General features: G+C 41.7%; 1 protein-coding gene across 2 annotated transcripts; it reads left to right on the forward strand.

Annotated features, from left to right (window-relative positions):
* The first annotated feature begins 49,411 nt into the window (after positions 1–49,411).
* On the forward strand, positions 49,412–59,849 carry S1PR3 (sphingosine-1-phosphate receptor 3). Of its 2 annotated transcripts, XM_030567845.1 has the most exons (3): positions 49,412–49,777; positions 50,257–50,450; positions 56,180–59,849. In XM_030567845.1, the coding sequence occupies exon 3, from the start codon at positions 56,346–56,348 to the stop codon at positions 57,486–57,488; it is 1,143 nt and encodes a 380-aa protein (XP_030423705.1). In that variant the 5' UTR covers positions 49,412–49,777; positions 50,257–50,450; positions 56,180–56,345; the 3' UTR covers positions 57,489–59,849. The 2 variants fall into 2 exon arrangements, with proteins under 2 accessions (XP_030423705.1, XP_030423704.1); XM_030567844.1 differs by lacking the exon at positions 50,257–50,450.
* The last annotated feature ends 1,099 nt before the right edge of the window (positions 59,850–60,948 follow it).

The following is a 60,948-nucleotide window of genomic DNA, read 5'->3' on the forward strand; positions in this document are numbered from 1 at the left end:
TTGAGCAATGCATAGGCTTTGTGCTGGAGTGACTTTCACCTACCATGAGCAGAGCTGGGATTAGAACCTAGGAATCCTTGTTCCTTTCTCTAGCCACTAAACAACCCTCTCAAATTCATCTTTGTGCAGACTAATTTCATTAAAGATGTTTCCAGGAAGGAAGTTTCATGGAACTAGGAAACATCTATTCCTGGTAGTCTGTAAGTGAGGAGCTGCAGATTGAGGATTGATAAGGTAGGTGGGATTGTATTTAAACTCATAAACTGCTATTAAAATGTAGACATATTCATTATTCTTTTATTGATGCTGAGCATAGAGTAACACAAAAGAAATAGTTCAGAAGGAGTAAATCAAGATGCAATGCTCTCATGTAAACAGAATCAGAGGCAAAGACTGAGCAGTGTGTAATGTGATTTCGTTTTGTAAGTGGTTAACTTTTCTGTTAATTTTGAAAAGATAAAGCTAGACAAGGTTACAAATTCAGAATAGTCCTTTAATGTCATTCCTCCCTCCAGGCACATTTATATCATACAATAAGTGAGCTAAACTACGTGCCAGAGAACATGCATTATGGGCCTGACAAGAGTAACAATTCCAGGAGGGACTCTGTTCAAGATTGTGAAACAGCAGCAGGATGTTATCCCACAAACTTGTTTCCCATTTCATATATACCACATGGAACTCACGGAATTGGTGGGAGGGGTGAGTGAATGAACAGGAGGCAGAGAGAGAAAATAAAGCAGCCCCAAATAAGGGTGTGAATATTTGGAGTGTTTTTTTCTTTTTTATTATATCAGTATTAAACACTTACTGTTTATTATTTTCTTTTTATTACTGAAACATGAAACTAAGAATCCATGGTACAAACTAAGGCCCCGATTCTGCAATTGACTCCATGGGGATGCAGCAGTCTACACATGCGGAGTCAGTTGTAAGATCAGGGCACATGAGGAAAAATGCAGGTAGCATTCAACAGGCAGCTGACAAACAGTCTGACTTGTCTCCTCATTAGACACAGATGTCTTTGCTAATGAAATAGTCAATTTCAGGTAACTGACATTTTCTGGATATTTTATTGAGACAATCTGAAATGTAGCAATTAGATAACCCCTAAAATTTTTTTTTGCTGACATTTACCAGGAATATCATGTGCGGATGTCAATCAAAAAACCTCAAGCAAACCCCGTTCCCAGACCATGTGTTTTGTTGTACCTGTATGTGTGCTCACTTTGAGGGGAAGAGTCAGGACACAGAGAAATGTGCACATAAGAATTTTTGTCCTAGCTTTTCAGCAAAACAACTCTTTTTTGTCTTTAGTACTGTCTTAGTAAATATTCTCAGAATTGCAGGAGCCACTGTAAATCAAAAATTAACACTTACTGCATGAATATTTTACAGTCCACAAAGCGGGACCCTATTAAGAGATTAATGCAGCTTTATAACTCTTCCCCCCACTTATAATTTCTTTCTGCCTTGAAGCAACTATGTGACACACATGGGAAATATAAATTGCCAGATACTGCAAACAGCGGATGTGTCTGCGCACTGAAATGTTAACTTTTATAGGCTGTAAAAACAGTTATTGCTCTTTTATGGAATGATGGTGTTCAAGACCTCAAGAAAGAATTAGCCTCATAAAACTAAATAATGAAAATGTTGCACAGAAAGAATGGGTCTTTTTATTAAAAAGAATGGATCTTTTTCCACAGGAAGTTAAAGTTTAAGTAACTGGTTCACAATAACCAGCAATGATTTCTGATTCTATGTCCATTCTAACTGTATCTTCATCTGATTATCTACAAACATAGGTCCTATGCATAAGTCTTGGCAAAATGAGGACCATAAATTAGTGTTTCTTGTTTGGACTAAGGTAAGATTATACTCAATACAGTACCTTATAGCTTGGATGAACCACATAATGCTTAACTCTGCATTGCATTAAAAAATTTAAAATAGGCAGAGTGTTTCAATTTGCTGTGCAAGAGTAAAAAGAGATGAGTGGTGCAGGAAGCGGTGTCAGACTGAAGAGATGCAACCATCAAGAACCAAAACTGTGTTCTAGTTATTGAATGAGGAATAAGGTGAAATACATTCAGCAAATGAAGACTGTTCTGAGCAACTATACACAGAATGGCTGCAGTATCATTAAGAGAAAAACAAAGAACAAGAAATAAAGAAACATGTACCCTATTTTGGAAAGGGAGAAAATACAGCATAACGGGGTCATTTAGTGAAAGAATAGGAGAAGTAGAATCAGCATTTTCCTAATAAATTGCACAGGTCTGAAAAGAGGTGCTAATTCTCATCCTGCTGGAAGTATGCCATTTCAGCATGTGTCAGTAAGTCTTCACCCCATCCTGAAGTAGTAGATAATGTTATTTAGCATATGACAAATATGAACAAAGGATAGCTGGTTAATCTGCCAATATTGTATTTGGAGGAAACTCCTTCAATAAGACCCTAGCTTGCAAGTTGTTTAGAGCTGTCAGCTCCCATTGTTTTCAGTGGGAGTGGTGGACGTGGTTTTCATAGAACTGAGCCCATAATAAATATTTTATATTCAAGTGGAATAAGATTACAGGGTTGCAATTACATTTCCCATCTCCAGTTGTGTCCTGTACAGAATGTACAGTAACTCCCCACTTAACATCCTCTCGCTTAACATTGTTTCGATCTTACATCCCTGCTCCATTACAGAACATGCTCATTTAAAGTTGTGCAGTGCTCCCCTATAACATCATTTGGCCACCTGCTTTATCCATGGCTGTCAGCCCCCCCTGTCAGCTCCCCGACACCCCCAGCACCTCCCGCCTGCCGGCAGACCCCAAAAAACAGTGCCTTTCCCCTGCTCCGCCCAATCTCCTGCCCATGGTGTCTTGCAGCATTCATGAGGCTGGAGGGAGGGGGGAGGACGCAGCATGCAGCCTCCCCCCTTCCTCTCCAGGCTCCTGAATGTCGCAAACTAGCTGATTGCTGCAGGCAGGAGGCTCGGGGGAGGGGGCGGGGGGTGGAGCGAGAATGTGGCGTGTGGAGTAAAGGGGAAGGAGGGGAGAAGAGGTGGGAAGGGGTGAAGTGGACAGGCCATGGGTTGAGCCCCCGCAGCCCCCAGCAAAGTCAGTGCCTGTGCTTGCAAGAACAGCAAGAAGAGCAGCCGGACAATCCATCCTCTTCCACTCTCTAACTTCACCACCTCAACCAAGCTTCATACTCAGCAGTGATGATTGTAGTATTAAATTGCTTGTTTAAAATTGTTTAAAACTTATACCTGTATTAAATTGCTTGTTTAAAATGTATATAATGCCTTTTGTCTAGCAAAAAAAATTTTCCCTGGCACCTAACCCCCCCCCTCCATTTACATTAATTCTTATGGGGAAATTGGATTCACTTAACATCGTTTCACTTAAAGTTGTGTTTTTCAGGAACATAACTACAACGCTAAGTGAGGAATTACTGTATCACATATCTAAAAGGAGTGCTCCAATTCCTTACACTTCGCGGTCTGTGGCAGTTTCCGTTCCCAATATTAGCCAAGTGGTTGATGAATGAATGTTTTCCTCCCACTTCGGATTTTAATGGATTTGTTCATCTTTGCCACTTGAGAGGCAATTCTTTTTGCACAAGACTGATTTATTTTAAGGCTTCTACATGATGTACTAGATATCCACCATTGAAAGAAAAGCCAAAATGATCGGCTCTGCTTAAGTGCTTTCCAGTGGTGTGTGTTTGCCCTAAAAAAGAACTTCAAGATTTATTAAAGAGAACTCAGCTGGAATCACTTTCTTTAAACCTTCCAAGAAGACTCTATCACTGATATTTGTATACAAGCCTTTTCCTCATGGTTAATACTGACCTGGCTTGTTGAGTATAGTAAATATATTCCATGGATCCTTCTCAATGTTCAAAGGGTGAAATTCACTATAGTGTCTGGGCCAACACAAGGCTTATGAACAACTTAAGTGTTCAGCAATTTTTTTTTCACTTTGAACTCTATACATATAACACAGGGCTAATATAAAAGAGGAAAGCACTAGACAGTGAAAATTATATTTGCCTCCTTTAATTGAGGTTGTGTGCTTACTTTTTGTTGTGATATTTCATAGTCTGGAGATACTGTTGCATCTGGAGAGCTCTGATGCTGTTTAGATAGTCACATAACAGCAAAGCCCAGAATGTTTTTTTCATCTGTCTGGCCAGAAGTCTGTGACCATTTCACATGACCCAGGCTTTATCACACTGAGATTAGATTATCACAATGTGCTTTATATGAGATGACCCATTATATCAACTCAGAACCTGAAATTCATGCAGAACGAGGAGGTTCCCTTGTTAAGTGGTGCATAAGCCCTGTCCTGACTCTCTGGACAGAGTGAATTTCACCTTAAGTGAACAAAAATACCACAAATATGCCACAAGCTAGCAAACAGCCAACGCCCATCTAGATTTCATCAAATTCTCAATTATTACTTCTTGAGCCTCTGGATGCTACGTTACAGTTTGTATCTAAAATGTCCTATGGATTCAGGGTGGGTCAGATCTATTAACTTTATCCATGCTCTCCTATTAAAATCTTATGTTGATATAACTGACCACAGCTGCTTCAAATGAATGAATTCCCCCAAGGCCAATTGGAGCTGCTGACCAAAAGAGAGGCAAAACAGATCTTTTAATGTTTGGAAAAAATCTCATCCTGTCTTCTCTGTTTCTTTATAGCCAACTATATTTAAATATAATTTAAGATTGCATCTAGCACAATCATCTCCAGCATTTTCACTGTGCAGACAGGCTTGTAATTGGAAGTTCCTTTTAAGGACCCAGGCCCAGATCCACAAAGAGACTTAGGTGTTGCGATGCTGCATGTCACAACAGCTAACATTCAGGCACCAAGGAAATCACAGGAACAATACTGTGACCCACAAAGCCTGAGTTAGGTGCCTAGGTTCCTATACAGTGAATGGTGTCCTCGAATGAGACCTACAAAACCAGCCTGGCAGGGAGCCACCTAAACTAGCCAATGGGAGATGCTGACAAGAGGGATGTGGGCTAAACCCCACCTGTCTTGCTGAGTTTGATGTCTAAGTCCAAGCTATAGGGAGATGCCTAGCTCTGCTTGTGATTCATGTACCAGAGGAAGATAGGTGTTCATCCGTCTAAATCACAGGCAGGGCCCAATCCAGTATGCGTGCTCAGAGACTGCTTAAGTCCACACAAAATGGTGCGTGGGGGTGGGGGAGGAGGAGGAAGAGTCATCCCTTATATCCTTTAGCCAGTTGTTAGAGTATGCTAGGGAGACCCCTAGTTCATGTCCTCTTTCTGCCTGATTAGAAGGGATTTGAACAGGGATCTGACCCTGTCACGTGAGTGCCCTAACCCAGTCCCAAATGGCACATTACAACCCACTAGTGAGTCCCGGGCACATTATAGGTGAGTCACCGGCCCAGTGCAGAGGGGAATCCTGCAGGGAGGGAGGTTGGAGAGCCTCCATCTATAGCCTGCAGTGACGGTTCCTGTCCTGCGGGGCTTGACCTAGTTCCTCACTCTGGTTGTGGCAATATGGAATGCAGGTGTGCAGCACCACTTGGTCAAATTTGTCCCAACCATCCCTCCATCATAATGGAGGGGCCCGGAGCAGGGAGCTATGTCCAGCCACGGGGGCAGGAGCCATCGCTGTGGAGTGAGTATGGGGCAGGCTCGCTCTACCCCCTTCCCCCCCGGGGCCTCCCCTCTGCACTGGGCGGGGATTAAGGTTTGCAGTGCCAGGGTGGAGGGTGCTGCTGTTGGTGGCGAGGCAAGGAGGAGAAGGATGCTGTCCTCTTAATTCCCCCCTACCCCTTCTCTCATCTATGAATCTGGACCCTGGGTGAGTCATAAAAAAGAACAACATGCCGTTGGTGGGTTGCCTTACTGAAAGGTTTGGGATATTCTGATATTCTCCCTCAAACTCTCCTATTGAAGTTGTTCCCCTTAAATTAAATAATTGAATAATTAAATGTTAATTGAGCTAGAGAAAGAGTAAGAATGACTCTATAACCCAGTGGTTAGGACACTCACCTGAGAGAGAGCAGATTTCTGTTCAAATCTCTTCTCATCAGGCACTGGGGGCTTGAAGTGGGCAACTCCCACATCCAGGGTGAGTACCTCAACCACTAGACTAAAGGTAATAAGGGAGGTCCTCCTCTTCCCCACTGTTTTGTGTGGAGTTAGGCAGTCTCTGAGCATACCTACTGTAGCAGGCCCCACACATGACTTAGGCAGCTGAACACTTCTCATTTCCCTGGTTTGTGAATCCCTCTGGGGCTTAGGTGGAAGATACGCAGCCAGACCCCTAAAGGGAGGCAGCATTGTACATGACCAGAGGTAGAAATATAGATGCCTAGTGAATTTTGACTGCAAAAACCTAGGCAAGGCATAAGTTTGAGCATGTACATCATTATTTAGTAGCTGAGTGGGAGTTTTGTAGATCTCTGTGGTGCCCCAAAATGGAATTTAGGCACCTGAGCACCTTTGTGGTTTCTATTTCCACTGCCACTCTCAATATCAGCCCTGTCCCTCCTCATGTGGCTTTCAGAATGATAATTTTGCAGACCCCTGAAAGGATTTCTTGGACTACTGGCAATCCATGGGCTGTGAACTACAGCTGACTGATTTTTGTGTTTTTGAACATCTATTCAGGAACAAATGACTTTGAGATTCAAATGAAATTTTTAGGTAAAATTGTTCAGTTTTAGAAAACCAATTTTTCTTTTTTACTCATTTTTTTAAAACTGAAAAACCGAAATATTTATCCATCAAATTTAGAAGAAAAGGTGTTATTTTTCAAAATTTCCCATAGTCAGCAATTGCCATTTTTTTGACCAGCTCGGCTTTCAACCATTGTTTCGAATATCCAATACAGAATTAATATGTGATATTTTGTTAATTTACTATATAGAATATTCTAATCACAGAAACATTACCATGTAAGGCTGGAAGGAACCTCAAGAGGTCACTGAGTCTAATACCATCCCCACTGCACTGAGGCAGAGATAGGTGCCTCACTCTGCTTGGGATGCTCAGCCACAAACCCTCTTGTGGAGGTAGGCATGTAAGTCAGGTCAGCCACTTAGATACTGAAACCATCACTCTCTGCCTCATGTTTGCCCTACATTCACCTCTGGCCATGGCTGTCTTTTGTGTGGGTGCATTGCTGTGCCCTTCCACCCATCAAGGGCCTGCATCTGGCTTCTTGCTGTGGAGCTGTCATAAACAGATAGCTAAGGGTTAATGTCTCTTCCACCTGAAGCACCTGACCAGAGGACCAATCAGGAAACCGGATTTTTTCAACTTTGGGTGGAGGGAATTTTGTGTCTGGGTCTTTGTTTTCTGGCTGCCTGCTTTCTCTGAGCTTTGGAGAAGTAGTTTCTACTTTCTAGTCTTCTGTTTCTAAGTGTAAGGACAAAGAGATCAGATAGTAAGTTCTATGGTTTCTTTTCTTTGGTATTTGCATGAATATAAGTGCTGGAGTGCTTTGATTTGTATTCTTTTTGAATAAGGCTGTTTATTCAATATTCTTTTAAGCAATCGACCCTGTGTTGTGTCACCTTAATACAGAGAGACCATTTGTATGTATTTTTTTTCTTTCTTTTTATATAAAGCTTTCTTTTAAGACCTGTTGGAGTTTTTCTTTACTTCAGGGAAATTGAGTCTGTACAGGGAATTGGTGGGAGGAAGAAATCAGGGGAAATCTGTGTGCGTTGGATTTGCTATCCTGATTTTGCATTCCCTCTGGGTGAATAGGAAAGTACTTTTTGTTTCCAGGACTGGGAACAGAGAGGGGGAGTCACTCTGTGTAGTTTCACAGAGCTTGTGTCTGTGTATCTCTCCAGGAGCACCTGGAGGGGGGAAGGGAAAAAGGATTATTTCCCTTTGTTGTGAGACTCAAGGGATTTGGGTCTTGGGGTCCCCAGGGAAGGTTTTTCAGGGGGACCAGAGTGCCCCAAAACACTCTAATTTTTTGGGTGGTGGCAGCAGTACCAGGTCCAAGCTGGTAGCTAAGCTTGGAGGTTTTCATGCTAACCCCCATATTTTGGACTCTAAGGTCCAAATCTGGGACTAAGGTTATGACAGGAGCCTGACAGGTATCTGGTCTTAGGTCTGCTCAGAGAACACTTACATGATCGGGCCCTGCTGGTGAGATAGACAGCCCCCCCACTTAGTCTGAGAATCCCACTTCAGGGCTCTGGGGCTTTGGTATGAGCAAGGGCTCCAAGCAGCTCATTAGTTGTAGGGGTGGTGTCAAGGGTTAAGCAGTTTTTCAAATGCCAACCAGTAGAAATTTAGGCAGCTAAAGACTTAGGCACCTCCAGGGTTAGGTGGCAGCTGAGCAGCGACTGCGAAAATGTCAGTGGCACCTTAATAGGGGACTTGGGTGCCAAAAAAGGCAAATAGGCACAGTTAAAAGATCTGCTCTAGGAATTATTTTGGGGAAGTTCTATGGCCTGTGTTATGCAGGAGGTCAGAGTCCATAATCACGATGGTCTCTTCTGGCCTTGGAATTTATGAATCTATTAATACTTTTAAGGATCTGATCCTGTCACATCTGAAAATGGGATTTAAGCTTCTAGATCACTTAGGTGCTTTTGACCCTAAATCTATAATTAGTCTGATGTGGGAGGAATAGAATGTTTAGTTAAAGAACATTTTTGTATGATGGGAACCTAGCATCTTTCAGAGTCTTCCGTTACTAATAATGTGCAGGTATTAAATAAGCTGTGAGAGCGTTTGAATGCAGCTTCTTGAATGCCACAGAAATGCAGTCAGCCAGATTCTCTCCTTCTCTAGAGCTCTGCTTGGCTCAGGAGAGAGTGAGAGGATAGGGGCAGCATGTCAGGAAGCCATAATCAGCTCCAGACTTTGATGCTAGATAGCTATAAATGACAACAGTGACAGGCGTTGTAATCCATTACAAGTCTTTTTAATCAAGTAACAAAATAGTTATAATATGAACAAATATATTGCAAATACATTATAAAATGTACTTAAGCCACTGCAAATGATTTGAAATGTGTATGTATATTTATAGGCATTTGAAAGTAGATTTCAAAGGGTTTTGGGTTTTTTTATATTCTGCTTTGAATTATACATGTGTGAAGTGTAGTAAATGGTCCTTTCCTGTCCTGTTTAGTCCAAACCAGGATTTAGAAGAGCCTTTGTGATGACAGTTGGAACTATAGGCTGTCTTTAGTTAGCTTGGAACTTAGAGATACAGGGAAAATTACAAGGTCTTTCCTAAGACTCATGGTTTCAATAAAGAATCCCTTTTATATTCCTTACAACTGAGTCCTCTCTCTTATCTACCATGGGGAACAGACATTACAGCATGCAACCACATTTGAGCCATAGAGTCTACTCTATGGAGCTGTATTTTGGGGTTAAATTATACCAGCGCAACCCCATCAATGGCAGTAGTATTGCACATATATAATGAAGTTATTTCGGAGTACGTTCTGTGAAACGCTACCCAGTTGAACTGGGGCATAACGTGAATGTCGTTGTTAGAATAATCAGCAAAGTGACTAAAAGCATTTTCCACATTAAATTGTTTAGTATTAATTGATTGTATTTATTTATTGACTTGACTCCAGTGCCGAGGCAGAAGTCTCTTAGACTGCTTTAAAGCAGAACAGTAAAGCAAGACAGACACCTATAATACAGAAACCCAAGACAGTGGTCTACTGTACAAAGTATCTATGTAGAAGTGAAATCCAGCAAATTTCCCTATTTCCATAACATTGAGCTGTTATGGGCTCAGCAGACAGTAGATGCAGCCACTAATTGCTTCTGTCTAGACACCATATAAAGGTTAATCTATTGGCCTTACTTCCAAGCTAGAGAATACCTGTGTTCTCAAGCAGCAGTATTTTAGGATACCATGTGCAAAGTCACCAGTGTAAAGTGTGTATAAAATACTGAACTGTGGCAAAAGACTGCACAAAGTGAGGAACTGTGGTGGGTCAGGCTCTATATCTCTAACAGCATCATTTTTTCCTTCATTAAATTCTTATGTGATTCTTTCTAGGCTATATCATGAGCAAGAAATTTCCTACATTATACATTCAATCAACTTGCTATGAATGATAAATGATCTTAAATAAGGCCCTTGGCAGATGAAAACCCAAAAGACAATTGTAGTGGAATAAACCATTTTAGTAAAAGGGAGATAAATTTGTCTTTTTTAATAACTGATACCAGTAGAGGGTGTCAGTACTTGTCATAAATCTCTCATTGATTTCTCTTTTAAGAAGAAAAAAATAAAATATAAATTTTCCTAAGGGTCAAAGGGTTGCAATATCTTTTATGAGAACAGGATATCATTGTTCTGAAGCCATAAAACTACAGCCATCCAGTCTGAATGCATCTTTCCTGTAGAGAGACAGGACAGGAAAATATAGCATTAGTAGACAGTACTCAGTGTCAAATTCTTTTATGCGATGTTGTTGTAGCCGTGTTGGTTCCAGGATATTAGAGAGACAAAGTGAGTGAGGTAATATCTTTTTTTGGACCAACTGTTGGTAAAAGAGACAAGCTTGCGAGTTTGAAAGATATTACCTCACACACCTTGTCTCTGAGATTCTTTTGGCACTTTGATGCATGGTATCTCTTATCCGACTTCTAGTGGATTTAGTGCTTCTACTATTGTCAGGTCTCATGTTATTTTCTCCTTCTTGTACTATGACTAAATCTAGGTGCAATCTAGGAATTTCATTCCTCAAACAATCTAGGTTTGAAAGCACAGCTTGTAATGGCACTTGCAAGCAGTAGTTACTTCCCTCTTGCTACTGGTCTTACCACTGTGAATCTTGTAAGTGAGGATGCATAACAGAGAGAGAGACTCTGCGAGCTGTTAAAACACTGACAGATGGGAACTGCAGATAACTATCTAATGGGATGGAGGTGGGGAGAAAAGTAGACGATAGGAAAGAAAATCCGGAACAGCCATAAAGTTCATCTAAGAAGGGGCAAAGGTACTGCATTCTACTTTACACAGAAGTAGCAAAATTGATTAACTTATGATATCATGTTTTATATCTGAAGTAGTGAAGGGTTGAAAACACTACCAGGGCCCAAGGTAGGCCTGTTCTTAAAGTATAGGTATTTGAGATCTTTATCTTTAAAAGGAGATGACATTCTTGCAGGTCAGTAAATACCATCAAACTGTTGATGATCCCATTCTCCTACACAGTACCCTTGATCAAAACCCAGCAAGAAGACACTGAGGCCTGATGAACACTACAAAACTCGATAGTTGTGAACAACGGAGTTAGCTGCCACAATACCAAGCACTACTTAGCAGTCAGGTACGTTCAGTATCCAGTCAGTTAACTGTGAATAGAACCCTATTATATATGCTGGTAAAAGGTGAGCTGTTAGTGTACAGCTTTATATTTCATGGCAACATTAAACAAAGTCAAGCTGATGGCAATCACTTGTACAAACCCCTTTCCCCCACACTCCAAAGCATGCCTAGCAGCTTATTGCATGGCTTGTCTCAATTAGAAAATCTTATTGAGTTTGAACTCAGTTAGGAAACTTTGAGTTAACTGGCATATTGACCACTGCTGGAGACAGGATACTACACTGGATAGACCACTGGTCTGATCCAGTATGGAAGTTCCTCTGTTTTCACCCTCTTCCCATTTCATACATGCTCCATGTGCCGTTTCTCTTTTTCGCTACAAATAGGACCGTGTGACTCATTCACAATGATCCCAAGACCCACTCTACTTTAGCCTGGAGTGCTGGGTTTCCTGTGTTTGCAAACCTCAGCTCATGTTCTCAAAAAGTTTATAAACGTGGGCTGAAGTTCAAATTCACACAACCTCTGTTTCCACAGCTGGCCTCTCTCCAGCTCCTATTAGACCCAAGATCCTACATTCTTATCTTTGATGTATCAGGGATTCCAGGTGACTGTCCTCTCCTACTATGATGCCCTCTACAGGAGTGGACTTGGTACAAATTCATGCCCCTCCTATCCTAAAACAATCTTTTGGGGGGGGGCAAAAAGAAAGGATTACTGGGCTCCACTTTCTCAGCTACAGTGTCATACTACAGAAGGAGCAGCATCTACCATCAGGATTGAGAGGGAGGAAACTTTTAGGCCTGCTTTATACACTATAAAGAAGCAAAAAGGGCACAGAACCATTTAATGGTTAGTTAATGAAGTCATTTGGTCATTTGCTGGTCTACCACTTATGAAGAAATATTTTGCTATATTTCAATAGGTTTTTTTTCTCAACCTTCCATTAATAAAGCTTGACAACCCTGTGTACTTGATGGAGCTTCACAACCTTGGTAAGCAGAGGACCCCTGCATGCTCACTGAAAATGACACATATGATTATGGGCGATCTGGGACTAAGAGATGGCCCATAATCCCCACTGAAAGGTTGCTAAGGAATCCCCTGAGGTTTCCTAGCTACTGAGCTAGAAATAATATGGCATCTCTGTCTCTGTAGTCAGTTCCTGAGGCAGAAACAACAAGAGGAGCCTATTTGCTGCTGCTTGCCTGTACTTTACTTCCAGAAGACCCTCATAGAAGAGAAATGGCTCATGCTTGATTGACAGTTAGCCTGGTAGAAAGAGGGAGTGGCCACACAAGTCTCATAAGAGCCCTGAAGCATGGCAAAGGCCACTTGTCCCCAGGACCAGAGTGAATACGAGCTGGCTGTTAAGCCCCCCACATACACAGATGTAAGGTTGGACTCTCCTGGGATATGTTGGCAGAGAGGGCAGCAGAGGACACGTTAGAGTCAATTCATTGAACTTGAACTTCCAAGAAAATCTATGGGGGAATGTTTTGCTGCCATCCTTGTTGACAGAAGTCCCAAGGTTTTGCTTGCAAACCCCAGGATTTGCACAGCTCATTGTAGCCATAGCTAAAGCATTAAGGGTCAGTGTTTTACATGTTTGATTTATATTCATTAGCAATGTCATACACTTTAGGAATAACCCATCTGAGAGATGCTAACTTTTCCCTCTTCTGATGGTAAGACCTTTTGAGAGTTAAGGTTGAGCTGACTTTCATTACTGATCCTGCTTTGCAAGATTTAATTCCTGAGCCATTTCAAATAGCACAAGGAATTATACTGAATAGACTTAACTCATGTCAAACTTTCATCGACTTCAATGAAAGCTTTACCGGAGTCTTTACTCAGGTCCAGTGGGAAGAAATGTTGCCAGTAGTTGTAATTTGATTTGTTCTGTTCTGTTCTGGGAGAGGGAGAGACTACAGTTTTATAAGAAGTGTATTTTGTTGTTTTCAGTGCTGGAAAAAAATGAATGGAAACTGGACTTGCAGCAACAGAAGCTTCTTTCCACCATAACTTGACACTATAAATTTCTTATTGTTAAATAAAAGTCTTTATAATGTAAGCTTTATAATGGAAAACAACGTAAAACTTTAGAACCTACAAGTCCACTCAGTCCTACTTCAGCTAATCACTCAGACAAATAAGTTTGGTTACAATTTGCAGGAGATAATGCTGCCCATGTCTTGTTTACAATGTCACCAGAAAGTGAGAACAGGCATTCGCATGGCACTATTGTAGCCAGCATCTCAAGATATTTAGGTGCTAGATGCGCTAAAGAGTCATATGTCTCATCACACTTCAACTACCGTTCCAGAAGACTTGTCCATACCGATGATGGGTTCTGCTTGATAACGATCCAAAGCAGAGTGGACTAATGCATGTTCATTTTCATCATCTGAGTCAGATGCCACCAGCAGAAGGTTGATTTTCTTTTTTGGTGGTTCGGGTTCTGTAGTTTCCGAATCAGAGTGTTGCTCTTTTAAGACTTTTGAAAGCATGTTCCACATCTCATTCCCCTTAGTTTTTGGAAGGCACTTCGTATTCTTAAACCTTGGGTTGAGTGCGGTAGCTATTTTTAGAAATCTCACATTGGTACCTTCTTTGCATTTTGCCAAATCTGCTGTGAAAGTGTTCTTAAAACGAACATGTGCTGGGTCATCATCCGAGACTGCTATGACATGAAATATATGGCAGAATGTGAGTAAAATAGAGCAGGGGACATGCAATTCTCCCCCAAGGAGTTCAGTCACAAATTTAATTAACACATTTTTTTAACGAGCATCATCAGCATGGAAGCAGGTACTCTGGAATGGTGGCCGAAGCATGAAGGGGTATATGAATGTTTAGTATATCTGGCATGTAAATACCTTGCAACGCTGGCTACAAAAGTGCCATGCGAATGCCTGTTCTCACTTTCAGATGACATTGTAAATAAGAAGCAGTCAGCAATATCTCCCGTAAATGTAAAGAAATTTGTTTGTCTTAGCAATTGACTGAACAAGAAGTAGGACTGTGTAGACTTGTAGGCTATTTTATATTGTTTTGTTTTTTATTGCAGTTATGATACAAAAAATCTACATTGTAGGTTACACTTTTACAAAAAAGAGATTGGACTACAGTACTTGTATGATGTGAATTGAAAAATACGATTTCTTTTGTTTATCATTTTTACAGTGCAAATATTTGTAATAAAATAATAATATAAAGTGAGCACTGTACACTTTGTATTCTGTGTTGTAATAGAAATAAATATATCTGAAAATGTAGAAAAACTTCCAAACATATTTAAGAAATTTCAATTGATATTCTATTGTTTATCAGTGCAATTAATTATGATTAATGTTTTTAATCACAATTAATGTTTTGAGTTAATTGCGTGAGTTAACAGTGATTAATCGACAGCCCTAGTCTGAGTAAATCTTAGCATGGTCCCAGGGTTATCTGTCAAGGCATGACTCTGCAGATGATATGTGATATGAAATAACATGAGGCCAGTGCAAATCTCTGGATACCATGTTACCACAGTGTGTTATGCAAAAGAAAATTATATTAATGTAATTTAACGATGACTATAGTTTGATGATCAAAAAAATCAGAACAATGGACACCACTCATCCCAGCACAGACATCTGTGAGGTGGTGGCATATATAGACCACCTAACCTGTCTTTGAACTAGCATGTTGATTTGTATGGCACTGCAGGAATTACAATTGCAGAACCGGGCTTGTGTAAGGATTTTTCCCCCAATACCACTAACACGAAGGAAGGCTTGTTGGGTGAAAAGCTCCCAGAAGCTCTAGAATATAGGAACAGACTCTGAACGTAGATTTTTAATTTATTTTTATCACTAAAATATGAGCAATGCCCTTCCCTCCAGAATATAAAAATCACACGTGTTAAAAATAGTTTTAAGTTAAATATTAGCTTAATAAAATCTTTAGGGCCAAATCCTGATGTCCTTATTGGCCTAAGTGAGAGTTCTATCTGATGTAATAAATAATTCAGTATGTTCTTCATGGTGTACCATAGAAGGTATAACAAAAAGCAATGAATAGGTTTGTACTGAAACACAGTTTGAAGGAACCTTGATTCACAATAACTGAGTTATCTGTATGCCAGTTAAAGGTAATCAAAAGGAAACTTGGGCCAACATTTACAAAATCGGGTGCCTACATATAGGCATCTAAATCTATATTTAAGCACCAATAGTGGGAGCTGTGGATGCTTATTATCTGTGAAAATCAGGCCATTTATTTCAGTGCCTCAGAATATAGATTTAGGTGCTTAACATTAGGCTCTGTTTCACCCATCTTGTCTCTATGGCGGACTTGTCATTTTCCGTTTGTTGCAGTTATCTACTGTAACTCCAGACCTCAGTCTGAAACCAAATAAAGCTTTACATAAAGTAAACATATTTGGGCAGCCCAGTCACCATTACAAAGTTGAACAGGTGTGTAAACAAACAAGTGCAAAACAGCAAGGGTCTAACAGTGCAAAACGTTCCAAACACTAAAGAGCAAACTAAAATAAAATATTGCATGTGGTGTTGTATATAATGGAGCTGCTCATCAGTAGGAATACATTTTCTTTACCCTTCATTAAAGCAGGAATAGTATGCAGCAGATACTGCTAGCAGTGTCAGGTTCCAGGGCTCATTGATTGACTCCCTCCAGCAGCTTGCCATAGATTGGAGGACCTGGTTCTGTGGAGGCAACGCAACAAGACAGGGCATGGGTAGGCAGAACATGGGTGGGTTTGGGTAGAAGAGCTTTGTGCCAGCTGGCTCACGATCTCAAAAAGTCTTCTGAACTTGTATCTCTGAAACGTCATTCCCACATCTGCCGATCATATCAAAGCTACTCTGGCAACCTCCCTTTCATCTCAGGTTCTCTTCTCCAACTCCAGGGCCACCTTTCTTCACTTTGCAGCGATCTGGATATCCTCCAGCCGCTGCTTGAGCTCTGTTTCGTGGAACTGGTCTGACTTCCTGGAGCAGTCCTTGTTCACCGCCAGCAGCAGATTGTTCCCAGTCCTCTGTCACTTGGCCCTCACAATATGCAACCTTTGGGTCACAAAGAGCAGTCTCTGTGGCATCTTTCCTTCCCTCACTGAATCTGAAGCTGACTTAGAGCTTCCTAACAATGAAAAAGTTTGTGAATGTCTGTTAGTCCCATATAGTTATATATTTTCTCTTTGTGACCAGAAAGAAAAAAATGTATCTTATATTTCAATACCATTCCTATAGCTTATCCTGGATTCCAAGTTCAATTGCAGAATATTTCCAGGAAAGAATGGTGTGTAACCAGAACCTTTGCACTCCCCAAAATATTTATTTTCATAGGTTAAACTTTTTTTAAAGGTGTGGAAGGGGTGAAATAGGGCAGCATTGGTGACTATTTCAAACGTATTCCAGGCTGCTGTGAGTAGCTTTCAATGATTGTAATCCTGGGTGAAGATCCCAGAATGGAAGAGAAAGCAGTTATTCCAGACCTCAGAATGGAGACCTTCTGATTATGCCAGGAAAATCTTTTTGTGTCTTGTACCAGATGAACTGGAGGTGGTTGTGAGTTACAGGGTAGGCAGAGGGAGACTTGCACTGCACTGAAATCTGATAGACTCCTAGAACTTCCACAGAGTGAAAAATTTTAATTTATCACTTCTCAGGACTGAAACAAAATGAAATATGCAATCAACCAGCTGCAGCACCAATGAGCAAGCAATACCTCATATTCCATTAACATGCTGTCCAGTCCTGGGATATTCTTGGTAAAGTCTTTGAGGGCTGTATTTGGTTAGAGTATATTTGCCAGGGTAATGGCTGCAAAGCTTTTAACTTCAGCGTTTCACACCCATTCAGTGCTTTTCTATTAATAACTGCTTCGTTCATTAGGTGCTGTAAGTTACTCCTTTACAGTCTTTTCCACTGCTTGTCTGCCATATTGAATAGCATGGTCAGTCAGGAGGAATTATGTAATTATGCTGCATCCATCTAAAACTTAAATGAGAGCTGAGATTAGAGGTTAAAACCCAGTCACACATTTCATAATATCCTTTCTAATAATAACAATAATGGCTGCACCCAGTTTACCTGGATAAGTTGCTGTGACCTCTTCTCGTTCTTCTATGTGGGGCTTCTCCACCTCGTTGTGCTTCCTGGAGTCCTGGAAGCATTTCACCAAAGGGAATCCTGTGATGTGGGACAAAGGTCCTCTCCACCTAGCTATCCACAGCTGAGTGGGTGGGCTCCAAGTCCTCACAGACATCCAAGCTTTGAATCCACCCTCACCTGCCTCCACCGATTATTCCAGACTGAAACTGGGATCCAGGCTTGGGGTGCTGTTAAGCACATGGTCCATCTCTCTGTAAAACAGACAGATCTTTTGGGGCAGCATCGGACTTTGAATTGTTATTCTCAGCCCTCCAGTGGTTTAACCTGTGGCCCTTTATAGCTTCACCTGCACTGTTGTCCAGTCTAGTTGATCCCAGGATCTGTCTGCAGTATCATCATAGTACTGGGCATTGCTTCTCTGGGTCCCATGTCATAGGTTTAGCTCACTTCAGCCCAAAAGGTTGTCCAAGGCTTGGTATCAGCCTCCAGCCCAGTGGTGGCCTTCTAGCCAGACACTCATCTCATGGCTGTATTGGAGACCAGAGACAGGGCTGGCTCCAGGCACCAGCCCAGTAAGCAGGTGCTTGGGGCAGGCAACGGAGAGGGATAGCACATCCGGCTCTTCAGCAGCAATTCGTGGCGGGTTCCTCAGTCCCTCTCAGACGGAAGGACCTGCCACCAAATTGCCACTGAAAAATGAGGCGGCAGCGGTAGAGCTGCCGCCCATCGAGGTTTTTATTTTTTTTATTTATTTTTTTGCCACTTGGGGCTGCAAAAAATCCTGGAGCTGGCCTTGACCAGAGATGACTAAAACTGGAGGTTCTGAAAGCAGTGTGGAACCAAGGACTCTGAGAAGAAGCATATGAAGGTAAGCAACTTCCAGTTAAGGGACAAAGCACAGGTAGATGCAAGATAGGACCCAGGACTGGGTGCTTGGGTGCTTGTGGGAAGGGACTGTAGGACCGTTATCCATCAATTGTTGTGACTGGTTGTGGCTGTGTGTTTTCACTGCAGGCACCTTGAGTTAGCAAAACACTTCAGACACCTCGAGCTAGCAAAAAGTGAGATGAGCTAACTCGTGATTTATCCTCAACCTCAGACCATCTCAGCTGCCTTGTGGTTTGGCGCAACTCTAGCTTGACTGAGGTGAATTCGTAGCTAAAAGTGGAGCATGTTAAAAAGAAAACTTCTGGTGCATAGTGAGTTAAATCTCTAGTGAAAACAAAACAAGAGTGAGATGATCCACACTAGATCTTACAAATACGTTAAGTACTTCAAGTGAATGATTAACAATTAACTGACAGTACAAAAGTCTAGTGTAGACATACTATTCAGAGAAAGCAGTAAATCAAAAAGCAGCGTTCCAGCCCCAAGCATTCAAACTCATGAGTTAGGCCCTAAATAGTCATGAGATTGACTTAAAAATCATGAGATTTTAAAAATATAATACCTTTTGGTCCTTGTTATTTACCTTCTGGTTTTTGAACCTTTCACATACAATTAGTGGTGTTTTCAAACTTTTCTTCTGAACTATGAGGGATAAAACTGTCCTTTTTAAAAATAATAAAAGCTGAGATTGCATATGTCCAGGAGCTAAGGCTTTACAAAAAACACCAAATATTGTCAGACTCACAATCCAAATGGCAAGAGCTAGCAACACTTGAAGTTTATGTCCTATAGGGAGTATGATAAGGGAAGTTCAGAGAAAAGAGAAGTAATCTCATTGTGCAGGCAAATATCCATAAAGCTACCATTGAGCCATGAGCCTGGGCTGTTTATAATAATAATAATAATACAATAATAATTGCTTAATATTTTAAGGACTAAACTGTATACGCTTTAACTACTTGGCTCAAGTTGTGTTCTGGGTTTAGCTACTACTGTAACTAAGTTATGAAGGCTTGAGTCCAAGGAATTTTATCATGCTTCAGGCCAAGTGATAAAGTGATAATGTCTGAACACAAAGAAAACTACCGCTAACATTTGAATTATTGTGTAACAATGAAATGAGGCATAAGGTTTGTTGTGGCCCTGCTTTGTCATAAAATGACTGGCATTCTGGTCATTTGTGGTTCAATGTAATGGGGGTCTGGTTTGGCAGCTCCTGTCAATCCAACTCCCATCTAAATTTCTCATGTTTTTATATTTTAACAAAGTCCAAGTCTCCCAGGCACATATGGAACAGCCAACCTGGTAGTCCAAGTTTTCTGTTTTCTTTTAAAAGTAGAGGTCTGTTATTGTATTTCCAACCCTCCCCTCTTTTTTTCTGTAGTCTCTAGTCCTTATTAGCTCAACTGATGATCCCTCAGAATCCTCCTCCACTAGAACTCCTAGCAACAGGAACCCAGCATGTAGGTATTAAAGTTTGTAATAAAGTAGTAGTTGAGTGCATGTTAGTAAAGTTTGTTTTGTATAGATTTTATCTAATGCAAAGCAACTGAATGGAATTTTCTGCCACTTTTGGCCATACAGAGATGTTTTATTTGAGGTCTGCTTATTGCTGGCTTTGAACTAGGGCTCACATGATTTTCTATGTAAAATCAAATTATTGGTCACAAATAATTCAGCACCTTTTCAGAAATGTTTAAAGCTCCATTCTGAGCTCTATTATTTAGAAAAACATTCCAGTACTACAGATTTAAGCCAAAAAGGTGCTGTTGGGATAGTACATTATTCTCCATTGTATCCTTTTTGTAGCTATGTTCTAGAGAAATTATACTCTGACACATTTCACACAGCATAGATAACATGTTCCCTTTTTGCACATCTCTTAGTTCCTGTATGCGGTGTAAACCAAGTTCCTTGTTGGATATGTCTGTCTATATTATCATGCAGTCACCCAGAGTTGGGATTCAGAGGCCTTTGTAATATCTTACTATAGTCGTGTTAGCATTTAGGAGAATATCCTGTATTTTGGGATTGGTCCACACAGAATGATGTCCTATCTTTTCCTTGATGAGTTTCTGATGCTGCTTTGAACTTCCACAGTCACAAGGTCCGTGCTATTACACAATCCCTCATTCAATACTTTCACTTGCATTGCACAACTATTTCAAATTTGATGACAATATATCTCCAGATCAGTGGGCACCGCTATGGGCACCCACATGGCCCCACAATATGCCCAATATTTTTATGGCCGACCTGGAACAACACTTCCTCAGCTCTCGTTCGCTCACGCCCTTCTCTACCTACGCTACATTGATGACATCTTCATCATCTGGACTCATGGGAAGGAGACTCTGGAAAAATTCCACCACGATTTCAAACAGCTTCCACCCCACCATCAACCTCAGCCTGGACCAATCACGTGGGAGGTCCACTTCCTAGACACCACGGTGCAAATAAGTGATGGTTCACATTAACACCACCCTATACCGAAAACCTACCGACTGCTATGCCTACCTTCATGCCTCCAGCTTCCATCCTGGGCGCATCACACAATCCAATGTCTACAGCCAAGCACTAAAGTACAACCACATCTGCTCTAACCTCTCAGACAGAGACCAACACCTACAAAATCTCCACCAAGCATTCCTCAGAACTACAGTACCACACGAGAAAGAAGGAAACCAGATCAACAGAGCCAGACGTGTACCCAGAAGCCTCTCTACTGCAAGACAAACTCAAGAAAGAAACCAACAGGACTCCACTGGCCATCACATCAGTCCCCAGCTAAACCCTCCAACGCATCATCAGGGATCTACAAGCCCATCCTGGACAATGATCCCACACTTTCACAGGCCTTGGGTGGCAGGCCAGTCCTCGCCCACAGACAACCTGCCAACCTGAAACATATCCTCACCAGTAACTGCACACCACACCATTGTACTCTAGCTCAGGAACCAATCCATGCAACAACCTCGATGGCACTCTGCCCACATATCTACACCAGTGCACCAGTCACAGGACTAACCAGATTAGCCACACCATCACCGGTTCATTTCACCTGCACATCACCAATGTAATATACGCCATCATATGCCAGCAATGCCCCTCTGCATGTACATCGGCCAAACTGGACAATCTCTACAGAAAATGAAAAATGGACACAAATCAGATATTAGGAATGGCAATATACAAAAACCTGTAGGAGAACACTTCAACCTCCCTGGTCACACTATAGCAGATCTTAAGGTGGCCATCCTGCAGCAAAAAAACTTCAGGACCAGACTCCAAAGAGAAACTGCTGAGCTTCAGTTCATCTGCAAATTTGACACCATCAGCTCAGATTAAACAAAGACTGTGAATGGCTTGCCAATTACAAAACCAGTTTCTCCTCCCTTGGTTTTCACACCTCAGCTGCTAGAACAGGACCTCATCCTCCCTGATTGAACTAACCTCATTATCTCTAGTCTTGCTTGCATATATATACCCTGCCCCTGGAAATTTCCACTACATGCATCTGACGAAGTGGGTATTCACCCACGAAAGCTCATGCTCCAAAACATCTGTTAGTCTATAAGGTGCCACAGGATTCTTTGCTGCTTTCACTTGCATTAGAGAGTCTGCATTTACCTGACATATTCCTCAGGAAGTAGCCATTCCCACTTTTATGGCAATGGGGCTGTAAAAAAGCCTTAGATAGAGACCACAATTATTGGAGGTGCTCTGTGGAGCAATTTCCATTTAATCAACTTAATGTTATCTGACTTTCAGACTCATTATCCATCCAGATCCTTTCCTCATTCTTCTTCAATTAATATTATCTCTATCTTTCTCTCCATTTTGGTGACCAGATTCTGCTCTCAGTTACACCAATGCAAGTCCATTGGATTCCATATCAATATAAAGAGAAATCCATTTCATTGGTGTTGCATTGGTGTGCAACCTAGAGGAGAATTTTAAGTCCCACCATCCCACTATTATTTATGTGTATATATAACATATCATCACTGAGGACTCAGATCTAATATTAGACATGCATATATAAGAAATCATTAGCAGACATATTTCAGGCCATTCTAACAAGTTTAGAGTCACACAAGTCCATAAATGAGGAGCCACCACAAAGTTTAGTTGACCGAAGCTTACGTCATCCACAGGCTTCTTCATGATTCAAGTCTGCTTCTGATCTGCTGCAATTTCAGTCTAAAGACAGTTTTCCCAATGACAGATGACAAAGTGAGCTACTGTACTACAAGATTAATTGAAAGCAAATTCTACTCTTTTTAAATTATTGTCTACTTGGCCAAAACTTCATCATGCACTTCAAGGTTTTCTTTCAGTTATTTCTTTTTTCATAAACAAGGGATGCTGACTCAAAAGCCATGTCCTACAGGAGGATGACTGGCCACCAGTCAAGGCTGAGCAGTGCAGGAAGAGGAGGAAGAAGCAGCATGAAGGTAAATGGGAGGATTTCTAACCTGAGCAGCCCTCTTTTGAAAGGGCCCCTGGCTATCTCAAAGTTCTCTTCTCTGTCTGCAACTTACCTTAACAGGTGAATTTGCTGAGGATTCTAAAACTGATATGATGAAGATCTCAGGGAGAAGGCAGGGTTTCCTCAGCAGCAGATTCTTGACTATGGAATTCCCTTCCTCACAAATATTGGGATGATCTGAATCTCACCCTTTTCAGAGTTACAGGCAGGACCCCATGACAGGGTGAAGCAGTTACTGGTGAACAAAGGGCTAACTCAAGATGAGCTTCCCCCTCCTTTTGCATGGTGTTCAGGGGAAGAGCTATGAGAATGGCTGCTTGGGAGATATGGGGAAGGAGGAGAATTGCCTTTGGGAAGGCAAGAGGGGTTCCTGTTGTGCTGAACTCTGCCATAGTTAAAATCTTCAATTGTCCCAGCTGGGTGAAAGATGACAGGAAGTCTTTAATCATATAAGCATGTAATGTAAAAATGTTGTTGAAAGAAAGCCCAGCATGGGGTCCAAGAATAGCATCAGCCAAGGTTGTCTGAACTGTTCATTAGGGAGTTCAACTTGCAACACTTTGCTGTGGATCATTTGGCAAACCAAAAGCCATTCTGAGCAGCTAGGCTTGGTTTAAAAAAAAAAGTTACCTCCCACAGACTGGCCACAGGAAAATAAGAGCAACCTTGCCCAGAATTTCCCCATGCTACTTCTGAAAGTGACTAATTGGGCCTTTCCTGTAAGCTGTTCATCCAGCAAAGGAACTGCAAGCATTAGAGACAGAAGCTGCATTTTCCTCTAGTCTTTTCTTTCTCTCTCTTTGTCTGCATTTGTCTTGTTTGTTTTAAGGTGAAACAGAACAAACAAAAGCCTCAATCACCAGGAACTGGGACTGTTTGTGTTTGTTCTATGCCTAACACAGTAGGCTCCTGAATTTGCTTCGGGTTTCTAGTCACTATTGCAATATAAATATTAAACAGTAATAATAAAATCTGAAAGCCAAAAGCAACCACATAAAATGGACCTCCTCTTTTTCCCAGCATGGAGATTTAATATCCTCTGAGAGACTGTTAAGCAGGAGATTTTCCAGCTGAAAGACTATAGAAGTATAGAGAGAGGCAGTAAGGGAAATGGTTAAAACTCTGTTTTATTTGATTTTTTCATTTTGAACTGCTTTAAGTGTTTACTTTTTATTTTCTCTGTATGTGAGTTGAATGAATGTTGAAGAGTTTTTGTTAGCTGATGTACAACAAAAATATCCAAGTCCCTCTCAGCCAAACCCTTAACCCAATATACTATTAATGTTGTGACTGTACAAAAGTAACATCCCAAAGACATTCCCAATTCTCACAACAGTCCACACCCAGGGTCAGATGACTGGCTTGTGCTATAAACTTGAGTGTTTTTCTATTTACTTTCTGAATATGTTAATTATTTTATTCTATTGCTATAAACATTAACTCTTGAAAATAAAGATCCTTTTGAAAACCTTTTTGTTTGGTTGGTTTTTATTTCTGTTTTGTTTGTTTTGCCAAGTCATTCCATCAGTTTACAGACCATCAATCTGCATGTCTTTCCCCAGTGGCAGTCCTCACAGAACGGGCACTGAAACCCAATCCTGGAACATAAAATCCAGAAATGATCCAAATACCAGAAAACAAATATAAGAAACCACTAACAGTGAACTACAAGTGAGGGATGGACAGTACAATGCAAACCACATATATCTGTATATCGTTATGTACCTTGATGGCTACATATGAAGTACCCAGGTAGACCTTTACAGGCAGGGAAGTTATGACAGCTAAAACAAGAGACTGAAAAAGAGATGTTAAATTTGGTGAACGATATGAAGCTAATTTGAGTGGGCTGCCATACCTATATGGCTCTACTCATTTTCTGCAAGAACTTCAATAAATGTACTGGCTCGGTTCAAGCAGATACATTGTTTATGAATGAGTTCCCTCATTGTCACACAATTGCAACTTTTGTAAACATTAAGCAAAGCAGGAAGCCAGAAAAGTTTCATTTTGAAAAGATATATATACACAATGCAGAGTCACAAACAACCCTCAAATGACCTAAGGACTGTCACAGATAGGATGTGGTTATCACCCCTCAGTCCTGCATCATTTTAGACATACTCAGAGGAAGTACACTTCATTACAGACTCTGCATTTTATCACAAGCTTAATCTTTTCAATGAGTAATTGAGGAATCTTCATATTTAATATCAGATGAATGTTTATTTAGTTGTTTTGGGTGGAGCGGGTGGGGTGAAGGATTGCTTATGGAGAATAATTAAATAAACTTGGCATCCACCCACTCCATTCCGTTCCGGAGGAAAAATAATCCCCCAGTGAAGTTGCTTGGGAAATATTGATTCAAGCAGAGAAACTTAGTAACTAATGACTATGGGATATCACCTCCAAAGTCTGCAGAGGTTTCTGGAGCAAACACACAGCCTTAACTCTGCCCTATAATGACATCAAGGGGAAAAATGAAAAAAATCAAATGTGTTTTTAAATATCTGCTTCATATAATCTGGGACTACAACACTATTATTCATTAATGATAATTGTATGTTCATGGTATTGGATTGCTACAGGGCAGAATTAAGGTTGTTTGGGTGCTCCATGTTTGGATTTCTTTTAATTTTAATCTTGACTCTGAATTCCCTGGCTTTATGATGCTTTGTTTTTGGATAATACAACATTCCTATAGTACGTTTTACCCTAAATTACAGATATGTACTCACAAACTTTAACTCCATCATAATACAGTTTGTCTCTGACAATTAAGTGATTGCTTATGCCAAAAGCACATAACTCTAGTGCCTTGGCTGCCCGTGGTATCTAAGGTGTTGATTGTGATCTATCAAGCCTTAAACTGGTTTGGAACCAGGCTGCTTTAGAGATCTTCATATGCCCTACTACCTCAGAGCAAGTCTAGACTACAGCGCTACATCAGTGCAGCTGCACCTATGCAGCTGTGCCACTGTAGCGCATCTGGGAGAGTGCTTTCCCCTTGGCAATAATACTCCATCTCTGCGAGAGGTGGAAGTTATGTCGGGGAGAGAGTCTCCCATCGGCATAGAGCCAGTGTGGACAGCGCTTAGGTCACTGTAACTTGCCTTTCTCATTGGGTGCCTTTTTCACACCCCTGAGCAACCTAAGTTACATTGGCTTAATCAGTAATGTAGACCAGGCCTCAGTTGAGTTCAGCTTCTCTCTTTATCTGCCAAGACTGGATTCATTAACTTTGTAACCTCATCCTTTTGTCTGCACTTTTGGATAGCTGGCTCAGTGTGGCTTTTGGAAAGCTTTTAGTTGGTTTATGGATTTCATGTCTGTGGGGAGGAGTTTATTATTTTGGGGGGCTGGAGAGTGAGTCCTTTATATGATATGTGACTTATACTGTGAAGGGTGTAGAATTGATGTCAGGGTGACCAAAGCCTTGTGGGATGAGCATTTGGAGGGATTTTATGAAGTGAAAGAACAGAAAAGTATCACTATCTAGATCTACAGCTTTCCTGCCACTCCATGATTAAACCAATTGTTAAAACTAAAGAAACACTGACTGTTCAGTATCTGTTGCAGTTCTCAGATGAACTCAGTCATGGCTTAACGTCTATGCTCAAGCATTATATTTTTGTATAAACATCTCTGCAATGGAGAGCAGCGACGATCTCCTTACATGACCACTAACTCCCATAATCCTGATGTCTGTTTGCAAATGGCAAGGGGCCAGTGAGAATGAGGACAAGACTTGGCCAAATGACTGCAACTTTATCAAAGTTTTTATTTAAACAAATTCTGTCCAGAGCAGCCTGGAGGGTGATGCAGGAAGAGGCCACCTAGCACTGCCTGTCATGCCAGGGCCGCATTCCGAAAGGGGCTTTAGAGCTGCAGGCCAGGGCCCTGGACCCCCCTTAGCCCTGGGCCCTGCAGCCCCTAAAGCCCCTGCATTCCAGGTGGCCCTCCCTCCCTCCCAGAAAGTCCTAAGCACCAGAAGGGAGGGATGAGGGGAGGGGGAGGAGGCAGAGAAGAGGAACTTGTGCAATGCTCCCTTATAATGTCATTTGACTGACTTTACAAGGGAGCATTGCACAACTTAAAGGAGTATGTTCCCTAATGGAGCAGCGACATAACTTCAAAACAACGTTAAGCGGGAGGATGGTAAGTGAGGAGGTTACTGTTAAGCTTTATACAGAGTAAAATGGATTCATTTGGGGTTTAGGCTCCCAGAAAGATGGAATACGGGTACTGGGAAGTTCCTGTTAACTGAGAAGCCCCTGGGCAAAGTGAATCTTAGGTTATGTGAACGCAGGGGGAGGCGGGGTGGCCCAACCAGTTGGTCTGTGCTGTAGCTGACTGAAGTCTCTAACTCAGCAAGTCGGGAGTGGAGGGAAGCCTTCTCTGGCAGGGAGTTTGTTCTCAGTGGTATCCAGCACATCTAGTGACTAGTCTTGAGGGAATTTCTGTGAACCAACCCTTACACCCCTATTTATTCATCCCAGGGTTACATTAGCTCTTTTGCCATAGTATCTCATTGGGAGCTCATGTTCAACTGATTATCCACTATGATCCCCAATCTTTTCAGAGTCACTGATTCCCAATATAGAGTCCCTCATTCTGTAAGTATGGCCTATGCTTTTTTGTGCCTAGATGAATACATTTACATTTAGTTGTATTAAAATACATACTGTTTGCTAGGACAAACTGCTGTTCGGTTGGGCCCTGTCTAAAATAGGTCGTCTTTAAAAACAATATGTTTTTAAAACACTAGAATAAACAGGCAGGAGCAGAGGAGGGGGCGACTGGCCCCCGAACTCTGACCCTTCCCCGGGCATCGCCCATTTTTAAAAGTGGTGAGGCCATGGCCTTGGCTCCCCTTTTTCTGGTAGCCAGGGTTCAGCAACTTAAAAATGTGGGAGTCTAAGGTTAACTAAGACCAGTTAACATGTTTTAAAAGTGTTAAAGAGAACTGCTGTTCACTAGTAGAGAAAACATGTTAATTAAAATTAGTTAATCAGGCAATTTTCCTAGTCAAGACATGCCCTTTCTGTAATATGATCCTGGTGAGTAAAACAAGATTGGAATTATTTAGGAACTGTACTGTTTAACATATTGCAAATATGTCTGAAAGCTGGTGGATATTTGCAAGCTTAAATCCATAATACATTAAGAATGTGAAAGAAACTTTTCCAGTTGCATTCTTTTACATGGCATTGATCAGCACAATCATTTCTTTGTGGATCTCTGAAGACTGAGAGGCAACATTCCCATCTGTATTTGTTTCCAATCAAATCAATTCCAAATTTTCCCAAATGAATCCCCAAATGACCAGGAAAGAAGCCTGCTGTGGTTTCATTTATGTGAGAGCCAGGTCAGCTTACAAAAACATCGAGGGAAATTCTTCTTGCCAGGACTCCCTAGAAGGGGCTATTGATGCTTTCCATTAATTTTTTACTTGCTCATAATGAAGCACATTGCAATAAGTATTTGTAATATGTAAGGGATTTATAGTCTTCTTTGCCATTTATTCCATAGTCTTCATCATACATAAAAAGAGCTTTTGAGAGTTATTCAAACCTGTTCGTTCCCATCCAGCACTGGATCTAAGGCAAAGGGTAAATCTGTAACATCTGTGATTCATTGAGAGATCAAATTCCATAAATATTTAACACAAGCACACTCCCAGGAAGAAAGAGGTTCAGACATAATTGCATTCTGGCTGAAATTTATTGTAGATTGGCATTTATGTAGACATTTGAATGCCTGAGTCCAGAGTTCATCTGAGAAGAGACATTCTTCCAAACTACATTCCACACACCGTTCAAGAGGGCAAAATTTATCTCCCAAATAACGGAATTTAAGACATGAAGACTATACCTACTATTGAATCAAACCTCCCCTTCTATTGTATTAAAATGGAATCAAATTCAAAGGCCCATGTTTTGGAGGAGTTGTTTCTCTTTATATCTAAGCTGTATAAAAATGATAATCAATTCCACAAACGAAACAATCAGAATGTACAGTTCCCAGGGGAAGACTCTCCCCTGCACCAGAGCTCTGTGAAGATCATTGTGATAAACAACATGGTGCCACCATGTGCCCATTTAGTCATCACTGCTATTCGAAGGGCAGGTTATGAGGTACACAGAATTGAAATGCAATTATTACGCTGAGGAGAACTTTAAAATACACTCATACTTAATTTTATTTACCTTTCACACCTTTTACACATGATGCCACATTTGCTAACTTCTGAATATATTTGTGTTTGAACTAGGCTTTGCTTCTTCACAGTCCATTTCCACATCCTATCTGATCCTGCAGTGAAGTGATGAGGGCTGGGTTGGAAGGGATATCCGTGTTAATGTAGATCACTCCTATTTTGGCCAAAAAGGTTGTTCATTGCATGTAGCACCATGCATTCCTCTGCAAAGGCTGACTAAGTACCTTTATGGCAAGTTCACATCCCCAGCAGTTTAGGGACCAGTAAAACCAGATCCAAGAACTGAACAAAGGTCTCTCTCATATGGCAGTATGCAGCACTCATCGCAGGTTACTGGGCCCTGCCCCGGAATTGCAATATGCCTAATTCCAATTATTTGTATGGGGCTTCTTGTAATTGTGAAAGATATTCAGACCTAGATGTTTATCATTTATTATGATGGTTTGACTTTGTTTGTATCACTTTTTTAAAATCTATGTGAGGAGAACTAAGGTAAGTTAATTTTTCATGTCATATTATGTTGAAAATTTCTATCACCTCAGCCAATTTGCAAACCGGTATGTAAGTCATTTGCTCTAAATAGACCTGAAACTCTCACCGGAACTAGTCTATGGCTTTTTTTAGTACACAGTAGAGATCTAACAGGCCTATAGGAAACAACAGAAAGGAGATGAAACACTTTGTGACCCTCCAATTGTTTAGTACAAATAACAAAATAGACTGAGGGGAATAAAGTGGTCACCTTTAAAATCTTCAGACAGTTTTGGCTTTCAAATGAACAATTAAGTTGGAACTATAGGTGAATTCAGCCCCCAGTATTCAGCACTAACCAAAATAAACTTTAGTGTAAGATGCATTTCAAATCTCTCATGATATAAAGTCAAATCCTCATCTAATGTAAATGGCCGTAGCATCCCGGAATCCAGTTCAGCTACAATGATTTGCACTTATTAGGATCTGGCTCGTGGTATCTATTTGTCTTGTCTTTTGGATCCAGGTGCTAAACATTCTAATAAACAATAATAATTGAAGCTACACTCTCTATCTCTCGCTTTTGTACTCTACTTGTCACATTATTTTTCATTCAGCATAGTTTTTTCTATTAGATTAGCACCACAACTCTTCAGGGCAAGAGCTGCCTTACTATGTGTATGTAGAATGCCTAGCATGAAGGGGCTTTGAATTCAGTTAGAGCATTCAGGAGCTTCAGCAACACCACTAATGAATAAGGAAGATCCGAAAAAAGAATGAAAGTTTGAACTGAAAAACCAACACAATTCCACAGACCCAGAGTAGATGCAGAGGACAGTGAACCATCTGGAAGGGGAGAGAAAATCAAAAGACAGTTCCCACCAGCAAAACCTGATGGGCCTTTTCTGTAAAAGAGTATGAGAAAGGACAGAAAATATAGAAAAAATAGCTACAGAATTTCCTCCAAGCACCATGCTTTGAGGCACTCTGCTGTCCACCAGACGTATATATAGAGACAGATGTACATGCCTGCTGTTAACTCACTGCAGCACAGTCTCTTTCACCCACCGTCAACCACCTAAGCCAGTGGTCCCCAACCAATTTCATCTGGAGTGCACCACCTAAGCATCCACCAAAATGCCGCCAAGGCTCTGGATGATGCTGTTTGTTGGCGGCAAGCAGTGTCAGCCAGAGGCATCGCTGCCGGTGGATGTTCATCTGCTGGCCAGTACATGGGCGCACTTAGACACCTCAGTGGGCGACATGGCTCCTGCGGGCACTGCATTGGGGACCTTACCTAAGCCATCCAGTTCCCTCACATTTGTAGTACTGTTATTCAGATCATTCATTTGACAGATATTCCATTGTGCATCCTGTAATTATTCTGATACAGCTACAACTGTGCAGTTTACTGCCTCAGTCCTTCCTCCTCCCTCCCAAAATGGTTCTGTTCTTCCCATGGATACTTTTGTCCTCATTGTACATACCACAACAGCCCCATTAGGAGAATGGAGACATTTCATAGAATGTTTTTGAAAGGGAAAGCTTTGGTAAAATGAAATTGAGTAGGGGAGGTACATTTTCCTAAATCTCCTGTGGGGGGAAATATTTATACATGAAGTGTAAAGGGATGACACTTCTGCAGCTTCACAGCATCTACAATACAGCATTCACCTAAACAGATGTTCAGGCTCATTTTTTTTTTAAACAGCTGCTAAATGAACCTATCTAGAGTGATGCCACATTAAACAGCAGCTTTTAAATCTGGGCATCGTTTCCTTTTCTTCAGCACTAGCAGATCATTTTTGGGTTTCCATTTAGATACCATGACATACTTGATTCAAACAGAACCTATTTTAAGATATACCAAACAAGCATCACCCACACATTACAAGCTTTAACTGATATGATGAGGTCAAAAGTTTAACAGAATGTTCAAGAAATGAGCCTTTACAAACTTCTTATCATTGAGGGAATGTAGGAAGCTTCGCTGCTTGAGTGAACAATTAGCTAGTGCAGGATAACAATTGTAATCATACAACTCAGCTTTTAAACTAAAATAATGAAGGATTTCGGAGCAGATAACATTAGGCAATTGTGTTGCCCCCTCTCATATATGTCTGTCATTCATTATTATGCATCACTTTCCACTACTTCTCATATGATATGTACATCAAGTAAGACCTAAAAGAATCCATTGTAACTTTCCTGGACAAAGGTCAGAAGAGCTGAGTGTGACAGATCCTAAGAAAAACAGTGTATTTTTCTTTTTTTAAATGAAACATATGGTACAAATCTTCAGCTGATATAAATCCATTGAGGTGAATGATGCTAGAGTGAGGACCTAGCTAAGTACATAGGCTTATCTTTTACTGTGCTAGTTTGCTTTCACATGAGCACGCACTGCTGCTAAATTCTTAGAGCACTGTTGAGACAGTATGTTGCTTTGACAGGGTCATAAAAACAATGAGCTCACATTTTTAGTGCTGTGCCTGAGACAGGCAACAGTAGAGCAGTTAGAGCAGTGGGGCTTGGAGCCAGGAACTCCTAGTGCTGCACTCCGGTCTTTGTTTGGAAAATCTAAATACCTGGTAGTTCAATCAATTTAGCTTCCAAATAATATGTAGCATTTAGAATTTCTTTGTCAGGCAAAAAGCCTTCATGTACAATTCTTTATTTTTAGAAGATCTTTCAGAAATGATTATAAAGGAGAAACAGACAGGAAGATTTTGCACCATTTCAAACACTTTGAAATAACATTAGAGTTTGTGACAAGAATCAACAAAGTCAGGAAACTCAAAGTTATGTTAGTAATGCTTGTTAACTACACTGATGTGAAGAAAGCAACTTTGCTCTGATTTTTGACATGCTGAAAATGCCATATAATAATCCAAGTTTCAGCTCATAGCAAAATTTTATTAACAAAATGTAAAAGCCTGAACATTTAGATATGTAATATGAACAGTGATGGAGCCTGGATTATAATGTAAAGAGGAGAGAACGTTTTGAATTTGAATCAGACTCATTCCATCCCTGATCATGTGATATCTTCCACTTCAAAATAGACTAGTTCCTGGCCACTTTCACTTTGTTTTCCTGGTCCAGTCACTCCTGTGAATAATATGAGAACAGGCTGCTACACTATTTTGATTCCAGCCCATCCGTTAGCAGGTAGGAATAGCCACTGTATGAGAAAGGGAGATACAGGGAAGAGATATACCAATAAAAACCTATATAGTGGCAGTAGTTCATAAAAAAAAATAACATGGACATTTGTAAAACTATAGCAGGAATTCCCACTTAACTAAATATCAGAAACACCAAACAGAAAGCCAAACAATACAGAGCTTATAACTGTTCCCCTATGCACAAAATGCACTCTGAAAGCTGCTGAGGAGACTATGTGTGAGAGGAAATGCTTCTTTTAGCAATATTATCACCTGCTCAGATTTCTTGGAAATCCACATGATCTTAAAGAAGCATGCAACAGAGAGCACCTTATCTCCTGCCTCAAGATTACCCACCCCAGGCCTGTCCTTCCAAGACCCATGCAGCCCTGAATATGCAGAGTACTACTATCAATGCTAATATTTAGCTTCCATATAGAACTATTCATCTGTTGCTTTCAAAGCATTTTACGATAGAAGACCTTTCCCCTCCATTTTACAGGTAGAGAACCTGATGCACACAGAGATTAAGGTCACATTGCAGGTCAGCGGTAGAGCTAGTTGTGGAACCCAGGTTCCCTGATTCCCAATAGAACTGAAGGTGCATTTGTTGGGCTGGGGGAAAAGGGAAGAATGCTGTCTTGGCTATAATTTTTGTCCTTTTCAGATCACAAAACAGAGGGAACCACAAGGCCTATACTTTGTACACTATAATCAAATCAGTTGTTGACAAGGAAAACATATTGTGTTCTGTTTCTACAAACAGAATTTGGAAATTAAACAAAAGCATATACTCATTTCATGGCACAAACTGGCATTCCAATACAACTAAACAAATCTCCAAAGTACTCAAATACAATGATCTGATGCAAATTATTTTCCATGTAACATTGTGCTTTTTTTGCAGGACAAGGAGAACTGTGTTTGGAGATCCGCATGATACAATAATGCAAGTGCTGAAGCAAAGAATGGGTGTAAACATTTTTTGCATATGAAGAGTTAGGGTATTCCCCCCCCTCTTTGTGCATTTGTAGTTCCCACCAGTGCTAAGAGTAGATTGGTGCATGAATTAAGGATTGAATATACAAAAAAGAGGTGCATTATTGATTTTATTGCTATTTCTGTTTCTTATAAAGGTGTTCAGTTCTTTTGTTGCTCCTGCCACCTATGGTGTAAGCAAATGCTCAGTATGAGATGGTTGAACAAAGACGTGCCATATGCAAGATCACCAAATACTACTGTTAGGGTTGCAGTCCACATCGAAAAACTCATGCCAGAAGCATCAAGATTTACAAACTTTTTCAGCAAGCCTGGGATGCGTTATTGAGGTCATCTAGGCTAATGTAAGAATTCAGTGTAACATAATTTAACTGATGTGGGAGCTTAGGATTCCGCTCTTTGAGAGATTGCCTCTGTGTGTGTTTGAGTGTAGTAATGGGTAACTGCAACAGCTGAAGTCATCTGAGCTACGTGAGCCAGCAATATTTTCCTGATGTAAATCTGAGGTGGCAAAACATTTCAGTGAGGGGCCCTTTGCTTGGCTTTAATTTCGTCCCTGGTCCACTTGAATCTAAATATGATGACAGCTGACTGGGGGATAAACATAACATGTTTGGATTTTTTAAACTTTTTTTTGGTATGTTTTACAATATTTGTTTTAGATAAACTGTAATAATAAATAATATCTTTTTACTGTCTCTCTCTCTCTGTCTCTCCATGACCCTTTCTGGCCAAGAAGAGAAACTAAGGAAATCAACTTGTAATTGTACCAGTTCTATGGGTTACGTGACTATCAGTGAAGAGGACAACTGAGGAATTTTTCTGTCCCAAAGCCACAGATCTCTACTTTTAAGCTCAGTTAAGCCTCGATTGTGCCTTTTAGATACAGCCTGGAGCAAGGGGTGGGATCTAAATTACACTACACCAAAAGACATTGTGCCCAGAGACATACAATTTCCTACCTTTTCCCTCTTTGCTTGGGCGAAGGGGCAATAATTTGCTACTTGTTTTTACCAGCAACATATAACACCACCCTTCACACTGGTCAGTGCATGGGGAGGTTGTCAATCTACTTTCTCCCCGCTCAACACTTACCTACTTTCCCCTTCATGCCTGACCCACGGCAACCCTCCAGGCAGGCCAGTGCTTAATTTGTAATGAAAGAGTCCCCAGGGCTCAAGTAATTATATTACATTCATAACTGATGTAGCAAGCCCAGAGGTGCTGGAGCTATGAACTACCTCGCCTAGAGGTGCCTGGGCTCATTCCTGGCATATATTAAGCACTGAGCCAGGCCAACAGGGCTGCATATTGGGGCCAAATTCTGCACTTGCCCAAGCCTTGCAGGGCTGGATGCACTGTGGGGTCACAACTGGCCCATGGGACCAGGTATCTGCCCTGGGGTTTGTTCGAGTCTCGTACAGAGACCCGGGGGAATTTAACCAGGGCATGCGGTGGCTAATGTTCAGGAGATCCCAGCCAGGGGGCCTTGGAAGCCATAGCTAGAAATCACACAGCCTCCAGGGGCTCAGGGTAGGGCTGAATTTCCACATCCATGTGTGAGTTTCCTGTTGACTAACAGCCGGCCCCACTCAATCATATGATGTCACCAAGCCCCTTCCCTGCATGGCAGCTGGAAGAGCCAAGCCAGTCGACTGACCTCGGAGGCTGAGTGAGCTGCGCTATGAGCTGTGCCCTGCAGGGAGAGGCAGAAGCAACAACTGGGCACTGCAGACAGGGGCTGCTGCTTTCTGCAAGCGGACACTGAGGTAAGGGGGGAGGCTGCCTGTGGGTAGGGGGCCATGACTCAAGCTGTTGAGTGGGCAACTGAACCTTTAAGTTGTAATAACTTTGCTCTCCTTGATTAGTACCTTCCCCATAAGCAATCTGATTGGTTTCAATGGCACTAGTTAGGGAGTAAGTTGTTACTAAAAGTGACTAAGGCCATCAGAACCTGGACCATATTATAAATGGTGGGTTATTTACATGAATTTTTATCATTACATTTTGGCATTAATGTTTCTATAAAATAACAAACATTGAATAAGTGCTTAGATGTTTTAAAAGATTGATGCACTGAATTGGCAGAAGTTGCTTCGAATGAGCATCTTGTTTCTGTAATGACAATAAAGAATGTCGTGTTATGGGAAGAATTTTTCTCTTATATAAAGAAAAACAGATGTGCAAGGGCTCTGGACATGAGTTCACTGAGGAAGTTATGTAGCAGATCAGGGGCTGTTTTTTGTATAGTGTGTTGGGGTAAAAGTTGGGAAACTGAGTCACAAATCTAGCAAATTTAGGCTTAATCAATTTTGCCTTTATTTGTACAATTTTTCAGAAATATTATTTATCAGCTATAGTATCTGGACATACATTTATGCCAGACAAATAATAACAGACAAGGCAGAATTGATAAAGGTCCCAAGTTACCATATTCCAAGGCATCTGGAAGTTCTCCTATACTTCTTGATGGTTGTTGTCTCCCCTGATATCCTTGTCTGATCTTCAGTTCCATCCTTCAGTTTCTGGTCTGGTGTTTCTCCAATATAGGCCCATGTTAACTTAGGTCTTTTATTCATTTCTACATTACAAGTTACTTAATTTTTATCCAACTGGCTTTTAACTCATCAACCCTTTGGCTTTTTAGGTAACCCATACATTAGGTATGGGCAAGAGTCAGTTATCCAACTTCTGCATTTTGTCTGCTGATTTTGCAGTTTCAGTGTCATGTTGTTTTTTTGTGTCATCCCGCCCTGGGTCTTCTCAGTAAAAAAAGGCTTCTTGTTACAGATTTGTTTATTTTCACCCATAAACTTCCAAGAAACCATTATCTTTGTTCTATCTGCAATAACATCACTTCAAGAAGATTAGCAATTCTATGTCAAAGAAAAATTGGCAAAACCACACTTATGTCAGCAAGACCTTGTCCTAAGTGTTACCTCATCTGTACTCATTCACTATCCATAATTAAAAATATAGACATCAAAGCTCTTAATTTTACCATTAACTATTCTTCATTTCATATTTCAGTGCTATAAATCTATATATGTTATCCTCTTTAATCAGTTGGAAAGTGAAGAAGAGTTGTGAAAACCATGATGATTCTTTAATGTCAATACTTCTTATCTTCTGTAAACATGGGGGTTTTGTTCAAAGTCCAGTTTTGTTGGTGAATCGCTATGAAAAAACTTCATTGTAAATTTTCCTGTCAATGCATTTTGAGGGTGTGTCTCAGTTTTAGGATCTTGATATTTAGTTGTTTTTAATTGTACTCCAACAGGCGCTTGTTTTGTTTTACTCATGTATAATTTTGAATCAGTATTTTAAAAATCAATAAAGATGCCTAATTTTCAAAGCCACTGAGCACCCATTAGAAAGGCTTAATAGCTCTGAAAATCAGGGCCATACACTTAAAAAAAAAGTCTTCTTTGATTTTGTTTTTCCTTCTCCTTCTTGTTTCCCTTCCTTCACTCATTTTTTTCTTCTTTACACTGTGATTTGCCATAGCAGGGTCGGTGCAACCTATTAGGCGACCTGCACTAGGATTTGGGGGGCAGCATTTTCTTCAAAGAGACTGTGGCAACCGGATCTTTGGCTGCCCCGATCACCGCCGGTATTTAAGAGGAGGGAGCTGGGGCAGGGGGGCAAGGGGAGGACCACTAACAGCAAGTAAGGGGGGTGGGCGGCATGCAGTGGAACTCCCCACCCCGGCTCACCCCTGCTCCGCCTCCTCCCTGAGCACATCATCACTGCTTCACTCCTAAGCTGATTAGCGCCGCAAGCCTGGGAGGCGGGAGAAGTGAAGCAGTGACGGCGTGCTTGGGGTGGAGGCAGAGCAGGGGTGAGTTGTGGGGGTGCCTCAGGGTGGAGGTGGGGTGAGGAGCTGCTGCTGGGGGGGGTTGCCTCCGGGCAGGGGCTCAGGGATGGTGGAGGGCGCAAGGTGGAAGTTTCGCCTAGGGTGCAAAACATCCTTGCACCCGCCCTTGCCATAGGAACCACTCCACACAATGTGTCTGTTGGTGCTGCTGAGGAATCAGCAGTAACGTATGGTCCTTCAGTCCATGCTAGTGCCCATCTCAAAGGCAAATTTTTGGGTGCCTGACAGTCTAGTCTAAGCCTGATTGTAAATCATTCTGCTCCAAAGAATGAATAAATTCTAAAGAATTACTCTGAAAAATTGAAATATTTACTGTCTCAGTGGCTCAAAATCCAGACCTCAATCATTTAAGGTTCTGAGCACCCTGAACTCTCACTGACTTCAGTGAGAGCTGAGAATGCTGAGCACCTCCAAGAATTGAGCCCCATATTTGCTCAAGTTACAAACAAAGATATTCCACCCCCCACCCTCCCTGACTCCTATCACTAAAATCTTGACCTAGGGTCTGAAAGTCAAGCTGTGACCTTTCTGGCTCATGATCATCACTAGTAACTTTATCCAGCTGAAGGTTACCCAGGGTGTAACTGAGTTGTACATCCACCATAACTGTTATCTGGATCAGGGTTAATAAGCTCTAAAGAGTGCAGCCTAAATTTCAGTTCCCAGGCTAAGTTTGCAATGATGTCAGCTAGGTTAAAAAAACACATGTTACTATAAACTGAACAAATTTATTATGAAGTCACTGAGATCCAATAAACATAGACTTTAGAATGTCATTGTTACAGCAGAATGTTTCAAAGTATAATGGCAGTTTAATACTGTGCTTGTTGGTTTAAACTTCATGAGAAAAGCATCATTGTTTAAATATTACAATACCTTTTATCATTTGTTATATCAATATGAAAACAGGAAGAAAACTGGTTTCTTGCACTGTGTTTCCTCGCTGGCCCTAAAGGTTGTCCATTTTTAGCAAGAGGGCTTCAACTAACACTGGGCTCAAGAAATCACTTGTAACTAAAGAGTGCTTTTCAAATATGGTTCCTGGTTTGCTTATACAGAGAAGAGCTTCTGATCTCTTGAACCTTCAGGCTTCTGAGCTGAACAAAATGGGCCACACCAGCTGGTGTAAATCGATGGACTCTCAGCTAATGAACACTTCAGTAAAGCTATGCCACTTTACACCAGGTGAGGATCTGGTCCTATTTTTATTTTGGGGAAAGACATCATGCTTAACTATGATTGTGATGAAATAAAGCAACTGACTCATATAAACATGTGTTGTGGGATTTTCCCAGAGATCAGGTTTTGGGGAAAATATTAAAAACAAACACATTAGTAACAAGAGTCTATCCCATCTATACAGTAAGAGTAATGAATCAAAAGCAAATCCTGGAATCCAAATCCCTTTGAATGTTAGGGGACCTTACATTTTAAACCCATAGATTCAAGTCTGCTCATACGGTTTGTTCCTTGGTCAGACCCAAAACTAAAAGGAGCCTCTCTTCCAGTTCCGGCTGAGGAGGAGGCAAAATCTTTTTAAAATAATAAAGGTAAATATTACCTTCTAATACTTCAGAATGACATTTGGCTACTCTGCAACACAAAAATTACTCAGAATGTTTGAACATGTTACATTCCATATACTGTAGTCATTCAATTTTTAATTTAAATGTAATTGCTGCTGAATCTAGACCCTTGAGCAGAAGTGTATTCCACCTATTCACCACAATCACCATAAAATAATACCTCTTCAGACTCATCTTACTTGCAAACTCTCTTGATTAAAATCTGTTTCATAGAATCAGAGAATCATATGACTGAGAGGTCATCTAGTCCAGTCCACTGCACTCAAGGCAGGGCTAAGTATTATTTAGACCAGCCCTGACAGGTATTTGGCCAACCTGCTCTTAAAAATCCCCAATGCTGGAGATTCCACAACCTCTGTAGGCAATTTATTCCAGTACTTAACCACTCTGACAGTTAGGAAGTGCAACTGATTGTTCTTTCCTAAGTGGAGTACTTTGCATTTGTCCTTATTGGATTTCATCCTGTTTACTTCAGATCATTTCTCCAGTTTGTCTTCTTCTAATCCAGGGGCGGGCAAACTTTTTAGCCTGAGGGCCACATCGGGTTTCCAAAATTGTATGGAGGGCTGGTGAGAGGAAGTTGTGCCTCCCCAAACAGCCAAGCATGGCCCGGCCCCCACCTCCATCCGACACCTCCCTCCACTTCTCGCCCCCTGACGCCCCCCCCGGAATCCCTGTCCCATCCACCTCTCCCTATCCCCCAGACCTCCCACCTTTGAGTGCTCCCCACAGCCCCATCCAACCCCTCCTCTTATTTCTGACTGCCACCCGGGACCCCTGCCCCCATTCAACCCCTCTGTTCCCCGCCTTCTGACCGCCCCGACCCCTATCCACACCCCCGACCCCTGACCACCACCCCAAACTCCCCTGCCCTCTATCCAATTCACCCTGCTCCCTGCCCCCTTACTGCACTCCCTGGAGCACTGGTGGCTGGCAGCACTACAGCTGTGCTGCCCAGAGCACCAGGACAGGCAGCCACACTTACTGGCTGAAGCCAGCCATACCACCGCGCAGCAGAGAGCACTGGGTCAGGCAGCAGTTCTGCAGCTGCACTACCCAGAAAGAGCTTGCAGTCCTGCTGCTCAAAGCATTGCGCCAGCGGCGCAGTGAGCTGACGCTGCAGGGGACGGGGAACAGCAGAGGTAGGGCTGGGGGCTAGCCTCCTGTGCCAGGAGCTCAGGTGCCAGGCAGGAAGGTCCTGTGGGCTGGATGTCACCCGCAGGCTGTAGTTTGCCCATCTCTGTTCTAATCTGTTCAATAACCTCAAAACTATCTTAAGCCTTAATTTAATAATAACTACTTTAAATACTTTAGGAAGGTCACTCACAGTATTAATTATTTTCTCTTAACACTAAATAATTCCCAATTTCATCCATCCAGTTAATTATTTTTGTTGTTTATAACAATAAGAATAACTAGCATATTGTACTCTCTCCAACTTAATTATATAGCTTTCTTAAGATAAGATGACCAAAGTTGGACACAGTACTCTAAAGGCCTTAGCAAGGCTCCTATATATGATGCTGCAGTGGGGGTTGAAGGAAATAGCACTTCATGAGTGATGATGATGGAAGGCATTATGCCCATGGAGGCTAGCGGCAGGCATGATGCCACAAGTTGTGTTCCACTGACCCTTGTTGCATCTTTTGAAATCTGGTGTGCAGAGAGTGGAGATGTGTTCTCAAGTTACCCCCTCTCTGCTGTTCATCACTGATCTCCCCACCCCACCCACCAGCACTGATATAAGAACATAGGAATGGCCCTACTGGGTCAGACCAAAAGTCCATCTAGCCTAGTATCCTGTCTGACAGTGGCCAATGCCAGGTGCCCCAAAGGGAGTGAACCTATCAGGTAATGATCAAGTGATCTCTCTCCTGCCATCCATCTCCACCTTCTGACAAACAGAGGCTAGGGACACCATTCCTTACCCATCCTGGCTAATAGCCCCGGGCTTAACCTCCATAGATTTATCCAGTTCTCTTTTAAACGCTGTTATAGTCCTAGCCTTCACAACTGCCTCAGAAAAGGATTTTCACAAGTTGACTGTGAGCTATGTGAAGGATAACTTCCTTTTTGAAAAAGAAAAAAAAACCCTGCTGCCTATTAATTTCATTTGGTGGCCCCTAGTTCTTATATTATGAGAACAAGTAAATAACTTTTCCTTATTCACTTTCACCACACCACTCATGATTTTATATACCTCTATCGTATCCCCCCTTAGTCTCCTCTTTTCCAAGCTGAAAAGTCCTAGCCTCTTTAATTTCTCCTCATATGGGACTCATTTCAAACCCCTAATCATTTTAGTTGCCCTTCTCTGAACCTTTTCTAGTGCCAGTATATCTTTTTTGAAATGAGGAGACCACATCTGTATGCAGTATTCAAGATGTGGGCGTACCATCAATTTATATAAGGGCAATAATATATTCTCCGTCTTATTCTCTATCCCCTTTTTAATGATTCCTAACATCCTGTTTGCTTTTTTGACTGCCTCTGCACACTGCGTGGATGCCTTCAGAGAACTATCCACGATGATTCCAAGATATTTTTTCTGATTCTTTGTAGCTAAATTAGCCCCCATCATACTGTATGTATAGTTAGGGTTTTTTTTCCAATGTGCATTACTTTACATTTATCCACATTACATTTCATTTGTCATTTTGTTGCCCAATCACTTAGTTTTGTGAGATCTTTTTGAAGTTCTTCACAGTCTGCTTTGGTCTTAACTATCTTGAGCAGTTTAGTATCATCTACAAACTTTGCCATCTCACTTTTGACACCTTTCTCCAGATCATTTGTGAATAAGTTGAATAGGATTGGTCCTAGGACTGACCCTTGGGGAACACCACTAGTTACCCCTCTCCATTCTGAGAATTTATCATTTATTCCTACCCTTTGTTCCCTGTCTTTTAACCAGTTCTCAGTCCATGAAAGGACCTTCCCTTTTATCCCATTACAACTTAATTTACATAAGAGCCTTTGGTGAGGGACCTTGTCAAAGGCTTTCTGGAAATCTAAGTATACTATGTCCACTGGATCCCCCTTGTCCATGTATTTGTTGACCCCTTCAAAGAAATCTAACAGATTAGTAAGACACAATTTCCCCTTACTGAAACCATGTTGACTATTGCCCAACAATTTATGTTCTTCTACGTGTCTGATAATTTTATTCTTTACTATTGTTTTGACTCATTTGTCCAGTACTGATGTTAGACTTACCGGTCTGTAATTGCCGGGATCACCTCTAGAGCCCTTTTTAAATATTGACGTTACATTAGCTATCTTCCAGTCATTGAGTACAGAAGCCGAATTAAAGGACAGGTTATAAACCATAGTTAATAGTTCCGCAACTTCACATTTGAGTTCTTTCAGAACTCTTGGGTGAATGCCATCTGGTCCCGGTGACTTGTTAATGTTGAGTTTATCAATTAATTCCAAAACTTCCACTAGTTACACATCAATCTGTGACAGTTCCTCAGATTTGTCACCTACAAAAGCTGGCTCAGGTTTGGGAATCTTCCTAACATCCTCAGATGTGAAGATTGAAGCAAAGAATCCATTTAGTTTCTCCACAATGACTTTATCTTCTTTAAGTGCTCCTTCTGTATCTCAATCATCCAGGGGCCCCACTGGTTGTTTAGCAGACTTCCTGCTTCTGATGTACTTAAAAACATTTTGTTATTACCTTTTGAGTTTTTGGCTAGCCATTCTTCAAACTCCTCTTTGGCTTTTCTTATTACATTTTTACACTTAATTTGACAGTGTTTATGCTCCTTTCTATTTACCTCATTAGAATTTGACTTTCACTTTTTAAAAGATACCTTTTTATCTCTCACTGCTTCTTTTACATGGTTGTTAAGCCACGATGGCTCTTTTTTAGTTCTTTTACTGTGTTTCTTAATTTGGGGTATACATTTAAGTGGGGCCTCTATTATGGTGTCTTTAAAAATCTTCATATATGCCACAATAATTCATTATTTAGACAAAACAATGCATATTATTTATAGTTAAGATTTAAAAGTATAAAATCATTAGCAATGGAAAGTAGTAGAGCGCTAAAATATTATTTAATATACTTTGGTAAATTTCATTCTGTTTTGAATTATAATATAAAAATGACATAATTACTGTTTTGGTTTTAGAATGTTAGGAATAAAGCCCTGCAGCTGGGCCTTTTAAGTCTTCTTGACAGCCTAATGCTGCCTGATGGACTGCCCTTCCTGATTGGCTGAGGAAAGCTAGCAGGATGGTTCTTAAGCCCATCTGCAGCAGTAGCTTGCTCAATGCATGTGTCCAAAGATTCTCTGTCTCTTTGTGCTTATCTCTCTTGCTAAGTCTTGCTCCTCCACTGCTCCAGCCTAGACCCTGGCTGCACCCAGCAGTGTTCCAGTTCTGCCCCAGCCTTGCTCTTGCCTTCCCTGGCTCCTGGTAATCTGGTTCTGACCTTAGGCTCTGATTTCTATCTTGATTTTTGGCATTTGGACTCTGACCAGTAGGTCTGACAACCTACAGCCTGCCTCCTGACATACACAAGGCTAACCTACTTAACATTTTTGAGATCACCTCATGTGTACTGAAAAGTCAGTCAAGAACTAAGACATATAATCAATAGATGAAAAGAATCAATGTCAAACCTTTAGAAGCATTTGATTGAATAATGTTAGTCTGAGGAAAATATAACTGAGATACTATTAAGATGCTGATGGCATGAATTTTTAATGTTGGCAGAAGAAAATGAAAAATATGTCTGTATGCCCTAAACAGCTTGTGGAAAGAAGGAGCTGTTAATGGATTTAAGGAGGACAGCCTCATACATGATACATTAGACATAACTAATGTGTGGGGAGGTTAACTGATATCATTAGTCATCAAGAGCTGTTCTATCATAAGATGTTACTGTAAATGTCTGAGGGTAATTTCATATTAACTATAAACCAAGGCCCCAGTTCAGGAAAGCATGTAAGCACTTGTTTAATCTTGTGCTGAAGTCTCATTTCCTTCAAAGGGATCTAAGCACATGGTTAAGCACTTTGCTGAACAGAGATGCTTTCCTGAATTGTAGCCAAAAGACTTGACCCAATGACAACTGAAATAAATGCAAGGAGTTCCACTGACTCCAGTGGGCATTTTATCAGTCTCTGTATACTCATCCCATTGAAGTCAAAGGAAGTCTTTCCATCATGTATATTGGATATAATACATATTACAGGAAAAACAAAGTAAGGAATGTTTTGAAGAGTTTTAAAAAAATATATTGGGACTATTTTTGTATCCCACTCCATATAAAGTCAGGATCCTACGGTACTATGAGTCCAAGTGTTCAAGGCTCAGGGGAATGCAATAGAAACCTCTACAAATGACGTGAAATAGCTTTTCTGAATATACAAAAGTCCCAAGTGTAAAGTCCAAATTTCCTGAGCTAAAAGCGGCTCCTATTGGGAAGTTGGGAATGACCACTAAATGGGAGAAAGCACCTGTTTCTAATCCTCCAACATCTTTAGATCAGTATAAATTTGTGGCCTGCTTATATAGCAAATCTGCTATTAATGCCAATGAGAGTTTTACCTATCCTAGGCAACAAGCCAGTGTAATTCTGAGGAGTGACACTAAATGTGTACCAGGAGAAAGAGAAAACATTTCTCTGGCAGTTTTGTTGTTTTGTTGTTTATTTCATATGGGGAGTGTATGATATGCTTGAGGAGTTTAGAATGTTAGATTAAGTGCTAGAGAGATAGATTAGTGGGCAGAATGCTGTCCAGGTTGTGTGACAAACTTGGCTATCTCCTCCACCTGTGTGGTATATTATAGAGACATCAACCGTAATTTCAGAATTACATTTGCACCGAAATTTCCACTTCAATCAGAAATAAAACCCTTCTGATTATACTTTAATAAATTGACCCAGTCTCCAAATTTGGCACGGTAACTCTCCAAGAGACAATTTAATATTCATTCCCGTTTTAGCTTTTGCAGAGGAAAGATTTTTAAATGCTCGCTTTTTAAAATGTTGCCCTTTTCCTTTTATTTATTTGAGTTCTTCTAACTTAAAAGATAAAGGTTACAGAGGTTTCAATTTTCAGCCAGTAGCTCATCTTTAGAATCTCAGACATTGGCTCAGCATTGAGAGTTGAAATAATGCAATTTAAAAGGTAGTGCTATATTTTGTCATAACCAAATTGAATTTTGCCCTAAAAAACTGAAAGACACAAGAAGTTTCATCAATGCTCCACTCTTCCATGAATCAAGAGATGTAGGAAAAGTGTTCTTATGCAAAGGAGGGAAATTGGCATTGATTTCCTTTCATTTCCAGTAAACAATGACGTATCCACTTCCTCTAAATCACACTCCAATGAATAACCTTAACAATAGCCACCATGAGATTAAGATATTTTACTGAGAAATACAAATTCCCTGCAGAAGTGGGAATGTATTATTACTACATTAACAAATTCAAAGTCCTATTTAAGTCTATATACCTCCATGTAATTTTGAGGAATTGGATAAATGCAGTGTGAGTAGTTTTACATTAGAAATGAAAGGATGTTTGTTGTGATGTCTGTGGAAGATGTAAGTGTGATACCGATAGTAGAAAGAAATGTGGGTTTAGGTTACTCTGAAGTTTATAATAGCCTTAAAGGGTGATTGCCACATCTCTTGACCTTATCACTCAAGACTAGGAGACTGGGGGCCTGATCCAAAGTCCAGTGAAGTCAATGAGAGCTTTGGACTCAGTCTTGAGTGAATAAATGAAGAGATATTGAGGGGATATTGAGTGGTCAGTCACTGACTGTGGCTGTCAGTGTGGGACTGGCAAAAAGATGAAAATAAGAATGAACTACCATCAGGAGCGGCTCCAGGCACCAGCATGCCAAGCACATACCTGGGGTGGCAAGCCACGGGGGGTGCTCCGCCAGTCGCCGAGAGGACGGCAGGCAGGCTGCCTTCAGCAGCATGCCTGTGGAGGTTCCGCTGCTCCCTCGGCTTTGGAGGACCACCCGCAGGCGCACCGCCGAATCCGCGGGACTGGGGACCTCCCACAGGCAAGCCGCCAAAGGCAGCCTGCCTGCCATGCTTGGGGAGGCAAAATACCTAGAGTTGCTTCTGACTACCATTGGCCCCATAAAAATGACCAAAAGATTGGTTGACAGAGAGGAAGGATAGGTAGGATTTTCACTTCAGCAATTAAAGCCCCAGTCTAGCAACTGACACTATGTAGTGGGACCCCTGCACCTCCACAGAGCCCTATGAGATCAGTGAGGCTCCACAAAAAGTGTAAGGTTTTGCCCACATGAAGTCAAGTGCTGGATCAGAGCCTAAGTTGTAATATTCTGTTGGAGGTGGGCTAAGGCCTTAAGAAACAATGACTAAGTAGTAGGCCATCAGATGAGGAACAAATATTGTTTCAATATTGTGTAATGTGAAAAAAATGAGCCCAAATATAAGTACAGCTGTATAGTCCCATTACCCCAAAGGGTTACTGTGCCTAGTGTCAGAGGAAAGTTATATTTGTCATATTTTTTTACCAATTTAGAAAATAAAAATCAGACTTTGAAAAGACCTATTGTTCTGCCACTCTACCCCTGTTTGTGCTTCTAGCTTTCTCAATGCTTGAAAATTCTGTTTTCTTCAAGGATGTGCTTTTGTACTTAGTAACAAAACTGCAAGCAACATGACAGACCTAAGTATTGCATGGCTGAGCATGTAGCACAAATCCCAGGGTAGCTTTGCTCAACTCCAGGGAGGAGACTCCCAAGAAAAATACTGAGTTACTGTAGCTGAGATGAATTGGCATCGTTACAGGACTGTCTGCACTTAGCAATGGACCCGTTTCAGGGAAATTGACTGACAGAAGTGGTTTGTTGCATCACTCATTCTTACAAGTTCAGCATGCTCACCTAACAATGCTGTCTTTGGGAGAACAGTTTTGATGTATCCACAGACTTCTTACAAGCATGTTTGTACTTTTGGAACTCCTGATACACTAAAGTACTCAGCACCTCTTGACCAGATGTTTGCATATTTTCATATGTTTGCATATGTGCTTCCACATATTTTAATAGCGCCATCTAGAAGTTATATAGCTGTGAATTGTTCTCCTTAACCACCGAGGATAGGACAAAAAGTAATTGTCCTAAATTACAGCAAGGAAGATTTAAGCTGGACATTAAGAATAAGTTCCTAGCTGTAAGAGTAGTTACGCACTAGAACAAATTTTTACCTAGAGACGTTGTGGAATCTCCATCATTGGAGATTTTTGAGAGCAGGTTAGACAAACACCTGTCAAGGATGGTCTAGATAATTCTTAATCCTGCCTCATTGCAGGGGACTGGACTAGATAACCTGCCAAGGTCCCTTCCAGTCCTACATGTCTGTGATCCCAGAACTCCCTTTTCTCAGTCAGTATCCCTGCCATTGTCAGTGTGGGCTCATCTAAGAACCTATTGTAGAGGAAGTTAGAGACAAACACTGTAGTGTCCTTGCTGTGAGCCTCCATAGAGAAGAGCTTCAGAGTGGTAGACATGTTAGTCTGTATCAGTAAAAAGAATGAGGAGTACTTGTGGCACCTTAGAGACTAACACATTCATTTAGGCATAAGCTTTTGTGGGCTAAAACCCACTTTATCGGATGCATGCAGTGGAAAATTCAGTAGGAAGATATATATACACATAGAACATGAAAAAATGGGTGTTACCATACCACCTCTAATGAGACTAATCAATTAAGGTGGGCTATTATCAGCTAATCAGGATGGCCCATTTCAAACAGTTGACAAGAAGGTATGAGTAACAGTAGGGGAAAAATTAGCATGGGGAAATAGTTTTTATTTTGTGTAATAACCCATCCACTCCCAGTCTTTATTCAAGTCTAATTTAATGGTGTCCTGTTTGCAAATTAATTCCAGTTCTGCAGTTTCTCATTGGCGTCTGTTTTTTGAAGATTTTTTGGTTGGAGAATTGAGACTTTTAGGCCTGTAATTGAGTGACCAGGGAGGTTAAAGGGTTCTCTGACTGGTTTTTTAATGTTATACTTCTTGACGTCTGATTTGTGTCCATTTATTCTTTTGCTTAGAGACTGTCCAGCTTGGCCAATGTACATGGCAGAGGGGTACTGCTAGCACATGATGGCATATATCACATTGGTAGATGTGCAGGTGAACGAGCCTCTGATGGTGTGGCCAATGTGATTAGGTCCTATGATGGTAGGGTGACCAGACAGCAAGTCCAAAAAAATTGGGATGGGGGTGGGGGAGGTAATAGGAACCTACATAAGAAAAAGACCCAAAAATTGAGACTGTCCCTATAAAATTGGGACATATGATCACCCTATATAATGGTGTCACTTGAATAGATATGTGGACAGAGCTGACATCGGGCTTTGTTATAAGGATAGGTTCCTGGGTTAGTGTTTTCATTGTGTGGTGTGTGGTTGCTGGTGAGTATTTGCCCCAGTAGGTGCTGCTCTAATACAAATAACATAGTAATATAGACAGGCTGAGCAAAGGAGAGTATGACTGTGACTGAAGAATGCCAAAAGCTCCAATGCAGTAAAGACTATCCAATATTTTTTAAAAATGAAAAATATTTGCATTTTTGTTGCTCCAAAATGTTTGATTCCAATGCAGATCACTACTGCAAGGCTCTCCTCTGTCACCCTCCTTTATATCTATTGTTCCCATTCCTCTCACTACCTTTCCCCGACAGGCATCTGTATCAGAGACTGGTAGTGCCAGCAGTAAGATCATAGAGACAGCAGCCAGCCAGCCTCAGTCCTCACCACAAGAGCACAATATTGAGACAAACCTGAGAAACAGTCTAGAAATGGGATTTGGAAGGAAAGGGAGGAGGAGGGAGGTGAAGGAAAGAGGAGAGGAAGGGCAGAGGAGGAAAATTGAGAGGGAGAAAGAAGAGGAGGGGAAGGGTGGGAGGAAATGGGAAATGAGAGTAAGAAGACCAGCCTAGGAAGAAAGAGTCAAGGAAAAAGGCTAGGATCAGGGAATGAAAAGCTGGCAGAAAGAGAAAGAGGAGGGACAGGTGGAGTGGAAAAGAGAGGCAGGGATGGAGGGAATTTAATAATGGCAAGAGGTGGAAGGCTCAGGTAGGAGTGGGCCACAGGAGGTAGAAGGAGCAGAGAGGAAAGGGATGGACAGAGGCTAAGAGAGGGGGACAAAAGGGAGTGGAAAGACTAGAGAGCTGGGAATGGGAGGAGGGCAACACAGAGGGGAGGCGCTGTGAAGCGGGGCAGTGCGCTGCAGCTCCTCCCAGGCAGCCCGGGAAGTTTGCTGAGCATCCCTGAGACACCGCAGAGCGCTGCCTCGCTGCAGGGGAGAGTCACACGGTGCAGCTGGGGGGGAGGTTCAGCTGGACTCGGCGCGTTTGCTGGCTGGTCCCTGCTTGGCCCGGAACAGAGTCGGAGAGTGGAGAAAGCAGGAAGCCAGAAAGAAGCGGCTTCGGGGGCATTTGCCTGAGACCAGCGCAGCTGCAGGCACGCCAGACCCGTCACCCACACGCAGGGGACTAGGAGGACACCCACAGAGACACCCTATCTTCTCCAGGATGCTGGGTCGCCGAATGCCCCCGAGCGGCAGAGGCGAGCTGGGAGTGTGCAGGCAATAGCTCGGGTGTAAACGTGAGTACAAGCAAAGCGAAAGCGCTGATCTCCGCACCTTTCAACTACAGGAAACTCTCCTTAGAAACCTGGTTACGCTCTGCTCCCCGCTGCAGGGCTATTAGTCAAACGGTGTCTGCAATAATAACTACAGGACTCACAATCCGAGTCATGATCTTCTTTAATTGCCCGGCTATAGATCACTAGTGAGGTATCTGTTGGCTGGTTGGATTATTTGGCGCTGGTTCGGGGAGGGGAGTTTTTAAAAAGCGCGCGTGTGTGTGTGCGCGGGGGTACGGGAGGGGGTGTCATGCTTGATTCCTGCTTGGAATTCAGCCCCCCACATCCCTCACCCGGCTTTGTGAGTCCATCCAGTCCTCCCCTTGCGGAGAGCTGGCTGCAGTTTGAGGGAGTTTTGGACTCTCCGATTGGCTTTTCCTGGAACCTCGCGGCTCGCCTGGCGTTTTTCTAACGAGAGTCCCTTCTTGCAATCCGTGCAGGTGGCGGAGTGCGAGCTGCCTAGTTTCCAGCCCGTGTCGGCTTCTAACGAATGCACGGGAGTGAGCCCAGCGAATCCGAACGTTTACGCCTGTGGCTCCAGCCTGAGCCGGACACGACGCGGGGTAGATGCTAGTCGGGCAGAGGGCAAGGGACCCGGTGTGGGGATTTAAAGCGGAGCGTGCTGTTTTGACAGGTAGATACAGAAAACAGGACTCCGGGGAGGTACTTATATATAAAGTGGTGCTTACAGAAATAACCTAGCTAGACGTTATAGACCACTGCAGAGGTGAGGCCAACAACTAAACCGTACATGCCGCCTCTTGCTCACTGGCATCTCACTCTTCTGAGCTAGCTGGAGCTAGCAGGGTCCTGGCGTATCAGCTCCTCTACCCTTAACCTGAATGCCAGGGGCTGACCTTTACGCCATGGGTGGGTGTATTGTGCCAGAAGGACACGCAGGTAGCTTTGCTGTTTGTGGGCTCAGGTCACTTGCACTAGTCTGATGCCTGCGATGTGCTTTGCGACGAAAGGATTGTGTGTGAGAGGGAGAGAGAAAGAGAGAGAGAGAGATCAGCTAGTTTGGACAGATCCAGACTTATTTGCTTAGTCATGATTTTTAGACCGATTTGCGTTTAAAGGTTTCATCTAAAGTGAGAGGACTGGAATTGTGGTACGAGTCCATCACTCTTGCTAGTCCCAGTTATAAGACCTCATATTCTTTGTTCCATTTCCATGTTGATTAATTATTACGAATTTCACCTGAAGGGATATGCCTAAGTAGTCAAGAACCAGGCAGCCTTACCTCCATTGTGCTAAGAACACCATTTAGGCGGGCTGTGTTATAGGGCAGTTCCAGTGAATAGTCCTGGAAGTGCTAGTAAAGTATCAAGGTTGGTGATCAAGTTCCTTGAAACTGAAAATGTCATCATTCCCAAGCCTTACAGCCCAAGAGCAGTGTAGTATTACAGTCAATTACAATTTTAGATCTCCACCTCTGTCTGGATATTACATTAGCTTAGGCAAAGTTATATGCTGCAAGCCCTGCATTTCTCTGCTCATTGCATTAAAACTTATTTCATTTTTTTTCTTGCAAATTTTAGTACCTGTAATATTTTATTCCTCAATACTCTCATGTGGTGGTCAGTCTTGGAGGCTTTTTTAAAGTTATACAACTCCCATGTCAGCTTTTATAATCAGTTCTTTGTTCTATGTACTGTATCTAATGTAATTTCTAAGGTTTCCTTATATTGCACTAGATAACCTGAAAAAGTACATGCTGGTGCCACTTGCTGCTTTTTTTGGTTTATTTGTAGCAGCTTTATTTGGAAAGATCTTGGAAGAGAAATTAGTTTGATATGTAAAGTGAAGGCTCAGTGTCAGACTGAATTTTCGAGAGATTGGTTAAACAGGTAAAGTCATGAGAGTTGTTCCGGGTTAGAAAATTACTTCCTATTTAGAACAGTGACTGTCTGCATACCTTTAGTTCTTTGTTTAGAAAAGAAAGAGCTTTGACCCAAGTGAGTGAAAGCTGGGGTCACTGCAACTTTTTAGAATCTGGAAACTGAACAGTGGATTCTTTCCCAGGAGAGAGGGCAGCTAGAGGAACTGAGAAGAAAGGAGTAAAGATAACTTTTGCCAATATGCTTAAAGCCAAGATTCAAAACACCCAGAGCTCCTGTATGAGAATTGCACACTTGCTACTTGGAAGAATTACTAATGCAAAATGCTGTTGTCTAAAAGCTAGAAGCCAAGAAAAATAACTCTTTGTTAAAGGTTTTGGCCTAAGCCATAAAACTGCCAGCACATTCATTTTAAAAACGTTTGAATTTCTTTTTGTTTGTTTGTGCTTTCCAAGAAATATTGTTCTGCAGCTGATGTTTGTTGTCTAAATCGCATCTGCAGCTAGAGCCATTCAATTTCAAATTGGGAATGTAGATTCAAATTCACCTATGTTCTCAGAAAGCTTTTTGTATTCTTAAATTTAATGTCACCAGGACGTGCCAGACAAATTACACACATTTACTCATCATCTGGAAAGCTTTTAAAATAATAAAATAGAAGAAAGTTTGGCGTCGTACACACATTCTTTTCTTTTCCTTCTCCTTTCTGAAAATTGTCATTTGTGGGTAAAGTAAATGGCTACATATGGAGAAGGATGGAGACCTGGAATGTGTGGACTCTCCAGTCCCTTTATTAAGAGGGTTTTTTTTGTTGCTACTTGGAATGTAGGGAAAGGTCAGTTCCAATGGTGTACTGGATAGAGATATAATTCAGTCACCAATGTGACTGTGTAATATATATGTCCTTGTATAGACAAAAGTAAGAAGGAGAATATAGAAACAATGAGCCAAGATAGCCAAATTCTTTTCTCCTTTATACCCATAAAACCTCTTTGACTTCAGGGTGGGTGTAATTAAGAGCAACGTCTCTCCGTTGTTGTTCCAAATAACATAACTCCTAGAAGACTATTTCCTCAGTCTCCTGCAAGTTGCTGAGTGTCTATTGTGTGATGCTGAGAGCCCTCAATTCCCAGTAGGAGTCTCAGGATATGTCTACACTACGGGATTATTCCAATTTTACATAAACCAGTTTTGTAAAACAGATTGTATAAAGTCGAGTGCACGCTGTCACACTAAGCACATTAATTCGGCAGTGTGCGTCCATGTACCGAGGCTTGGATTGATTTCTGGAGCGTTGCACTGTGGGTAGCTATCCCATAGTTATCCCATAGTTCCCGCAGTCTCCCCCGCCCACTGGAATTCTGGGTTGAGATCCCAGTGCATGATGGTGCAAAAACAGTGTCGCAAGTGATTCTGGGTAAATGTCATCACTCATTCCTTCCTTCATGAAAGCAACGGCAGACAATCATTTTGCGCCCTTTTTCCTGGATTGCCCTGGCAGACGCCATAGCAAGGCAACCATGGAGCCTGTTTTGCCTTTTGTCACTGTCACCGTCTGTGTACTGGATGCCGCTGACAGAGGCGGCACTGCAGCGCTACACAGCAGCATTCATTTGCCTTTGCAAGATAGCAGAGATGGTTAACAGTTGTACCATCTGCCATGCTATTGTAAATTGGCAATGAGATGACGGTTGTCAGTTGTTCTGTACCGTCTGCTGCTGTCATGGGTGCTCCTAGCTGACCTTCACTGAGGTCGGCTGGGGGTGCAAAGACAAAAATGGGAATGACTCTCTGGGTCATTTCCTCCTTTATGTTGTGTCCAAAAATAGAGTCAGTCCTGCCTAGAATATGGGGCAAGTGTACTAGAGAACCAGTGTACCAGAGAGCACAACCGCTCTGTGTCAGATCCCGCAAAAATGATGAGCTGCATGCCATTCTAGGGGGTGCCCCTGCAACAACCCCACCCATTGCTTCCCTCCTCCCCCAACCCTCCTGGGCTACCTTTGCAGTGTCCTCCCCATTTGTGTGATGAAGTAACAAAGAATGCAGCAATAAGAAACACTGACTTTTTAGTGAGATAAAATGAGTGGGAGGCAGCCTCCAGCTGCTATGATAGCCCAGGCAGGACATTAAATGGTGGGGGGAGAGAAGCCCAGCATCCCACTACTATGATAGTCCAGGCAGTAAAGAATCTTTTCTTTAGACATGAAAGGGGAGGGGGGGGCTGATGGAGCACAGCCCCCAGTTGCTGTGATGAAGACGGTTACCAGCCATTCTGTACCATCTGCTGGGAATGACCAAAAGTCATTCCTATTTTTACCCAGGTGCCTCCAGCCGACCTCACTTAAGGCCAGCCAGGAGCACTCACGGGATGATGACAAGGACAGCTACCAGTCCTTCTGCACTGTACCGTCTGCCACCAGGGAAGGGTGGGGAGAGGATGCTGCTGTTCAGTGCCGCAGCACCGCGTCTACCAGCAGCATGCAGTAGACATACGGTGACATTGAAAAAAGTCAAGAAACAATTTTTTTCCTCTTTTCTTTCACTGGGGGGGTAAATTGACGCGATGTACCCTGAACCACCCCGGATAATGTGTTTAACCCTACAGGCATTGGGAGCTCAGCCAAGAATGCAAATACTTTTCGGAGACTGCGGGGACTGTGGGATACTTGAAGTCCTCGGTACCCCCTCCCTCCCTCCATGAGCATCCATTTTCTTGGCTTTCCGTTACGCTTGTCACGCAGCACTGTGCTGTGGACTCTGTATCATAGCCTGGAGATTTTTTTCAAATGCTTTGGCATTTCATCTTCTGTAATGGAGCTCTGATAGAACAGATTTGTCTCTCCATACAGCGATCAGATCCAGTATCTCCCATACCGTCCATGCTGGAGCTCTTTTTGGATTTGGGACTGCTTCACCACCTGTGCTGATCAGAGCTCCACGCTGGCCAGAGTTCAGATTGCTTTCCAGAGCGGTCATAGTGGTGCACTGTGGGATACTGCCTGGAGGCCAATACCGTCGATTTATGGCCACATTAACCCTAATCTGACATGGCAATACAGATTTCAGCGCTACTCCTCTCGTCAGGGAGGAGTACAGAAACCGGTTTAAAGAGCCCTTTATATCAATATAAAGGACCTCGTTGTGTGCATGGGTGCAGGGTTAAATCGGTTTAATGCTGCTAAAATCGATTTAAACGCGTAGTGTAGACCAGGCCTCATAGGAGTTGCTTAGCGCTTTGCAAGATAGACCCTATACATTACTTATGTGTAATGGCCCAGCTCCTGCTCCATTGATTTCAGTGGTGCAAGACTGGAGTCAACAGTGTTGGGACAGATCTTTGGCTTCCATACAGGCCTATGCACCACTCCAGCAGCACACTGAGATCACAACGTGTATTAATAGGGCAGTTAGGTATTTCCCTGACATGGGAAAATCCCCAGCTACCACAGCCACATTACTGACGCTATACTACTTCCTCTATTCTCAGCATAGAGAGCATATTGGCAGAGCTGCTTTGCTTTGAGAGCCCAGGCCAACTTAGTGGATGCTGGGGAGCCATTTCTGCTGATGTGAGTTAGAGCAGCAAGGAGGCTGCCATACTTTGTATAAGGAAAAACTGGGCCCCAGCAGTGCTGGGCTTTGGGGGAGAAAGTGAGGTGTAAAGGGGATATACATGCTTAGAGAGAGAAACTATTGTAGGCATTTATAACACATCTATTACAGTATCAGCTGGGCCTGGGCACCTAACAAATTGAGCACAAGTAGCTAAAATCCACCTTTATACCTTCCTTAATCCTAGGGCTGCCAGGGACCAAAATAGCTCGCACAGCCACTTACAACAGTCCCAGGGATGTTCCACTGGTTAGACATCAGTAGAGCACATAGCATTCAAGTACCACTATCTAGACCCTGTTACACTCCTAACCTGTCCCAGAATATCTCTATCCTATCCCAAGCTGCCTCACCATCACCTCTGGATTCTCCCATGCTCATTAACACTTTAGAGATGGTGCAAAGTCATTCTGTACTTCTTCAGTGGCCCAGGGAGCATAACAGGAGCTGAGGATCTGATTTGTTATCTTAAAAATTGTGTTGGCTTTGGAGGATTTTAAGTAAAACTACTTACACTTATTCCTGCTTAGAGTCAAAATTAGGTAGTTACTAAACTCTCTGAGATTGGTTGGATGTTTGTGCTAAACCTTCCTCCCTACTCCTCAGTTCAACATACAGTACTTTGTTTACTCAGCAATAGATATTTTGGATCCAACAACATAAGGAGTCAATACCCTCCATTTACCTCTTTTTTTTCATCAGTAGAATTATAATCAAAGTACATGCCTAAAGTTTTAGTTAGTAGGTGGTTGGCTTTCAGATACCAAATGATCAAACCCACTGTAATGCCAGTCCTTGGTATATATTTAATGTTCCCCATAGTATATATTATTACAAGGCATATACATAGGATTTTTTTTATATAAAGACAGTGATATTGACTCTACTGACTCTTTTTCTCCACCAGGTTCTTGATTTCACTGCCACTGCTGGATGTTGACATGCAACAACTACTGAAGCCTGGGGCATCCTCAAACGACTCAGAGAACTTCGTTAGAGAATGTGACTTGAACTCCCTCTTGTGGAAAGATATTGGAATTAAACTTTCATGATTTTTAAAAACAAAACAAATTATGGCAACAGTTACCATGCCATTTGTTGCTACGTTCACCCCTCCAGGAAATGAAGAATCTGACTCTCTAATCGTGCTACATTATAATTATACAGGGAAACTTATTTTAAGAGAAAAGGCAACTGATCGCATAGGATTAACAACTGTTTCATTTCTGATCATATGCAGTTTTATAGTCCTGGAAAACTTGATGGTGTTGATTGCCATATGGAAAAATAACAAATTTCACAACCGTATGTACTTTTTTATTGGCAATCTAGCTCTCTGTGACCTATTGGCTGGAATTGTTTACAAAGTAAACATTCTTATGTCTGGAAAAAGAACTCTGAGCCTGTCCTACACAATCTGGTTTATTAGGGAAGGAAGTATGTTTGTTGCCCTAGGAGCTTCCACTTTAAGCTTATTAGCCATAGCCATTGAAAGACATTTAACTATGATTAAAATGCGGCCTTATGATGCAAATAAAAAGTACAGAGTCTTCCTTCTTATTGGAACATGTTGGCTTATCTCAGTTTCTCTGGGTGCCTTACCAATCCTCGGCTGGAACTGTATCAACAATTTACCAGACTGCTCAACAATTTTGCCTCTTTATTCCAAGAAATATGTTGTATTTTGCATAAGTATCTTCATAGCCATTTTGGTGGCCATTGTTATCCTTTATGCACGTATTTACATACTGGTAAAATCCAGTAGCCGTAACGTCACTAATCATAGTAACTCAGAGAGATCTATGGCACTACTTAGGACAGTTGTTATTGTAGTTGGTGTTTTCATTGCCTGTTGGTCTCCATTATTTATTCTGTTGCTTATAGATGTAGCCTGCAGAGTAAAAGAGTGTGCCATTTTATACAAGGCTGACTGGTTCATTGCGTTGGCTGTCCTCAATTCTGCGATGAATCCCATCATCTACACTTTAGCCAGCAAGGAAATGCGTCGGGCTTTCTTTCGCCTTGTTTGTGGTTGTCTAGTGAAGACCAATGTGTCTAGATCTTTGCCTATTCAGCCCACTCCAGATCAAAGCCGAAGTAAGTCTAGCAGCAGCAATGCACAGAAACCAAAGGATGATTTCCCACAGACTAGTGTTCCCTCAAGTATAACTGAAAAAGATAAATCACCATTTCAGAACGGAAACTTATGCAAATGAAGGACTCAGCAAGTCAAGGACTCATCTATGGCTTTTTAGGATTCAATTACAAATTTTCAATTTTTATGCACTTAAATCATATCTTAAATCATAGGGGAAAATGCTAACCACTTATTTAACTGAGTGTCTGTTTATCACATGACTTGTTTTGGTTTGGGTTTTAATTCTGTAAAAGATCTGACTCAGGAAAGCTTTTTCTGCTACCCAACAGTCTGCATAAAATCCTTGTGTATCATGATGACAGGTATGACATCAGTGTATGTGGTAAAGTCTGATCTTACAGTACATCTACATCACCTACAAGAAACATCAGCTATTATACATATCCCACTATCCTGTTTATTGTTAATTGGGACAAAGGTTACTTACATTATACAAAGTGCATTATATTTCTCTATACATATCTTGCTATTATGTTAATAGCCTTACATGTATGTGGTATAAATAACTGTATATTTGTACATTTCTTTATTAAATAGCAATTGTATGGCAAAAGTTTGTATTATGCTACGCATAGTAATACAGTATATAATGCAATAATACAGATTATACAAGTATGTAGAAATTTCAAATAGTATGTTTGAAAATGTATGAAGTAGTAATCCTGAACTGAGTAGATGAAGATGCTATGTCTACTAAGTACTTTTTCTTGCAACCAGTAACCACAGATTGCTCATGTTTACATAGTAACAGTATGATCACTAGGGCTGTGGCCAAATTTTTTTTAGTTTATTTTAAGCAAATTGTAGCAGATAACCACTGACAGTGAGTATATATGTTTGTTAGTCAAGGTAGTTAAAATACGATCTAACAATTCACACATATATCAAGTGCAGGTACTTTTCAATGCATGTATTTTTACTTACATTTTTAAATACTGTATATTGCAAACAGTATGTCAAACCTGTGAAAGTCTTTACAAAGTGGCATTCTTCTACAGTTAAAGCAGGCTTCCTTTTAAAAGGCAATGGACCATGACAAAATACTTTCAGAACCCGTGTAGTTCCATCCAGGAGTTAGTACAGCATAGAGCTGTATTAAAATCTTCTAGAAACAGATCCAGATCATGCAGAACTGTTCATTTGGAGTCATGCTGCACAAGAGAAGGGAATCAGAATTTGTTCGTCTGGATATGGAATGACTGCCCATGAGTCCACTGGGGACCAGTCCCTCTGTACCCACCTTGGCACCCCAAATCTATCCCCTCTGAGGACTTTGTGGACTTTTCCTGCCCCACTGTCCCCTTCCAAATGCATTCTCCTACGAGGAGGTAGTCTGGTCCATTGTGATTAACAGCTCATAAATATGTGGGCCCAGAGCCTTGGCTGGTCTAAATCAGCATAGCTTGCTTGAAGTCAGTGCAGCATGCCTGATTCACACACAAGTATAAATGAATTGTGCTTTAAGGCTAGGATTTGCCAAAGGAACCTATGTGAATTAGGTGCTCAAATTAGCTCCCATTGACTTTCAATAGCAGTTGAGCACCTGTTGGCCCCATTTGAAAATCCCTGTTTAAATGAATCAAACCAAGCATTAGAGTCATAGAGTTTTAGACCAGAATGGACCACCAGATCATCTGGTCTCAGTGCCTGTATATCACAGTCTCCCACCGCACCTAGCACCCACACTTTAAATTCAACAACCAAAATTAAACCGAAGTATTACAGCCCACAGGAGACTATAAACTATTATGTGCCATAGGGAAAGAAGAGGTGCACCACTGCCTGAAGCCCCTGCAATGGCAGGAAATCACTAAGTAAGGTATCATAATCCTCAAACAATCATAACTCTTGTTAATTCACAACTTACAAAAACTGGTGCTTAGTTTTTTTCTCTTCTCTTAATTAAAGCAGCTGTGTTTAAAGAATATGTCCAAGTATGTACAGTGCATAAACCCTGTAATGTATGTAGCAAAAGCCTTTCAACATATACTGTTTTGCCTTTTTATTGTCAAGTGCAGGGTAAGAGTCTATGTGTTAAAAATGTCAGCAGTAGTCTTTTGACAGCTGTAAAAAGAAAGAGGCTGATTTTGCAGCAACTGTGAAGATACCAATAAATATGAAATTACTTGTATAAAATAAAGACTGCCCAAAGCAGAGAGTTATAATTTATTAGCCACTTGAAAGAAAACCTTGGCAAAGAGTGGCAAGGAAACAAGTGTAAAGACATAGGAGACTCAACTGTGGCTATGAAGTGAATCATAGCTGTAGGGTTTGAATGCGTATTCGTTATAAGCTGAACTGTGGCTGTATTGTAGTTTCATGGTTTGCTTCTTTACATTTTGGCGTGATGTGTGGTTATACTCTCCAGTCTTGGACAGCTCTCTTGAAATGAATGTCATTAAAAATGTTTGCTAAAGTCCTTCTTTTACCCAGTTCTTCTAAATGTTTGATTTGTTTAAATGACCAGTCTTGCCCTAGCCTAAAAGCTGCATTCTCAGCTATTGTAAACAGGAAGGGCTTTAGCAACTCAACTCCCATTAGTGTGAGGAAAAGCAGTGTGGCTGTTGTCTGGCGATGCGGAAAGAATAGCAGGAGACATTAGATATGGGTTTAATCAGGCCACAACTTCATTATTAGATGTCTGGGACTAACCTGGTGGATAAAATGAGCAGTGCAGGTGAAACCCCCCACAATTCACCGGGGGCAGGGAGTGAGTGCTCTTTTCAACCTCCTTCCCCACCTTTTGATTCATGTCCCTCCAGCAGATCCACTGCAAGGAACCTCCAATTCCAGCCAATTATGCAGTGTGGAGCTTCCACCAGCTGCCCGCTCCCTTTTCATCCAGGTCTTTCCAGCAATTCCCTTGCTGGGACCTTACCGACCATCCCCCCTCATAGGAGGGGTTAGGGTGGACTATAATGATGGGGGGTTGGCTCCCTGCTGTACCAATCAGAGGAGTCCTCAACTGTCCCCAGCTCACCAAGCACCTCGCCTTAATTCCTTCCCCAAGCCATATCTGTTCTTTTATGCCTTAGTTTATGGAGTACCTGCACTGAACATCCACTATATACTTAAATAAAGAGTTGTAACATATGGCCTACTGCCCATTATGCTATGTATGGTCAAAGCCTACCTGAACCTGCTGTGAGGAAGGCAAAAAAACCCCACTGCACCTGGCCAGTATGGTCATAAGGGAAAAATTCCTTCCCAGACCCCATTAATGGGGCAGCTAGCGTAATGCCCACCACAGATATAGCTAATCACCTGTCATATTTCTGATCTACAAAGGGAGGGAGAATGGGTGCTGCCTAGCCTGTTGCAAGTGATGAGTGGAGGGTCCAGGCCCAGGCTGACCTTTTTAAACCCCTCATTCCTAGGTGGTGAGTCATTCACCATGCTGACTGTTTTTCCAGTAGTTTTATGTCTCCTCCTCCCCCACCCCCCCAAGCCAGAAAGCATTGCCCTCTTTTCCTGGCCAGCCAGACAACACCATCCCACCCTCCCCACATTGCTTAAAG

The sequence above is a fragment of the Gopherus evgoodei genome, chromosome 6 (assembly GCF_007399415.2).
Source record: "Gopherus evgoodei ecotype Sinaloan lineage chromosome 6, rGopEvg1_v1.p, whole genome shotgun sequence".
NCBI classification, from domain to species: Eukaryota; Metazoa; Chordata; order Testudines; family Testudinidae; genus Gopherus; species Gopherus evgoodei.

Excerpts from the sequence above, each read along its gene's own strand:
- S1PR3 (XM_030567845.1), top strand. The coding sequence starts at position 56,346 with ATGGCAACAGTTACCATGCCATTTGTTGCTACGTTCACCCCTCCAGGA.